This window comes from Oncorhynchus clarkii, chromosome 9 (genome assembly GCF_045791955.1).
Source record: "Oncorhynchus clarkii lewisi isolate Uvic-CL-2024 chromosome 9, UVic_Ocla_1.0, whole genome shotgun sequence".
NCBI classification, from domain to species: Eukaryota; Metazoa; Chordata; class Actinopteri; order Salmoniformes; family Salmonidae; genus Oncorhynchus; species Oncorhynchus clarkii.
Window position 1 is genome coordinate 29,986,057 of NC_092155.1, and position 61,104 is coordinate 30,047,160.

Sequence of the window (61,104 nt, forward strand, 5' to 3'; positions counted from 1 at the left end):
CCTCTGAAGGCCCTATACACTGTATCAAACCAGACTGGCTGGCTGGGCTATGCATTATGTACATAGCTAATTCCACATCCTGAAAGAGACTTATACTCACCACTCAGAGCGGTGTTAAAGAACTTGAGAGGCAAGGAAAGATTGTAACGGCAGACAAAGAGGAGGTGTAGCAGGGATCGGACCAAAATGCGGCGTGGTAAGTGTCCATATCGTTTATTATAAAACATAAACTGAACACTAAGAAATACAAAATAATAAATGTGAACATGAACGAAAACCAAACCGAACCGGTCCCGTGTGGTGACAAACACAGACACGGAAACAAACACCCACCAACCAACAGTGAAACCCAGGCTACCTAAATATGGTTATCAATCAGGGACAACGATAAACAGCTGCCTCTGATTGAGAACCATATCAGGCCAAACACAGAAATAGAAAAAACATAGACTGCCCACCCCAACTCACGCCCTGACCATACTAAATAAAGACAAAACAAAGGAAATAAAGGTCAGAACGTGACAAAGATGTACCGAATCCTATGGGTGTGGGCGTGTGTGTGTGCTAAGATGGGGAAAAATGTCAAAATACAATTACAAAATGCAGATACAAAATCAATGTATCAAAATGTATCAAAAATAAACAACAAAATACTTGTATTTTGTCATGTACTTCATTAAAATACATGTGTTTTGTGTATTAAAATACAAAATGTAATTAGTAGCCGGCCCTAACAGCAACAACATTCTCAGTGACGGTTACACATTTTTCTTTACTTGCTATGACTGTGATAGGTTGTTGTTTAACTACCTTAGTTGAGCAAGTCACTCTGGGTGAGCATGTCTGCTAAATGACCAAAATGTTTATGTATATGTAAAAATGAACACAACAAAATGAACTGCACAGCACACTGTGTATTGTTTTGGGGTGGAGCTCATTAGAATAATACTCAGCATGCTTTGTATTTGTTCATTTTTACATTTACATTTATATTTAGTTGATTTAGTAGACACTTTTATCACACCATAGTGCTATCAGACTTCTGCTGGGTGAAAGGGGGGGGGGACACAAAATGTGAACCGCTTAATTTTGTTTTATAGAAAAGTATTTTGTATTTGGAAAATACTCATTATAGTATTTGGATAACACAAAATACATTGGAGTGTAGTTCAGCCCAGTGTAATTCAAATGACAAAATACACAGAAGTAATTCAAATAAGAATCTCAAATACTTCCCATCCATTGTGCGTGTGTGCGTGTGTGTGTGCGTGCGTGCGTGCGTGCGCGTGTGCGTGTGTGAATAAAATGCACATGTGCCAGCAGCATCTCTAGCAACCAATTCATAGAAGACAGCACTCTCTCAACCTCCCCTCTAACCCTCCCCTCTCCCTTTCTTCCCTGCCTCACTCTGTCTTGCTCTACATTTCCATCTTGTTCAACCTCCCGAATCCGCCCTTTTCCATTTCTCTCTGTTCAAATGATGTTCCACCATCAGTGAAAGCCGCCCACCACTCTCTTTCTCTCTAAACAGGACATCCTCCTCCCACCACCTCCCTATCAAACACAGGCATCATCGATCTCCAACAGCGACAGCGTATGCACAGAGAGAGAGAGAGAGAGAGAGAGAGAGAGAGAGAGAGAGAGAGAGAGATTTTCTCCTCTGAGTGGCACTTGATCAATCAAGGCTTCTCAGAGAAATAACAGCCCTCTTCTTGTCATTGTCATAAGTGAGTGAGCCGGGCACAGCACGTGCGATTGTAATAACAGCACAGAGAAGACACAAAGAAGAGGGCATAAGTGCTTTCATCAAGCCAAATAATAATCACTTTAAAGACATAGAGACAGGTAGAGTGGGTTTTTAAATGGGTTACTACACTAACAAAGAACACCCACCTTGGACTCTTCTATCTTATATTGGCTCGGAGCAAAAAACATCTTCTGTCCATGATTGCTCCATCATTTCCCCCTTAAGAAAGTATAGATTCAGAAGTGGCTGTATTCTTCAGGGATTCCAAATCATGATGCCCCCAATAGCCCTTTACACACACAAATTCAGAGTTTCCCTCAAATCCATCCATCCATCCAAATTTGTCAAATAGAGGGGGGTAAGGGGGGGTTGAAATTCATTTTTTATACCTATCAATCTGTGCTGGGGGCGTAAATGTCAGACCTGGTGATATTGAATGGCAGCATTTGTCTTATTTTATTAGCCTGCGTTATATAAGGGGAGACCTCCTTTACAGTCGACCTTTCAAAGTAGGACATTGCCAAGTTAATTTAGGATAACTCAAACATGTCCTCCTAGGCCGTCAGTGTACGTTTGACTGACTGACAGATTCAAACTTGGCTCAGTATTGAATCAGTGCATATTGAAGTAGAGAAGTTCTTCGGGAATGCAAATCGCCCTTTTTTAAGACAAAATTGTGTGTTCTTAACCTACACACTCAGGTTTTTTTTTATAGATGTCAATCAAATTCAATGCCAAGTCAAAATGTGATTTCAATCTTATAGGTCTAGCATTTTGCTGTTTGCGGCTTTAAAATAACTGCTACCGAGTAGACGTCTATTTCAAGGCATGTTCGAAAGCCGTCTTGATTGTGTTTGCAGGAGTGGGCAATTTCTGTCTTGACAAAAGCATGGTATTGAAGAGATGTCTCCGGTAGACACTGCCAGGTCCCGGACAGCTGACAATAGGCTACCCAGTCACAAAGCCCACTCTTATGTTGTTTACATTGGCCTGCTCTGACTTGACCTCGGCCTTGCGAAGCTCAAAATATACAGTTACAGATGTCAATTCATCACATGTCAATGAAACTAGGTTATAAACCTCTAATTATGCGCCATTCATTGCTGGGACAAATGCCGTGAATACACTGAAACATTCGAGGTTGACAGGCTACTAAAAACATATTTATTTACACACGTTCGTATCATATATGACTATGTCAGGCAACAACACTAATCTAGTGGCACCGAGTGGGACAGAAAAACCAGCCTCCAGTGTGCGCGCCGTTCAAACAGGCTGTCATGATAATGTGCAGCCAAACAAAAGACAAGCGCATTTCTCCGCACCTAATCATGCCCTCTCTCTCACCATTCGGAGCAGGACACACAATAGGAAAATAAGCTGTTGTAAACATATACCATATGGCTATGCTTTTAGATGCGCACTCGAATAATATTTTTTTTCTACATTGATTCAATGCCATGCGCAATGTTATGACGGAAAATAATTTACGCATGTATAGCTACTGCATTGAGAATAACTTGTGTCCGTCGGAATGGGGTGCCTTGGTGACTGGTGGGTTGTGTAGGCTACAAGCAGGGAACCCGAGATATCGCGACTAAGTGGAACCGGGACGGGACCGGTACTTACGCTGCTGTTCTCTCCAGTCCAGTGCACCATCGCCTGGTTGTGAGTAGCATCCCCTTTGAGCACGAACGAGCTGCTGAGCAGGGACACTTTCTCTTGGGATAGTGCTCTCCTGAAGCGCGGGGATTCCACGTCGCCCGCGTCCCCATCATTATCACCCAAGCCCGGTCCGAACACTCCGTCAACCCCGTCTATGCCTACAGCGCCGCGGCTGTCAAGCAGACGATCCCCGTCGCTCCGGTGTAAAACGCTGCTGTCACATAGCACGGGTCTCATCAATGACATCCAGGCGATAACCACGGCCAAGCACAGGTGCGCTGAAACGATTCCTTTCGGACGCAGAGATACCATGCTTCGCGCCATTAGGCCTATAGCGCTCATACCGCGGATACTGACAGAGACTGCGATGTGAGTGGAAGATAGATAGCTATACTGTCAGCGGAGAGAGAGGGATGGAGGGAGGGAAGCTGGGAGAGAGGGAGTGGAATTGGAGCGAGGGCAGACACTGGTAACAACGTGGTCGTCAATGTGTGCCAACTAGAGGACGCGCGCCGTGCACATAGCATGGGCGCCATCTGGTGACGCATCTCGTACTGCAAAAACATTGCTGTTTCTACGAGACTCAATTATTTGACTTGATCACTTCACACGAGATGATATAGGCCTACTATCCTCGAAGATGGTGGATAAAAGACGATAGTTCACTCAGGCCGTTTACCATTAAAAAAATATTGAAGTTCCGTTCTGCTTAATGGATGGCTATCCCATTGGTGTGATAGCAGTTGGGTCTGGTCCTCTTTCCCAACTGCGATGTAACTTAAACATTACGATGATCATAGCAGATGCATCGTTATTTACGAGCCAACTTATTCCGTGTTTTCCACCAAGCATGTAGAATGAAACTGTAAGTGCCACAGCCAAGAGCGTCGTTGGGGCCGTGTTCGGTTTTTCACGCGATCATGTTGGGCTAGCTGTCCAATTCCCAGGTGCTGAAATCGATGCCACTTGCGTCATAAGCAAAATCGACTAATAGCCCACATTTAATGTTAAACGTAAACTAGGCCTATACATTTCGCAGAATAGTTTTTATGAACGAAAATACAGAACACCATAATTCATTCATTTCAAGATTTGAACCCCCAGCGTCTTCTTACCTCCACAGTGCTTTAACACAAAGCACCAACATATATCAGTCTCAGTTTCCTTTTATACAGTAACTGACCCTACTCTACTGCACACCCTTTGTTTTTTTTTTATCCGAGTTTCCCGTGGAAGGATACCCCCTTCACTGTGAGTCTGCAACGGGCTCCGTGATAATATGCACATCATATAGTCTACACCAACAGACTGAACTGCCTGTGCCGGTTGTGTTGGAGAGCAACAATCCATTGAATAGCAGCCATGCTTTATTATTGTTGTTTTGCTATCCTCTGACAATGGATTGGTGTTTATAGTGTTCCAGGGGTTTCCAAGTTGTCCGTCTGGACTCATAGACTAAATGTAATATAGTAAACATCAATCCGGGACACTCAAATTAGTATGGTACTGTGGGCCTATGTTATATTCTGTATGGTTACTTAAGGCAAAACTAAAGTAGGTTGGTTTCGTGGGCATGTAACATGAACGGCTAGCATCCCAAAGATTGCAAGTTTGAATCTCATCAAGGAGAACTTCAGCATTTTAGCTAATTAGCAACTTTTCAACTACGTACTACTTTTTTTTTAGCTACTTTCCAACTACTTAGCATGTTGGCTAACCCTTCCCCTAACCCTAACCTTAACCATTTTAGATAAACCTTCCCCTAACCCTAACCTTAACCCGTTTAGCTAGCCCTTCTCCTAAAGTTAAATCAAATCAAATGTTATTGGTCACATACACATATTTAGCAGATGTTATTGCGGGTGATCCGAAATGCTTGTGCTCCTAGCTCCAACAGTGCAATAGTATCTAACCATTTAACCTATCTAACCCTTTAACCTAACTCCTAAGCACCTAAACTTAAGCTTAACCCTAACCCCTAACCCCTTTTCAGATAATGGCTCCGGAGGGGATGGCTGCTGTTTTATGGGCTCCTAACCAACTGTGCTATTTTGTTAGTTTTTTCGCATTGTTTGTAACTTAGTTTGTACATAAAGTTGCTGCTGGCGTCTCTTATGACCGAAAAGAGCTTCTGGACATCAGAACAGCAAATACTCACCTTGAACTGGACAAAGATTTTTTTCTTTAATGACTCCAACCCAAAGGATATACTGCTTTTCAGAGACCAGGCCCAAATCCCCGACATTCGCGTGAAGAAAAGACGGAGGTACAGAGGGAGAAGGTTGCGGGTCTTTGTGAGGATTCAGAAGCAAGGCAGTAAAGGGCCACTACCATCGGTTCTATTGGCCAAAGTGCATTCACTGGAAAACAAACTCGATGATCTATGGTCGAGACTATGCTACGAATAGGACATTAAAAACTGTAATACCTTATCTTTCACTGAGTCGGGGCTGAACGACGACCTGGATAATAGAGCTGGCTGGGTTTTCCGTGCATCGGCAGGACAGAGCAACAACGTCTGGTAAGACGAGAGGCGGGGTACTGTGTGTGTCTATTTGTCAATAACTGCTGGTGCGCGAAGTCTAATATTAAATAAGTATCAAGGTATTGCTCATCTGAGGAAGAGTACCTCATGACAAGCTGTAGGCCATACTATCTACAAAGAGAGTTCTCATCTATATTATTTGTAGCCGTCTATTTACCAGCACAAACCAATGCTGGCATTAATACCACACTCAACGAGCTGTCCTGTTTGGGCTAGGGGCCAGCATTTTCACTTTTGGATGATAAGCGTGCCCAGAGTAAACTGCCTCCTACTCAGTCCCAGATGCTAATATATGCATATTATTATTATTATTGGATAGGAAACACTCTGAAGTTTCTAAAACTGTTTGAATGATATCTGTGAGTATAACAGAACTCATATGGCAGGCAAAAACCTGAGAAAAAATCCAAACAGGAAGTGGGAAATCTGAGGTTTGTAGTTTTTGAACTCAGCCCCTATCGAATACACAGTGCGATATTGGTTATGTTGCACTTCCTAAGGCTTCCACTAGCTGTCAACCATCTTTAGAATGTTGTTTGATGCTTCTACTATGAGAGGGGAATGAGTCAGAGGTCTGCCAGCAGTCACACACTGGTCACGCGCATTTCACATGAGAGGTAGCTCTCGTTCCATTGCTTTTCTACAGACAATGGAATTCTCCGGTTGGAACATTATTGAACATTTATGATAAAAACATCCTAAAGATTGATTCTATACATAGTTTGATATGTTTCTATGACCAGTAAAATAACTTTTTGGAATTTTCGTCCGACCTTTCCGCTGGAAGTTGCACGCACGTTTTGATTTGTTTACCAAACACCCTAACAAGAGGAGGTACTGTATATGGACATAAATGATGAACTTTATCGAACAAATCAAACATTTATTGTGGAACTGGGATTCCTGGGATTGCATTCTGATGAAGATCATCAAAGGGAAGTTAATATTTATAATGCTATTTCTGACTACTGTTGACTGCGCAACATGGCGGATATTTCTTTTGGCTGGTGGTGATCTAACATAATCGTTTGTGGAGCTTTCACTGTAAAGCATTTTTGAAATCAGAAACTGGCTGGATTAATGACAATGTTATCTTTAAAATGGTGCCTTATACTTCTATGTTTGAAAAATTTGATTTATGAGATTTCTGCTGATTTGTATTTGGCGCCCTGCAATTTCATTGGCTGTTGGCGAGGCGGAACCCCGTTCCCAGACATGATAAGGCCACAAGAAAACAAGGAAATGCTCATCCAGAAGCGGTGCTCTTAGTGGCCGGAGACTTTAATGCAGGAAAATGTTTTACCTAATTTCTACCAGCATGTCACATGTGCAACAAGAGGAAAACAATCTCTAGACCACCATTACTCCACACACAGAGACACATACAAAGCTTTCCCTCGAGTTCCTTGGTGTCCACATCACCAACATGGTCCAAACACATGGGTCCCCAGATCCTCAAACAGCTGCACCATCGAGAGCATCCTGATCTGTTCAGCATCCGACCGCAAGGCGCTACAGAGGGTAGTGCATATGGCCCAATACACCACTGGGGCCAAGCTTCCTGCCATCCAGGATGTATATACTAAACAGAAGGCCCAAAAAATTGACAAAGACTCCAGTCACCCAAATCATAGACTAGTCTCTTTGCCACCACACGGAAAATGGTTCCCGGAGCGCCAAGTCTTGGTCCAAAAGGTTCCTTAACATCTTCTAACTCCAAGCTATAAGGCTGCTGAACAATTAATCAAATGTTCACCCGTACTATTCACATTGACCCCCCCCCCCCTCCCTTTGTTTTTACACTGCTGCTACTCACTAATTTTATTGTGTTCGTTTTTATTCTATTTTTTACTTCAATTTATTTTGTCAATATTTTAACTCTATTTCTTAAACTGCATTGTTGGTTAAGTGCTTGTAAGTAAGCATTTCACGGTAAGGTCTACATATGTTGTATTCGGCGCATGTGACAAATAACATTTGATTTGATAACCCTAACCCCGAGTCTAGCTAATGTTAACCACCTAGCCACCTAGCTAGAAATCGTAACATATCAAACATTTAACAAATTTGTAACATATAGTACGTTATGCAAATTTGTAGCGTATTGTACGTTTTGCTAATTTATAACATAAAATACAAATTGTAATTCATAAAATATCTTACAAAGGGGTGATGGATATACAAAAATTAATACATACCATACAAAACGTAACATATCATACTAAATGGAGTGTCTCGGGTTTACGTACAGAAAAATACGAAATGCTCTGAGACCAGGTTGAAGATCAGCTGTATATAAAACTAAGCTTGACACAATGATATAAATGCATATTTAACATTTACATAAGAACAAAAAAAGGACAGCAGGGTGAATAAATAGCCATTTCTATCTGGAGGTTTCTGTAACATTGTTTGGCTATTGTGTGAAGAACATGTAGAATATGCTTTTGGGAGTACAGACTGTACATCACATTTCTATCTGCAGGGTTCAGGATGATGTACCTGAGTAATGCCAAACATTTTCTATTGTAGCGTCTGGGCTAGCATGGGCAGCGCTATTGAGGTTCTCTCCATTTTAGAATAATACCTTTTCTTCTTCTTCACTGGCTAACTTTGCATCCCAACTAATTGGAATCCCCACCCAGGTGACTACTTTAAAATGGTGAAAGCCCTCAATGGCAACGTCCATGCTAAAAATGGGTTATATCCATGATGATTCCTCTATCTATCTCAGTGGCAACAGGCACAACTCCGATATAAAGCCGTTTTTTTCAAAGTTGCCAAAATGACACATGCGTCCACTTATATTAGCGCACTTGTAGCAACATAACCAGTATGAAACTTCTATTAGATCAAATAAACCTCACATAGCAAATTAGCAATTACATTTTTTATTGACCAAATTTGACACTCTCTCATTGACCTCCATATGAAAATTCCTCACTTCTTGGGCTTATTTTCGTGGACAGATTTTGAACTGAGTAAAACCTCTCGCTTCACCTCTTCCTCTTTGGTAAGCACCTGGTCGCTAGCCTGGCCAGTATAATAATGTCTGGAATGGCATCAAACCATGTGTTTGATGTATTTGATACAATTCCACCATTCCGCTCCAGCCATTACCACAAGCCCATCCTCCCCAATTAAGATGCCACCAACCTCCTGTGTTCCACATAGATCCAGTTATAAAGCACTGTACTTAACCCTTGGTTAAAATACTGTAAACCCACAACTAACAACACTGTAGAGTCCCTGTACATGTAGATATGGAAAAGGTCATCTCTGTAAAATATTGATGACTGCCAGGTAGCCCTTGTCCTCCAATTTGTCTGTGGGCTCGTTTATTTTAGTTGGTTTAGATGGCGAACCACAGGCTATTTACCGTTCATGGATCAGCCGTTTTAGGTGTCGCGTGACGTCTACGAGGAGCTGGAGGAGTTTGAATATTTAATGGTGTTGGACCTACTGCAAGGGGAGGGATGTAGGAGAGGAGGGGACAGGAGGAGGTGTGTGAGAGGAGTCCTTATACCCGAAGTCCTCGTATCCATTTTTTGTGTTATCAATGGATCTTTCTCTATTTTTGTCATGCATTCTCTCTTTAGTGTTTTTTTCAGATTTTTCTTAACCTATATTTGTCCCTGCCTAGCCCTTTAACTTCCCATCTACCCCTTATCTTTCCCTCTTCTCGTCTCTGTTTGTTTTTCTCATGCAAGAGAATACAACACACACAACACACACGGCATTGGGAGCACAGTGGGAGATTACAGATGATGATGACCAACTGGGCACAGATGTAAATTGAACATAAATTCCACTTTGGTTCAATGTCATTTCATTGAAATGACGTGGAAACAACGTTGATTCAACCCGTGTGCGCCCAGTGGGGAGTGTGTGTGTGTATATCTCTGTTGACCTCTGTTGTCAGCATCCTTGCCTCAAATTGCTGCTCCTAAACTGGGGCTAAAATGTAAATATTTGATACTGCTATAATTCGCTGCATACAAGAGCAGCAGGGGGAGGAAAATACCAACTGGGCTGGTATGAATACAAATTCTGGGATGCATGCATTGGGTCTTACAATAGGGCTGTCGTTATCGTTCTAATAAGTGAAAATGAAAAAAAAGTATACTGCTTACTGCTGCCTGCCTGGTGAAGATTTTAATGCTGAAATATATGTTGTTGTTTTTATTCATAAACACTTCATTGAACTCCCAGAGTGCCTGAATAGGCCTTACCTACCTCTTTCACATGAATCAAAATAACATCCAGCTTACCAAGACAGTTCATGGAACAAGTGCTCCCATTTAACGCAGCATGTAGCGCCACGTTAGCTTGGTGCTTTTCTCAGTGGAGAGATGGGCCAGGGCCTGTATTCATAAAGCACCTCGGAGTAGGAGTGCTGATTTAGAATCAGTTTTACCTTTCAGATCATACTGAATAATATTGCATGGACAGGTGGGACCTGATCCTAGATCAGCAGTCCTACTCTGAGATGCTTGTTGAACACGGGCCTAGGGTTTCATGTTGGCAGCGGTGTGTGTTAATGTGATACAAGACCTCGGCATTCACCCCTAACTCTCATCACTGACTATAGACTCACACACTACACCGTCACAGTCAACCATCCCATAGCGTGTTGAAATATTTACAGAGTTTACTTCACCAAAAGGTTATGCTATTGAACTTGGAGTGTGAGCACATAAATACTGTAGATTGGAATGCTGGTCTGGGTTGCTAGTCTGTTTGAGATTTTGCAAACTCCTTTTTCATTGCCATGCCACAAACAGTTTGGATGCAAGCTTTCTGAGTGTTAGGTCATTTAAAACTTGCATTGTATTTGAGGTTTAAATTGGTCATTTCCACTTAGATATGTCAGACTTGATTTTGTGTATCAACGCCTACAAATTAAATGTCCATTAATTATAATCCACAGAGTGTAATAATTCATATTTCCTGTTGCTGCAGGATTATTTTCCTGCTGTAGCAAACTATATCGAATTAAGATCCTACATCTGTGTTTCTTCTGATCCTATGTGTGTATGATACTTAACTGTATAAAGTATGTATTTCATTGATGGCCTGTTCAATACTAAAACCAATAAACCAAATTTACATTGAAGTCAGCGCATACACGGCCAATATCACGTCATGTAAAATTAAAATATAATAATAATATTATAATGACATTAGCAGATGCTTTTATCCAAAGTGACTTACAGTCATGCGTGCATACATTTTTACGTATGGATGCTCCCAGGAATTGAATCCACTATCCTTCTTTTGCAAGTGCCATGCTATACCAACTGACCTACGGAGGACAAGATCTTCAACCCTGGAATGTCACCATATAATACTTCAGTGATAACATAGTCATACATTCCAATTCCCTAGCATGACCCATACACCCTTATTGGGTGCTAATAGTATTTCAAACACATTTTAATGGGATGTTCCAGTGAAGTAGTGAGGCTGACAGCGATTGACCCCGTGTAACCTGAGGAGTAATTACCTCAGTAGGCTAGTCTAAAACCAATCACCCCCTCACCCTCCCCTTCCCGACGCTCACTGGATCTCATCTACGCCGTGCGGCGGGTGTCTCATCAAGGGCCTCAATCTTCCATTAAGCAGCACACACTCGTTCTGTGTGATGGGTAGTCTGTGTGTGTGCGTGTGTGTGTGTATCCCTGTGAGGACCGTAACCGTCCATTAAGTGGTGGGTCGTTCTCCCCCGGCCTCCCTCATTGGGGCTCCACGCCGCCACTGTCACGCTCTGTCGTCTGAGATTAAACACCACTAGTCTGATAACTAACCACCCCCCCCCCCCCCCCCCCCCCCCACACACACCACACACACACACACAACCACCCGTAGACCCAGTCATAGGAATTAATAATGTCTGCTTAAGACGCAGGGTGTCTGCTTAGTGTCGTCTGTGGATATAATGTAGATGTGCTGGATGTGGATATAAAGTACTTGGTATCGCGTTTTAGGAAAGACCCAGATGCAGACAGTGTCAAAGTAACGAAAGTGTATTAGGGGGCAGACAAAACGACAGGTCAAGGGCAGGCCAAATTGAACTGGCAACAGACAAACAGAGAACACAGGTATAAATACACTGGGGATCATGGGGAAGATGGACAACACCTGGAGGTGGGTGGAGACAAGCACAAAGGCAGGTGAAACAGTTCAGGATGTGACAACTTGGGTATGCGAACAGTCACACACACCAAAAACACACTCTTTCTGACACACATCAAACTCTCTCCTACTTCACACATACACACACACTCACACACACACACACACACACACACACACACACACACACACACACACACACACACACACACACACACACACACACACACACACACACACACACACACACACACACACACACACAAACACACACACACACACATCATAATAGGTGCACATGAGTGAAGGACCTTGGTAAGTGCTATGCTCACCCTGGGCATACAAAAGACCTGAGAGACATGGCAGCATACAGTGAATAAAGAAAAAGTGCACCTAAGGCCCTTGAGCTACTTTTGGCATGTTCCCTGTAGCTGTAAAGGCACTGACTGGAAAGCATTAGTAGCCTCTGCTTCACACAAAGCAACCATTTAACTGCAACTAAGAATGTGAATATAGTCAACAGCATTATCTAACAGTCAATTACAATAGCATATCAATTAACCTTCTCAGGAGCTAAGAAAACCCACACTACACAATTTGATGGATACGTCTCTTAACCATGTTTGAAAAGGAGAGGACCTTCCACACACTTCAGTACATGGATCATTCACAATGTCTCAGCAACTGTATGGGCATCATCTAGAGTAGGTATTTCCAAACTGGGGTACGCATACTGCCGTCGGGGGTATGCCAAATAAAAATGTGATTCACATTTTAAATGTAATATATATATATATATATATATATACATTTTTCACATTTTCAAACAGTCCATTTATATTTTCCAACTGACCAACTACACCATAGAGAAACAAGGTCTCTCTAAATTCAGGGCGTGACAATAGTAATAACGCAATGGAAATTTAGAGCGTTATAGCTGGATTAGGGATGGTCAACTCCTATGCATCTATTCTCAAGTGGGATATTTTCCACACCTTCCCATACAGAACTCCCACTCAATCCAGCTCTTCCCTAAGGATACTACCAACCTCCTGTTCGCTATAGGACACTCCCACTATCACACCCCTGGTGTTCTGTGCCGTTGGTCCACGACAAGGGGAAGTAGGAACACCATCATTCTCTAAAGCCACTAATTGTGACAGATCTGTTTACACCTAGCTAGGCAAACAACATCTTAATCATAATCAAGGGAGAGGGAGGGGGATTGGAGAGAGGGAGGGTGGATTTCATGCTTTTCTCTGTGCCTAGGGAGACTGGAGGAAATGACGCGATCACACTGACACATTTACCAGTGAATTAAGCTGCAAAGTTATCCCACACACAAGGTTAGATGTAGGTCGCCTGATAAGAGCCAAAACTCCTGTGAGGAAAAAATGCCAAGGAAGTTTTCTTACCAACGAGATAAAGTGCATTGCTCAGAGTCTAAATTATTGGGATGATGTGCTTGTGGTTGAGGTTGAGGGAGATAGGGGGGAAATGTGGTACTTTGAGAATGTCTAAAACTGATTAATGCACTTTGCAGTAAACACAATGCACAAGGTGAAAATGTTCTGTGTCTATGAGAGCCCGAGAGGCCCAAAATGTGAATGAAAGCCAAATAATATAACACTTATGAAGGATTTAATGAGAGGGAATCCATCTTTATCCACACCACCGGGGAGTTTCAGAGACGGATTAACATTTAATGGTGCCGCAGCTCGGAAAGCAAAACAAAACTCTTACGGTCCCAAATGGAGACGGAAAAGGCATCTTTCCCTTACAAACATACACTGCAGTGGGACAATATGCCCAGCTCACACGCACATGCAGACACACATTGATGAGCTCTGAAGATAGCAGTGAGGACAGATTCCTCTCTCCAGTGGTGTTTTTACCATGTAAATCTTGGTGGGGCAAAAAATAAATAAACTGGGATGCATGCCAGCAAAGCTGCAACACAAAAAAACACTAAACAATACATGAATTGCACTATAGCGGTGACAAACGGTGCCAACAAACTGTTAGGGCCTACATCAAGCATCAAGCTGTCCCAACAGCAGTCCCAACATCTTTCCACTGCTTCACCTGGCTGTCAGCAGAGCCTGGCAGCGAAACAGTTAATTCAGCTTTTAAAAAAAACATAGCTGATATGGCTGACTTGCTTAAACAAATGTGGTTTCTAATGTCAATTGGCATAAGGCATAAGGGGACGACAAGCGGATACGAGAGAATCCGTAATTTCGATTAAGACATTAATGAGCGAGCTAGGACGAACGTAGTAAACTGTTTGTTTAGCACTTTTGAAATATACAGCGACAGAATTCAGAACATGGGCTGTTCTTACAGTGTTCTCCCTGAACACCAAGTCAGAACCGTAGGATAAATAAAGGGGGCATATAAGCAGACAATGAAAGCTCTTACAATATTCGATGATTACATTTCTCTAAAACAGGTCATAGGCTACATGTGTACCACCAAGTCAGAACAGTAGGTGAAATTAAGAGCGGTAAATATACCAAATTATTAGGGTGAGGCACATGGGCTACTAACATCTTACTACATAACACACACTTGGTATTGCTTTCTTAGCAACAGTCCCTGGCATATTACAGCATTTATGCAGAAGTATACAATACACCTTGTTGTGCTCACTTTTTTAAGTCAAAAAAATAAATAAATGTACCCCCTTTTTCTCCCCAATTTCATAGTATCCAATTATTAGTAGTTACTATCTTGTCTCATCGCTACAACTCCCGTACGGGCTTGGGAGAGACGAAGGTTGAAAGTCATGCGTCCTCCGAAACACAGCCCAACCAAGCCGCACTGCTTCTTAACACAGCGCACATCCAACCCGGAAGCCAGCCGCACCAATGTGTCGGAGGAAACACTGTGTACCTGGCGACCTTGGTAAGCGTGCACTGCCACCAGACTCTCTGGTGGCACAGCTAGCGCTGCAATAGACCACTGCACCACTGTGCCCTAGACTACTGCGCCACCTGGGAGGCCTTGCTGTGCTCACTTGAACAGGAAAGTGGCACCGCAGTCCTTCGTGGGCAAATTTTGTCATCAAAGTCTGGCATTCTTTGGATTTATGGTGCTTTCAAAACAACTGGGAACTCAGGAAAATAACAAGGCCGAATCATGATGACGTCATTGATCTTCAGGTCGTAACTCAAGAAAGAGGCCGGATTTACAATTTACAGTTGGATGACGGCTCAAAACTTGTTTTCCCAGTCGGAGCTTGTTTATTCCCGACTTCCCAGTCGTCTTGAACTCACTGAAGTCAAGTTTTCGCAGATCTGAGTTAACAGTTGTTTTGAGTGCGGCATTTTAAACTTGGAAAAGAGCCCCTTAATCCCAGATTTGGGACCACACAGCCACTCCACTGAATAGCAGGCTAATGATTGCTTTGCAATGCTTGCAGTTAGCCACTGTCACTGATTCCTTCCAAACCACTCATTATTGAATTTGCGATTTCCAACTTGTTGTGTAATGTTTATGTCCAATGGCCAATGAGCACCGATATGTTTTATCTATAATTTATCTTCATTATTTCTCTTCACATGACAATGATTAAAACTGATTTGCCAGTATATTGTCGACTTGATTCAGGATGACTGCTAGCTAAGATTTTTAAAGTATGATGTTGACATGATCAGTCCAATCAAAGCTACTGTACATATAACGTGATTTGACATCATTTTATCTGTGGCCAAGGACCTTCTTGGATGGGCATTTCTAATGTAACTCTATGGCAGCACCCAAGGGGCTAGAATTTTCAAGCTCTACCCTTGCCAGAGACTTGGCGGTGACGTAGTGTCCCCATGAGTGACAGAACACTGAGCCAATCATGGTGCAACGCTCCATATTTTCTGCTGGCTTGCCGCACCACCACAGAAAGCACTGAGCTAGGCTGAAAACACCTGCATTATGGAGCTGCCTTACTCAAGAAAACAAAAAAGAGACCATGTTTGTATGCGACTTTATTAACTCAATGATATATATATATATTTTTACATTGTTTGCAAACTGATATGTGACAGATATTAATGCCAAAATAACATGTAAAACAGGCAAGCCCCACCTGCCCTGAATGATGGGTCGCCACGGCCTCTCTCAAAAGAACAGCTCTCTTTTTGTCTTTCGCTTTATGTGGCAAAGAATTCAGTCAATAAAAGTAGAGATGGATGAATGTCTTTCTGTCTGTCATGAACATTCATCCAGACATGACAGAAATATGCACTGTCTTCCTAATGTATAAAATACATTCTCTCCTTCTGGGCCCTTGACAAGAGGTTTGGGTGTTTCAATGCTGGACTACAGTAGAACTATAGCCTGCACATTTTATTGTTCTGTGGGACCAGGCCAGGCAGGTAGACTATGCTTCAGTGCCCTCTATTGACCATTCATGATAGAGTGTGTGGAGTTGTCTGTCAATCACAACAGAAATGTGTTTTTTTTGTAACAAACAGAGGACTCACACCAAGCAACAGTAGCGATTTGACATGTATAAAGACAAGTGACAGCTGCTCCGCAGTGTTGTGACAGCCTTGTTAGTCTCAATGCAAGAGAACGAGGGGTTATGAAAGATTCCTGTTAATTGCTAATAAACAACGAGACCAATATGAAACTTGTCTAGCATCTTTCTGTTTGCATTAGAATTCCTTAAGATCTCGATGAAGAGTTCACTTAACAAACCCGCTCTCTCTTTACCCTCCCTTTCAGGCTGCTCTACACCTCTCTCCTCTCTCTACCTGCCTCTTTGCCATCTCTCTCTCTCCCCCTCTCCTCCTCTCTCACTCTTTCCCCCTCCCCCTGCATGACATCAGCCTTCTATTTCGGTGCATCTCTTCTGTCACCATCACTAACAGCATAGGAGCAGCAGCAAAGAGTGTCCGCAGGCCCCCCGGGGTGGTACAGTCACGATGACTATTCATGAGGACTAGGCCCTTAACCTAGAAAAGCACCAGAGTGGAAGAAAAACAAACTGTCTACCCACATCAACTTTGGAGAGTTGTCTGGAAATGGAGTAATGGCTAATGAAGTCAGGGAGGTATCAGAGGTCGTAAAACACAGACAGACAAGCAGGGATGAGGTTACTGATAGTGGGATAGTGAGTTCAATTCCCGGGACCACCCATATGTAAAAAAAAAAAAAAAAAAATTGTACGCACACAAAGTTGCTTTGGATAAAAGCACCTGCTAAATGGCATACATTAGGTCTTCTAAACAGCATGGTCACAAAATGGTTGCCCTTAGAAATAGACAAAAAACACAGCACAAACTGCACATGATCTTGAAGGACATCTGAGCAGGTGTTAAAGGGTGCTTTTATACATTTCACCCACCAGTTAGGGTCCCCTATGGAAATACGGGCCAAAACTAGGGTTCCTACCCTGTCACAATATGTAATATATTGCATCAGTTAAAATTATTCTGTGCTGATCTTAAACAGTCTTTGATCCTGCATAAATGTTATAATAAGCCCCCATTTGTTTCAGATGGCGGGGTCTATTTTTTAGCTGGTGGCAGTAGAGTCAAACACACATTAGTTTTCAATATCCACATGTAAAAAACGGCGCACTGGCCTTTTCCAGCCCTAAAGCCAGGTTTGGCAATTTACTTGTGTAAAACCCAAGCCCTCCATAGGCTACTCTTACCCTAAGCCTACTGTAATGAAGGCTGGTTCAACAGCAATCTGTCGTGGGTTTTTTATACTGATTTTATGATATTACATTTTACATGTATGTATTCATTGTTGTTGAAAAAAAAAAAGATTGCTACTGTGAAAAGTTTGGATGTGCGTAAAACCCTCCATAGTCTGCGTTGTTTTAATATTATATGCCCACGGAAAGCAATTATGGTGCCTGTAACTGTATTTAGACATTGCCTCTTCAAAACACATTGTTGTTTCATTTTGTTTAGAATTTGATTAGAATTATTCATTCTCTTTTTAGGCCTTATCAATAACGAATTTAATCTTGCCTATTGACAATGTTGGGCATGTCCATGCTCAGCCATAATGAGCTTTATAATAGACTAAAATTGGATTGGAGTTGATTCCAAGGCAATACATAAAAGACCATAAATACACAACTTGAAGCCAAAACATATTTAGCCATGAAGCACTTTCTGATTGGCCGGTGAGGGTCCAAGCTTCGAGACACCCTCAACTTGTTAATTCATCAAAACCTGTCTGTTTCGCGCCAACGCCAGCGGCAATAATTGTGGTTGTGAATACAACAAACATATTTCTGACACACCCCGGAACCTATAGCTCTTCTGCCAGCGCTTAGATATAACATTGCGTTAGGCTTGTTAAAATAGAGCCCGTAGAATGACATTTTTACCACAGGCATGAAAAGATAAGGCGGGATGATCATTTTGTCTTCCTATTTTATCTTTGTGACGAGAATGTGGGTGGGTGTCCCCCCTGCTAAATTTTCCTGCTCAGATCATGTTGGTGTTCAAAGAGCACACAAACACAAAAGTACATTGGTGAAGACATTTTAATGAGAGGAACCTAAATCTCTTTTACGGAGAAAGATGATCTTTCTATTTGGCCCCAGTACAGAGAAAGTGCAGAAATGGATCCTGAATTATATGAGCCACTAAGGTTTGCATTCTCTGGTTAGTGATGATTCATATAACCTTCTCAGGCAAGTCAAAAATAATCAAGTAATTATCTTGGTCAATGCATTTGGAATTCTCCTTTAACTCATTACTAATATATAGTTATGCAAAATACCAGATCACTGCATGCCAGTTTGCATCTTTCTCGTCTAATTCTAATGAACTGATACTGAAAATACATGCTGCTCTCAAGCCATAGACTGATATATAAACCCAACAGCTCTACACAAACCCTTACCCAGCAAACATGACCCCATTATCTCCTTGTGGGTATTAGATGGGCAAGGTGGGGACGGGCTAGCTCACACCAAGTCTACATAAAGTCTACACCAGGCCAACACAGACTAGCCCACAGCAATCCCCTACCTGATCTCATTATATGGTAAAAATGTTACAAATTTGCAAACATATATGTTACGAATTCTAGCTAAGTGGCTAACGTTAGCTAGTTCGCTAACGGAGGCTAGGATAGAGGTTAGGGTTTAAGGTTAAGTTTAGGAGTTAGGTTAAAGGGTTAAGACTAAGCTTAGCTAAAAAGGTTAAGGTTATGTCATGTTCGTTGTACGGAGGAGACCAAAGCGCAGCGTTAGATGCATACATTCCTATTATTTATTTCACGAAGACCACTTGAACACTAAACGTGACGCTATATAATATAAGTGCCGACACAAGCAACTACTACATAGACAATTACCCAAAGAATATGGCTGCCTAAATATGGTTCCTAATCAGAGACAACGATAAACAGCTGCCTTTGATTGAGAACCAATCTAGGCAACCGTAGACATACAAAACACCTAGATAGTAAACAACTCCATAAACATACAAAACCTCTAGACAGAACAAAACACATATATCACCCATTTCACACCCTGACCTAACCAAAATAATAAAGAAAACAAAGAATACTTGACAGGTTAGGGCAGGTGAACGGTTAGCTAACACGCTAAGTAGTTGCAAAGTAGATAAAAAGTATTAAGTAGTTGGAAAGTTGCTAATTAGCTAAAATGCTAAAGTTGTCTTTAAGGAAATGTATTTCTTGCAACCTTCGGGTTGTTAGATGTTCACGTTATACGGCTACCCATCTACCCTGACCAACCACCCTCCTTTTGTTTTTGCTTTAAAGCTGCAATATGTAACTTTTTGGGCAACCAGACCAAATTCACATAGAAGAGTTACAGATCTGTCATTCTCATTGAAAGAAAGTTTAAGAAGGAGTCGATCTGTTCTATGTTCACTATTTCTATGCTTCTCGTGTTCGTTTTTGCATCTTTTACATTCGGTTTTGTACACCAGCTAAAAATACTGTATTTTTGGTGATGGAAAAGATATTCCACAGCAGTTTAGATGGTACAATGATTGTTTACACTATACTTGCTTGTTTTGTCCCATAAACTGAAATTAGGTGAACTAATAGAATGTTAGCAACCAGGAAATGGAGGAACTATTTCTGCATAGTGCATCGTTAAGTAACCATCTGTCTTATGTAACCATACCAAACATAACATATCATACTAAATGGAGTGTCACGGATTTACATAAAGAATAATACTAAATGCTCTGAGACCAGGTTGCAATCCTACATCTGTGCAACCCCAGAATTGGCTAACCCACACCACCCCAACATGGGCTAGCCCACAAGACCAACACAGGCTAGCCCACAACAATCCCACATCACCAACAAAGGCTAGCCTACACTAGCCCAGCATGGGCTAACCCACAACAAGCCCAACACAGGCTGGCCTACACCAATCCCACATCACCCCAACAGCCGTTTGTTCACCCGCACCAGCTTTAATTGCTAATAATCCATTTGCAACTGCCTGACTATGTAAAATCTGAGGCCCGCACTCCACCCAGTGTTGAAAGCGTTCAACAAGGATGCTGGTCTATTTTGACTCCAAGGTTTTCCACAGTTGTGTCAAGTTGGCTGAGTGTCTTTTGGGTGGTGGACTATTCTTGATACACACGGGAAACTGTTGAGCATGAAAAACCCAGCAGTGTTGCAGTTCTTAACAAACTAAAACCGGTGCATCTGGCACACACTACCATACCCAGTTCAAAGGCACATAAATATTTTTTCTTGCCCATTCACCCTCTGAATGGCACACATACAAAATCCATGTCTCAATTGTCTCAAGGCTTAAAAATCATTCTTTAACTTCTTATGGCTGGGGGCAGTATTGAGTAGCTTGGATGAATAAGGTGCCCAGAGTAAACTGCCTGCTACTCAGGCCCAGTTGCTAGTATATGCATATTATTAGTAGATTTGGATAGACAACACTCTGAAGTTTCTAAAACTGTTTGAATTATGTCTGTGGGTATAACAGAACTCATATGGCAGGCAAAAACCTGAGAAAAAATCCAACCAGGAAGTGGGAAATCTGAGGTTTGTAGTTTTTCAACTCTTTGCCTATCGAATATACAGTGTCTATGGGGTCAAATTGCACTTCCCAAGGCTTCCACTAGATGTCAACAGTCTTTAGAACCTTGTTTGATGCGTCTATTGTGAAGGAGGGGGGAATGGGAGGTGAATGAGTCAGTGGTCTGGCAGAGTGCCACGAGCTGAGTTAGCTTGAGTTAGTTCCATTGCATTTCTGAAGACAAAGGAATTCTCTGGTTGGAACATTATTGAAGAGTTATGTTAAAAACATCCTAAAGATTGATTCTGTACTTTGTTTGACATGTTTCTACGGACTGTAACGGAACTTTTTGACTTTTCGTATGGCCTGCGGGTCATGAATTGGGATTACTGGGCTAAACGCGCAAACAAAAAGGAGTTATATGGACATAAATTATGGACTTTATCGAAAAATCAAACATTTATTGTGGAACTGGGATTCCTGGGAGTGCATTCTGATGAAGATCATCAAATGTAAGTAAATATTTATAATGTTATTTCTGACTTCTGTTGACTCCACAACATGGCGGATATCTGTATGGCTTGATTTGTTGTCTGAGCGCTGTACTCAGATTATTGCATGGTGTGCTTTTCGGTAAAGCTTTTTTGAAATCTGACACAGCGGTTGCATTAAGGAGAAGTGTATCTATAATTCCATTTATAATAGTTGTATCTTTTATCAATGTTTATTATGAATATTTCTGTAAATTGATGTGGCTCTCTGCAAAATCACCGGATGTTTTGAAACTACTTAACATAACTCGCCAATGTAAACTCAGATTTTGGAATATAAATATGAACTTTATCAAACAAAACATACATGCATTGTGTAACATGAAGTCCTATGAGTGTCATCTGATGAAGATCATCAAAGGTTAGTGATTAATTTTATCTCTATTTTTGCATTTTTTTCTCTCTTTTTGTGACTTTTCTGTGGAAAAATGGCTGTCTTTTTCTGTGACTAGGTGCAGACCTAACATAATCGTTTGGTGTGCTTTCGTCGTAATGCCTTTTTGAAATCGGACACTGTGGTGGGATTAACAAAAAGTTTATCTTTAAAATGGTGTAAAATACATCATTTTAATTATGAGATTTCTGTTGTTTTGAATTTGGCGCCCTGCACTTTCACTGGCTGTTGTCATATCGAACCCGTTAGCGGGATTCAAGTCATAAGAAGTTTTAACCTATCTCCTCCCATTCATGTACAATGACTGAACTAAATTTGTCTGGTGATATCAATAAGGGATCATAGTTTTTCACCTGGTCAGTCTATGTCATGGAAAGAGGGGCGAGGGGTCCCCTTACGTTCTGAAATTATTTTTCCCATCCCTGTTTTATCATTGCAATGTGATTTAAATAGCGGCATCGGTGTGCTTTAGGACCATGCAGACGCCTCAGAGCGGGCTGTCAGGCTGTGTGAAGGCAAAGAGCAGGAGAGCAGAAACTGACTACTCTTTAGTTTACTCATGTAGCTGGCAAGGTAACTGCTGTTTAACTTAACAGAAAAAAACAAAACTTGTGTTTATTCGCAGTGCTGAGCTAGTATTGTAACTGACATGTACAGTAACATTAGTTAATGTTTCATGCCCTCTCAACTGAGGTTACTGAATTAACTACACTAGCCAGTAGGTCAGCTCTAGACACTAGCTAGCCATCTGTCAGATAGATAGATAGAATATGAGGTGACTATTGTTATTAACAGCTGTTGATTGTATGGAAATGTGTTGTAGCCTTTGTTTTGTCCTGTTTCAACAGACGTAAATAAACTTGGATAGTTTGTGTCAGTTGATGTACCGTCCGAGAGAGCTGGCCAAAAGTTGTCTAACGTTTTTTTTTCTCCTCAATCACACTAGACCTTTTAAAGACCGATTTACAGATTTTTTTTCGGTGCAATGTGGGTTTTTATTAGTCAGTATGGCATGTAACGTTATTGATCTGTCAGTTTCCCTAGCTAATTCCCTATTTTTCCCACTGACACAATAATAAACAGCTCAAAAGTTACAGGCTTCACTGTCTGAGACAGATTTCTTCATTCCACTACTGCAAGAACTGGTATCAAACCTATCCGCAGTCCCTCAATGTGATTTTAGGCGTATTTGAAGCAGCTTACTTGCCAGCCGTGATCCCAGCAATTGTTGCGCCCTACAGGCAATATCAAATGCACAAAAATAACTTACGAAATAGGTTAAATTACCAGAGATTCTCACATGGCCCTTATATTAGGCTGTATTACTGGGCTATATCAGCCAATATGCTTAGTGTAGTTTGAAGAAAGCAGAGTTGGAGAGACTTGCACCTTCTCTTTATAGCCTACCTTTTAGGAGTGATTTTCAGACGGAGAAATATAGGTGATCAATATTTATTTCTAGGCAATGTAGTAAACTATAGCCTAATCATAGGCCTGTTTAGGAAGTACAGTGCATTCGGAAAGTAAAAAAAAAACTTGACTCTTTCCACATTTTGTTACGTTACAGCCTTATTCTAAAATTGATTGAATTGCTTTTTGTCCTCATCAATCTACACACAATACCCCATAATGACAAATCAAACCAGTTATTTAGTATTTTTTTTAAATAAAAAATAAAAACGGAAATATCACATTTACATAAGTATTCAGACCATTACTCAGTACTTTGTTGAATCACGTTTGGAAGCGATTACAGCATTGCGTCTTCTTGGGTATGACACTACAAGCTTGGCACACCTGTATTTGGGGAGTTTCTCCCATTCCTCTCTGCAAATCCTCTCATGCTCTGTCAGGTTGGATGAGGAGCGTTGCTGCACAGCGATTTTCAGGTCTCTCCAGAGATGTTCAATCGGGTTCAAGTCTGGGCTGGGCCACTCAAGGGCATTCAGAGACTTGTCCCGAAGCCACTCTTGTGTTACCTTGACTGATCTCCCAGTTCCTGGCCATTTAAATAGAGCCCCACAGCATGATGCTGCCACCAACATGCTTCACCGAAGGGATGGTGCCAGGTTTCCTCCAGACGTGATGCTTGGCATTCAGGCCAAAGAGTTCAATCTTGGTTTCATCAGGCCAGAGAATCTTGTTTCTCATGGTCTGAGAGTCCTTTAGGCGCCTTTTAGCAAACTCCAAGCGGGCTGTCATGTGCCTTTTACTGAAGAGTGTCTTACAACTGGCCACTCCACCATAAATGCCTGATTGGTGGAGGGCTGCAGAGATGGATGTCCTTTTGGATGTTTCCCCCATCTCCACAGAGGAACTCTGGAGCTCTGTCAGAGTGCTCTACAGACAATTCCTTCAATCTCATGGCTTGGTTTTTGCTCTGACATGGGCTGTCAACTGTGGGACCTTATATAGACAGGTGTGTGCCTTTCCAAATCATGTCCAATCAATTTAATTTACCACAGGTGGACTCCCAATCAACTAATTATGTGAACATTTATTTCTGTTTTTTAATATTTTATAAATTTGCAACAAAAAAAATACAACCTGTTTTAACTTTGTCATTATGGAGTATTGTGTGTAGATTGATGAGAATGTTTATTTTATTTAATAAATTTTAGAATAAGGCTGTAATGTAACAAAATGTGGGAAAAGTCAAGGGGTCAGAAAACTTACAGTGCATTCTGAAAGTTAACTGCCACGTGATTCTCCGGCCATGTAGGCAATGAGACCATAGGCGCACTTGAACTCTCACGCCCAACTAGGAGACATTAGCTACTGAAGTTGAAGTAGTGAGTGACACGAAAAATATGTTATTCGAATACAATAGGTAGGCTAACGCATACAAAGCAGAAAGAGGACCGTTTCCAAATAATCTGTGGGACAACAAAAATATTTTAATCACAAAGCGATCTGTCTGACTGCCCACTCCCGCACGCAGAATTAAAAATACAGACCGTGCTGCAATGATCTCTGTCGGGACCCGCAAGTCCCGCAGGCAGCCCTCTAGAGCACAGTCAGTACACAACACTATGCTCATCATGTCTTAGAAGGATCAGATTATGACAGGGGTCCCAGCAGAGTCAGACAACCAGGGAAGACCAGTTTACGGAGCTCAGTTGAATTCTGCAAGATGTTAACAATATCAGTGAATGATACAAAGTTCAATAATGAATTGATGGCTAGACCTACAGGAGCTACAGGACAGCATTTTAAGCTTAATTGTTGATCCACTGATTATATTATTGGATAATGTAATGTATAAATGTACACCAAGGTAGAGCTTTGTCATGCCTTATTTTAGGAGGATCAGATGGTGAATGACCAAAGAGCTGTCAAAGGACACCAGAAACAAAATGGTAGACCTGCACCAGGCTGGGAAGACTGAATCTGCAATAGGTAAGCAGCTTGGTTTGAAGAAATCAACTGTGGGAGCAATTATTAGGAAATGGAAGACATACAAGACCACTGATAATCTCCCTCGATCTGGGGCTCCACGCAAGATCTCACCCTGTGGGGTCAAAATTATCACAAGAACGGTGATCAAAAATCCCAGAACCACACGGGGGGACCTAGTGAATGACCTGCAGAGAGCTGGGACCAAAGTAACAAAGCCTACCATCAGTAACACACTACGCCGCCAGGGACTCAAATCCTGCAGTGCCAGACGTGTCCCCCTGCTTAAGCCAGTAGTAGTAGTAGGCCCGTCTGAAGTTTGCTAGAGAGCATTTGGATGATCCAGAAGAAGATTGGGAGAATGTCATATGGTCAGATAAAACCAAAATATAACTTTTTGGTAAAAACTCAACTCGTCGTGTTTGGAGGACAAAGAATGCTGAGTTGCATCCAAAGAACACCATACTTACTGTGAAGCATGGGGGTGGAAACATCATGCTTTGGGGCTGTTTTTCTGCAAAGGGACCAGGGCGACTGATCCGTGTAAAGGAAAGAATGAATGGGGCCATGTATCGTGAGATTTTGAGTGAAAACCTCTTTCCATCAGCAAGGGCATTGAAGATGAAACGTGGCTGGGTCTTTCAGCATGACAATGATCCCAAACACACCGCCCGGGCAACGAAGGAGTGGCTTTGTAAGAAGCATTTCAAGGTCCTGGAGTGGCCTAGCTAGTCTCCAGTTCTCAACCCCATAGAAAATCTTTGGAGGGAGTTGAAAGTCTGTGTTGCCCTGCAACAGCCCCAAAACATCACTGCTCTAGAGGAGATCTGCATGGAGGAATGGGCCAAAATACTAGCAACAGTGTGTGATAACCTTGTGAAGACTTACAGAAAACGTTTGACCTCTGTCATTGCCAACAAAGGGTATATAACAAAGTATTGAGATAAACTTTTGTTATTGACCAAATACTTATTTTCCACCATAATTTGCAAATTAATTAATAAAAAATCCTACAATGTGATTTTCTGGCTTTTTTTCTCATTTTATCTGTCATAGTTGAAGAGTACCTATGATGAAAATTACAGGCCTCTCTCATCTTTTTAAGTGGGAGAACTTGCACAATTGGTGGCTGACTAAATACTTTTTTGCCCCACTGTATGTACTTTTATCCCAGCATGTCTTCAGATTCTCCGTTCTCCCTGTTTTTTTTTTTTTTGCTTGGAAAAGTTGATACTGGAGACTTATCCGAAGAAAATGTGTAACCAAACATTTACAGTGGGTAAGAAATGCAGTCAATTAATTGTACGTCTGGTTACCCTCCCACAATGTCAAGTTATGTATCACTAAATATGATTTATTACAAAATTAAAGGGTATACTAGGCAACTTTCATAAAGTCTGGATGCCTTATATGGAAAACAGTACAACAAAGGGAGTCAGTATTGAAAACTTGCCAAGTCAGGGGAGATAACTATTCAGGCCATGCCTAGCTGCTGGGCTGCTCAGTCCTGGCCCTTGGGGTCTACCGTCCTGTGGGTTGTCACTGTTGGTTTAGGGCGCTGCAGAGTGGTGGACCCCTAGGGACAGGACGGGGCGACCCAGCTATATTATGTGCAAGTAAAATAAACTTTCACTTTGGAATTTTAAAAAATAAAGGTGGGAACTGGGAAAGAAATAGTGTTGGGAGAGAGTTGAGTTATTGACTAGACTGGTGGGGGTCGGGCGTGCAGGCTGAAATTTGATATAGAGGATGTCTTAAAGACTATCAAAAGTATTTGTACTTCAAGTTGTTAATGCGTTAGGCTATTGGTTAAAGGTGCAACACAATATTTACTATTGAATTACCTTTGATCTAGTTCATTCTTATTAACCACTTAAACATTTAATAATGATCTTAATTACCTAGCTTGATGACTGGGCATTTTTGCTGAATTTTTGTTCAAAGACGGCATATTGGATTATGTAAAAATGCAGGAAATACTTTAGATGGCGAAAAAAATTCTGAGTGGCGACACAGACCCCTCCCCCCGCCAAGTTAATACCCCCCAACTTCTAAAACCAACATGGTGCCCCTGCATTAGGCCATGTTTAGTTAACTAAATTGGAAGTTACCAAAGCTCTATCACAATTGCCGATCAGTTACATTGACGTAACAGTCAGATTAGGCTACTGGTTAAAATAATATATATAAAAACACTGGCTGTTGTTGACAACCATATTCGGTTCATATGCATATTATTATGTAGCCTAGTGGTTAGAGTGTTGGTACTAGTAACCGAATGGTTGCAAGATCAAATCCTTGAGTTGACAAGGTAAAAATCTGTCATTCTGCCCCTGAACAAGGCAGTTAACCCACTGTTCATAGGCTGTCATTGAAAATAAGAATTTGTTCTTAACTGACTTGCCTAGTTAAATAATGGTAAAAAAAATCTAAATAATATTAAATTCAGTGATTGAAATTACGACCCCATCCTCAGTCTATTGGGAAACACAAGCACTTTTTACCTTGAAATCGCCAAACTATTCAATGTTGAATAAATTCGTATTACTTTGTTAGTTACAGCGAGCAAAGACAACCATCAATCATAGTTAATGAGTTTTAGTGTTATTCCGCCCTTGCCACACATACCACAGGTGTCGTAAACCATCACTCAGAACCACATCAATACATATTTCTTTTTTTTGTGCACACAATCATTTTTTATAAAAACGTACACATTTCATAAACAAGCATTGTCAATTCACAAATACCAATTCTTCCGTTTCAAAATAGTCAATATAGTAAACATATCAAAACAAAGCAACAACTCAAAGAGTCAGTCTTTGGTCCATTAAACATCACCACTGAATATTCAAACTTTCTGGAGGTTTGCTGGTCCTCTCAGACCTGCGCAGGGTCTAAGGCACTGTGTCCGAAGCAGCTGTCCTACTCCCAGTACCTTCTGTCACATCCCTACTTACATTCCTACTCGTTTATTTTCCTGTGTGTCCTGAGCATCCTCAAACATCTCCTGTGTTCTCAAAAGGCTTTGTCTCTTCCACCGATACACAGCCCCATCTTCTGTCCTGACTGTATATGACCGAGGCGCAACCTCCTCCAATAACAGTAGCCTTTCTATCCCATGAATCCAGACCCCGGATTCAAACCACATCCTGAGCTGCCAACTGTAACACTCTAGCAGTTTTGTTATAGTAGAGTTTGTCTTGCCTTCAGCTGCAGGGCCCTGTCCTTCACAGCCAAATGGATCATTCAGGAAGAAACTAGGCAACCTAGAACGCAACTTGCTTCCCATTAAGACGCAGGTGACCGCCCACATTCCAAGGGCGCTGCTCTGTAAGACATTAAAGCCAAGTATTGAGCACCGCGTGCTGCATCTTTTTAAAGCGTCTTCACGATTTCCACACCTTTTTCAGCCTTTCCACTACTTTTAGGATATGGCAGACTAGAGGTTATATATCAGAACTCGTATGCTCTGCAATCATCTTGAACTCACTGCAAGCAAACTGAGGTGCATTATCAGAAACCACCACTAGAGGAATCCCATGCATAGCAAAAAATTATTTCAAGTGCAAAATGACAGCTATTGTGTTGTACAAGAGTGCAATTTCAGGGTAATCTGACAAGTGGTCGATAGTCAAATAGTTCTTAACACTGCAGTGAATCAAGTAATTTACAACCTTCTCCCAGGCTGTGGGTACCTCTCCCATAACCATGGGCACCTTGGACTGTCTATAATGAAATGGGGGATGTGTCACAATTTCCCACCATTTGCTCAATGTCAGAATTTATATTTGTCCAATAAAGGGACTCTTACATTTCTCTTACATTTCTCAGCTCCCAGATGTCCTTCATGCACTCTCAGTAGCATCTCCTGACGCATTGAAGTAGGTATCAAATTCTATCAGTCACATGCGGCGAATACAACAGGTGTAGGTAGACCTTACAGATGCTTACTTACGAGCCCCTAACCAACAATGCAATTTTAAAAAATTCAGATAAGAATAAGAGATAAAAGTAACAAGTAATTAAAGCAGCAGTGAAATGACAATAGCAAGACTATATACAGGGAGGTACCGTAACAGGGTCAATGTGCGGGGGACACCGGTTATTTGAGGTAGTATGTACATGTATGGAGAGTTTTTAAAGTCACTATACATAGATGACAGAGAGTAGCAGTGGTGTAAAGAGGGGGTGGGGGGGCACTGCAAATAGTCAAATGGTAACCATTTGACTAGATGTTCAGGAGTCATGGCTTGAGGGTAGAAGCTGTTTAGAAGCCTATTGGACCACCATTCTGTTCTTCAACAGCACACTGTCGACCACCGACAGCTCTGCACTTAGTGGGAAGTACTGCTTACAAGAACCTTTTTGCCAGTCATTTTCCAGATTATGGATCACCTTGCAAAGAATGCATCTCTTCCCGCTATTCTCCTTAGTTGCTGCTCAGAAACAGGAAGTGACTCCATGACCATATCCACATGCAAGGCAATGTGGATGAGATGGGAGAAATGAAAGGATGTGAAGACCCTCAGACCTGGGAAGAAGGAGATGATAGGTGACCAGGTTGATGAAACTCAGGATCTGGAATGGTCCTATGTAGCAAGCTTCCGCGAGTCCAAACTTCCGTGAGTCCACTCCAGTTTAGTGGTCTGTTGTGTGATGCCCATTTTAAAAAATATATTGTACACTGCCAATGATGAAGACTTTTAAAAGACAAATAAGTGCGTGACATGAGACAGTTTCTCTTGTAAAAATATATGAATCAGAGTATCAACTTTGTTGTCTTTATTTACAATGTGTCACATTCAGTCAATACAAACTGAAATCCATGGGCATACAAAATATTAAATTCAATAGGCCTACACATACTTATAAAGAACATACAAGTAAACAAAAACTAAATCAGGAAGCCAGAATGGTTATTGAAGCAATTGTCAGGAAGTCAGCATGTAAGCTGAACCATCTTTTTTGGTAGCATCGAACGTGGGTGGCAGAATCATGGTCACAGGGATGGATGTGGGCAGCCTACATGGGGCCAATATTTTTGCCCGCATTAGCCCACATCGAGCCAATTTTGGCATGTTTACTGGGAAAAGATGGAGTTATTTCAGGCAGAGTGAAGGATACCTACTACATATGGGCTGCCCACACTGGGCAAATGCCTTGGGCGCCAACGTGGAGCAGATGATCAAAGGCATATTAGCCCAATGTTGGCAGCTTACATGGGGCCAATATTTTAGCCCGCATTAAGCCAAATAAAACACGCTGAGGTAAATAAGTACAGTAGCTAGCAATGTAAAAAAAACAGCTTATACAATGTATTCCTATTTAACAACATTTTCTTATATAAAGACAAATATATAGTAAAGAAAGTGTTCTCTTTCCAATCTTTTCGGTCTTCTGAAGCAGTAGGTAGTCAGCTGGTAGTCACAGTCAAAAACACCATCCCTGAGGAGCGATTCTGATGTAATACGTTTGTGTGGACTGAGCGAGTGCTTATGAGGTGAAAAAGAACTAGAACTGCCTGCGTTCTCTGCGACCGCCAAGAGGTAAAATAGAGCAGAGCAACCCAGCATAGCAACGGATGCTTTGATCCATTACTTAGGCCGGTCAGAATTTTGCAAGTTCTAGGAACAGCACCATCAACGAAAGCTGGAACTCGTCGAATCCCATTGTGACGCAGGGAGGTGGACACTTTTTGGCAGGGGGACACTATTTGGCATGACAGGCCCACTTCTTGCCAATGTGGGCATGTTCGCTGGGTTCAGTTGTCACGTCCTGACCTTAGTTCCTTTTTTATGTCTCTATTTTAGTTTGGTCAGGGCGTGAGTTGGGGTGGGCATTCTATGTTTTGGTTCTGTGTGTTATATTTCTAGGTGTTTGGCCTGGTATGGTTCCCAATCAGAGGCAGCTGTCAATCGTTGTCTCTGATTGAGAACCATACTTAGGCAGCCTGTTTTCCCACTATGGGTTGTGGGTAGTTGTTTTCCTTTTCAGTGTTTGCACCATATGGGACTATTTCGGTTTTCATTTATTCTCTTGTTCTTTTGTATTTAGTGTTCAGTTAATTAAAGGAAATATGAACACGTACCACGCTGCGCTTTGGTCTACTCCTTCTTCCTCAGACGAACACCGTTACAACCGTCATTTAGTGCAGGTGGGGCACTATATCTACCGACGCTTTGATTGGAATGATCATGTCAACATCATACTTTCAAAATCTTACTTAGCAAGCTAGACAAGCAGTCATCATCAAGAATCAAGTCAACAATCTACTGGCAAACCCTTTTCAATCCTTGTCATATGAAGAGAAATTATAGATAAAAAGAAAGGTTGAATACATTGGCCATGCTGTCAATCCAGCATGACTTCTGCAGCGTTCAAAACAACTGAAAACTCAGAACTGGGAAATCTCAGACTTCAGTGAGTTCAAGACAACTAGGAACTCCACCGACTGGCAAGGTAGCCTTGTGGTTAGAGCATTGGGCCAGTAACCGAAAGGTAGCAGGCTTGAATCCCTGAGCTGACAAGGTAAACATCTGTCATTCTGCCCCTTAGCAAGGCAGTTAACTCAATGGGTGCTGTGGATGTTGATTATGGCAGCCCCCCACACCTCTCTGATCCAGAGGGGTTGGGTTAAATGTGGAAGATGCATTCAGTTGTACAACTCACTAGGTATCCCCCTTTCCCTATTAAAGTGAGCACAACAAGGTGAGTCCAAAAATGTATTCTATGCTGCTGCATACATTATATAATATGCCAGGGAGTTATGTACACTGTAGATAAGAAAGTAATACTAAGTGTATGCTGTTAGTAGCCCATATGCCTCACCCTAATAATTTGGTCTCTTTTCCCCTCATAACTTAACCAACTGTTCTGACTTGGTGGTGCATATGTAGCCTATAGCCTGTTTTCGAGAAATATCGTCATCGAATATTGTAAGAGATCTCATTGTCTGCTTATATGTCCCTTTTATTTATTATACGGTTCTGACTTGGTGTACAGGGTGAATACTGTAAGAACGGATCATTTTCAGAATTTTGACGCTGTACATTTCAAAAGTGCTGAACAAATAATTATATTGACCCTGTCCGTATTAGCTCACTCATTAATGTCTGAGTCGAAATTACGGATTGCCTCTTATCCGCTCATCGTTCCCTTATGCCATAGTTTGTACATCTAAATTGTCAGTAGAAACCACATTTGTTTAAGCAAGTCAGCCATATCAGCTATGGTTTTGTTTAAAAGCAGTAAATGAGGCTGAATGAACTCTTTGCTGCCAGACAAGGCTCTGCTGATAGCCAGGTGTAGCGGTGGTAAGTATTCACTCCATAGTGCTGAAGATAAGGCTCTGCTGTTGGGAAAGATTTATGTCTGCCCTAACAGTTTGTGGGCACCGTTTGTTACCGTTTTAGTGCAATTAATGCATTGTTTAGGGTTGGGTTGTGTATTGGCTTTGCTGGCATGCATCTAAACATTTTTATTTCTTCCCCCCTCACCAAGATTTAGGCTACATGCTAAAATCGCCACTGGCTGGGTACACAGTACATCTTAATTATGTTCAAAGACCTGTGACAGGACACCATCCTGGGATCATCAAACGACAACACAGAGTCAAGCTCCATTTCACAGGGCCTGTGTCAAGAAATTAGGAATCCGTAAAGGGGGACACACCGCCGCTCGCCGATTCTGTCTGCTTCACTTTCTGCGCCGCTTTCTGCAAATGAATAATTTGGTGGTTATCAAACACTTATCAAAATATCTGCACAGGTGGCACAGCGAGGAGGGCTGGAAATCAATTGGCTCCGCCGCTTCAGATATGACCCCAAAAGAGAGTGAGAGAGATCAGAGAGAGAGAAATAAAATGGAGAGAGAGAAATAAATAAAAAGGGTAGATAGAAAGACTACTGTGCATGATCTGAGGCTGATTTGTTCCCTCAAATGTGGCACAAAACATGTGATGTTTCTTCTTCGTTCAGGTCCATCCCTATCGAGCTGTGGGATAAAAGTCATCATGCCTGTTTGACCCACTAGAGGCAGTTATAAACTGGGAACACAAGGCGACAAACTGCAATAATGCTGTGTTTGTAACCAAGTGGGAGGTGGGAATTTATACATATGACTGGGAAAAATCCACTTGAACAGCCCTCCAACTGTGGGAAACTTGTCTATCATCCAGAGCTCCCACATGCTGACTTCTGATGTACAATACAATGCCCCATCTTGACAGTCAGACGCACTCTGAAGGCCACTTCTCATTGCCATAAAATGACTCTGATTTTTGTGCTAACGTTTTGCATCCGACAAACAATACCTGCTGCAGAGATTTTTTACAACCGTTCTTCTGTTGTTGTTTTTTAATTCTGAGCTACTCCTGTGAAGCAAAGGAAGGTCTTTGAGGTTTGTCAGTTAAGATGAACATTGCCTGGAGGAGTTTCAGACTAGTTGCATAAAATGTGTAATGGCAAGTCTCCATGGCTTGTTAACTGTAACGAGACATATGCAGTACCGTTAAGTATTTCACCCCTTTACGAATTTCTCTATTTTTGCATAATGGGACCCTTGTCGTCAAAAAAGTTATACTTTTGACTCATCTGTCCATAGAAAATTCTTCCAAGAGTCTTGATGATCATCCAGATGCTACCAGGTGCTTTTTTTTTGTCAAACTTGAGCAAACTTTTTGAACAAGATGGGCCCCATCATGTCTGGCGAAAACCAAAACGCTGCATTCCACAGTGAGAATCTCATACCAACGTTCAAGCATGGTGGTGGTAGTGTGATGGTTTGGGGATGATTTGCTGCCTCAGGACCTGGACAACTTGCCTTAATAGAAGGAACCATGAATTGTGCTCTGTGTCAGAGAATTCTACAGGATAATGTCAGGCCCATCCATCCGTATGTGAGCTGAAGCTGAAGTGCAGCTGGGTCATGCAGCAAGACAATGATCCAAAACAGACAATACAAGTCTACATGAAAATGGCTAAAAACCTACATGTTTCAATATTTGGAATGGCCTAGTTAAAGTCCAGACCTAATCCCAATTAAGACTTGAAACGAGCAGTTAATGCTTGAAAACTGACAAATGTTGTTGAGTTAAAGCAGTTCTGCATGCAAGAGTGGGCCGAAATTCATCCACAGCAACATGAGACTGATCAACAACTACAGGAAGCATTTGGTTGCAGTCATTGCCGCTGAAGGTGGCACAACCAGTTATTGAGTGTAAGGGGGAAATTACTTTTCCACACAGGGCAATTGGATGTTGCATAACTTTGTTAAATAAATATTTGTAAACTCAGGTTCCCTTCATGTAATATTAGATGTTGTTTGAATATCTGATAACATTCACTATCAAAAAAGATATGCAAAAATAGAGAAAGGGGGCAAATACTTTGTCACATTGTGTTTAGTGTAAACTCTCACGGCTCCTTGGGGATAAAACATTGTTCAAGGGACAGACTTGCCGTCCAAATTTAAATTCAAGAGGAACGCTAGGTGGTGTTATATTTTTATTAGGAATTAAAAGCAATGTTCATATGCATATGTGATTATAGCCTCAGGCCAACTTACTGATCATCATCAGCATCACCACAGTAATCATCATCATTGCCCTATCCAGCCAACATTGTAATGACAGGGATGGGTTTGGTTTTGATACATCGCTGCCAAAAGTTACAAAATAGGGACAACCTTCAGTTTACAAAACAAACTAATTCTGTCCTTGGTCACGTGCAAAGTGTTCGACCTTAAACTTAACCTCAACCAAACTACAGGAAAACGTCATTCTATATACCACCGTTGATTGGACGCGACTATTAATTTCGGCTCTTTCTGATTTATGATTGGCTCGACCTCACGGTCTTGCCGTTGGGGCTACTCGGCTCCTTCAGCTTGTGTTATCACTGAAAATGGCGACCTGGTGTGTACGAGCTGTAAGACAGAGTTACTATGTTGCGGCATCGCCTTCATTACTAAGGTAATACATTGAGTGTGCTTTATAAGATGTTTGTTCAGATAATTGTAACGTTGTCGTTTGTAAAGTAACTAGCTAGCTTGTGCCATTTGCTATCACCCATGGCGCCTGCTAGCTAAATAACTTTTCAACCTGTCATATGCTGCTTTCATAATGGGAGCACATTTCTTATAGGAAAACAAACTGAATGAAATGTTGAACATAGAAATAGTTGAATCCTATGAAGCCGTTAAAAAAAAATTCACTAGCATAGCTAACTCAATCTACTAACGTAGCTGGCTAGCTAACGTTAGCCAGTTAAACAACCTTGATTTAATGAACTAACGTTAGCAGATTTAACGTTATGCTCAGCTAGTCACAATGCTGCCAAGTCAGATGGCTTACCTACTAAAACGCCAAGGGGAGGAAACATTTAAGGCATGTGCCACCAATTAACGATTTGCCCGATGGCGCATATACATAAAGTAGGTTCAACCATTGCTACACACTTACATTAATTTACAAGAATACCAATGAACTAAACTGACCACTGCGTAAACAGCTGAAGTTCTGTTGTGTATCTAACCCGTTTCTCTCTGTTCTGTTAGGGCATCCCCGCGGCTCCTATGCACAGCAGCTCATCAGAAGAGTGGCCAGGGGTCGGAGGAGGACCAGAAGGCTGAGCAGAGCCCTGCAGAAAAGGCCTTGGTTGAGGAGAAGGGTCAGCTGGAGGAGCAGCTTAAGGAGGTCACGGTGAGTCTGGCTCCAGGGTGAAGTTTCCCTAGGTACAGATCTAGGATAAGCTTCCCCTCCCCCAATCCAACCTTAAGCATTAGGGGGAAACGCAACACTGGCCCAAGATCAGTGTCTAGGAGGGGGATCTTCACCCTACTCCTGGGTCACTACACCAGCCACTACATAGACTTGGTTCCAACATCCATGCTAGCTCCTGAGTGGTACAGCGGTTAAGGCACTGCATCTCAGTGCTAGAAGTGTCACTACAGACCCTGGTTCGATTCCCGGCTGTATCACAACAGGCTGTGATTGGGGTCCCATAGGGCGGCGCACAATGGGCGCAGCGTCATCTGGGTTAGGGTTTGGCCGGGGTAGGCTGTCATTGTACGTAAGAATTAGTTCTTGACTGACTTGCCTAGTTAAATAATAAAATAAAAACAAAATACTACCTAGAATGAAGCCTGATTACATTCTTAGTGGTATACTAGTATGGACATTGGAAGGTATACATATACTCATATTTACGCTGTTGCTGTGATGTCATCCTGGCTGAATTCTTAAGTCAGAAGAGCTTTGAGAAAAATATCTGCTCATGGTCTCAGAATTAGTGTGGTTGTCTCGGTTTACAGGACAAGTACACACGCTCTCTGGCAGACATGGAGAACCTCAGGACGAGGAGTCAGAAGATGGTGGAAGACGCAAAGAAATATGGTGAGTTAATGTTTGCATATTGATTTGTCTCACCAGTGCATTGGACACAGCAGACAGACATACTTATAGGTGGTATTTTGGTTCATTGACAGCAAGGAACACAGTATGAAGTTAATATGTAGGTATATTGCATGATGTTGTGGTGTTCAGTCTATGTTTTCAGAATACAGAATGGATCTCTCTTTTCTTCCCACACCTATCAGGAATCCAAGGCTTCTGCAAAGACCTGCTGGAGGTGGCAGACATCTTGGAGAAGGCGACGGACAGTGTGCCCAAGGAGGAGGTGACCTCTCAGAAGAACCCCCACCTGAAGAACCTGTACGATGGCCTGGTGATGACAGAGACGCAGATCCAGAAGGTCTTCGCCAAGCACGGCCTGTTCAAGCTCAACCCCGACGGAGGGCAGAAGTTTGACCCCTATGAGCATGAGGCTCTATTTCACGCCCCCGTGGAGGGTAAAGAGCCTGGCACGGTCGCCATAGTAACCAAGGTGGGCTACAAGCTCCATGGGCGCACCCTCCGGCCGGCACTGGTGGGCGTGGCCAAAGCCCCTTAAAAAAAAGAGATTCAGTGTGACTGTGATGTTGTTGCCTGGGCGACGGATCACCTTGGGTACAGCAGACTGGTCAGAGCCCCCTCCCCAACCACCTAACGTTGCCTCAGAGGCAGGAATCCAACTCGAACTGATATCGTTACCATGGACGACATCATCACACAGCCTGTTTTGACTGTGCATATCGACTCTCCACCCTTCTCCGGAAGTGTGCACTTGCTCACTCCCCGTCATGAATTGAAAAGCATTGGATTGGTATAAGCATTGGCTGGAGGGAGTTTACACTGTCTTTAAATCCATGACAGGGAGTGTGCAAGTTTATACTTTGGGAGAAGGGCAGATAATTGGGACAGAGCCCATGTATATGCCGGGAGCAAATATGTTTTTACAGAAGTAACACTTGTAATGGCATGTAGAGCACAGAACGAGTTTCATGCAAGTTATTTCTATCGTATTTGTCATCGGGGTCAGATTCCATTCATCTCTTTGTCCAGTCATTGTAATTATTGTGTTATGGATGGGAGAATGTAATGGATCTCATTTGATTATAGACAACTGTTGTCATCACTATCATAACTCTCATACAATTGAATTTAAAATGACATTTTTCCTATAAGATTGTCTTTGGCACAACTTAACCCTCCCTGTATATTGCTGTTTTAGTATTGCTTCCAGAAACACTTTTACATGTACTGTATACTTCATTTTCAGAAATGATGTCTAGACAAATTGATTATTGTTTAGCTACAATAGTACAGTAGGACACTGACTATGGTTGTCAAAATGAGACAGAAATGCTCTGGTCAAATTGATTACAGATTCACCTGAGATAAGCAACATGATGTTGAACCTCTGACGTAATCATTCCGGACTTCACTGTACATCACTGCTTTGGCAGATGTTGACTTGGTGGTCTAGGATAGACGGCATAATTTGAGTTTTGAGTTTATCCAATAACTATTTGAACTGAACATTATAGTTGTCCTGTTGAGTGAGTGCCACAGCAGCATTTAAATAAACATATTTACTTTGTATCAGAAGTCCCCTGATTTTATTGCTTTCGATTTGACTATTACCCTGTAGGTAGAAGGCTTCATACATGTAGAACACTCAAACTATCAGCGATATTACCACATACTCAACACCCGATGCTGTAAAAGTTAACCAAGGAAGCCATAGAAGTATAAAGTATTTGCACTTTTAATACAAAACCTATGTCCTGTGCAACCACAAAGAATGGGCCATCAAATTCCCCCTCAACATTTTCAACCACTGAATTGTCAACAAATGCTTTGACTTCCTAAGCATACTACTGATACACATGAACAGTTTACCAGCATGCTACAACAACACACGCAAAAGGCTTAGAATGGTTCTCACTCGCATATTGAAGATTTGTTATAAAAAGTAACTGAAATAAAATACTGTACATTTCACAGGTCAGTATCAATATGTTCATTTTCAAATTCTTCCAAAAAATCATGTACATTTGGTCAAATGTTTTTGCTTAAAAATTCCACAGAAATAAAATAAAACCTTTCTCCCCACCCTCATAAAGTCTTGATGTTTAGAAACAATTCAAGTGAAAATAATTTTGAATCAAGCCATTTAACCAAAATGTACTACTTACATCATTTAAACACTGCTTCACATGCTCATAAAATGGTAATGTTTCATAGAACAACAAAAGTGTAATTTCAACCACCTATAAAATATGTTATCTTTAGAACATAAATAACAGAAAAAGAGGCTGAAACAATTGAATGCCATCTACTGATGGGAAGCTTTAGCTTAACTGCATTTCCCTCGGTCATGAAATCTGTGCCATAGGTAAAATGGTTTGGCACAGCAATGGCACACCCTGATTATTAAACAAGGCTATGGGAAGCAGGCTGTGTGTATTAATGTCTTTGAACTTTTTATAATGACAATGGTTTAAGTAGTTAGCTACTAGCTTTGACAGGAAATTAAATGAGACTGATAATAGGCACTGTCAACTTTAGAGGTTCTCGCCTAGACTGAACTCTGACCTCTCATGCTGACTTCTTACCATAGCCTGGGTCTCATTCAGTAGGCACCAAATGGAAGACAATAGGGTGAAACAGGGAGGGACTACCTGGCCTTGTCCAATAAGAAATTATTATTTCATGTTCTCTAATAAATATAACACTGGGCTGACCAGCCAGCTCCACCTCTGAACACAGGGCAACTGGCTCCCTGCAGCAGAAACAGCAGTGAGGAATGGGGCTTTCGTTTTATGGCAAAATCCCTATCAGTAAAAAGCGCCAAGATCCAAGAGTCAGTACATGGACAGGCGGAGGGAGGAAAATAGAACAAGAAGAAGCACAAAACTAAATCTATGCTTTGACAGATCGAGCTTGAACACTCCACTACTTCTTACGCCCACCCCTCGCTCTCCCAGCCTCAACCCCACTTTTGTATTCCAACTCTCCCCGTCAACCGATGCCCATTCAAAACGCCATTTACATTTAAATGGAGCTCTCCTGCCACCTCTCTGATCGACACGCACAAAAGCCCTCGACACCGCAGAGGAAAGTGAAAAGAAATCATAGATGATGCCGTTATGGTTCAAAAACAGTTGTTTTCTCTTTAAACCAGATAAGGAGTTAATCTAGTCTTTGATTGTAAACCGTGACAGTTTTTGCGACAAATAGAAATCTTCAGGTAGGCGATGCGAGAACCCAGGGGCCTTGTCAGTGTCTGGATACTTTCAAGCTTATGAGGAAGCATAAATAAAAAATATTGCTTTTATTACTTCTGTGGTATGATAAAATATACTATGGTGGGGATAACACCAAGGCCTGTACGTGTGACAGAGGAGCCTGGTGGGAGGAGCTATAGGAGGACAGGCTCCTCCGACCAGCCTCCGCTGGTCTGCGATCATTACATCTACTTCCCAGCGTCTAACTTGATACTCCTCAACACTGGTTCTCTACACCCAAACCACATCTATATCCCTGCAGTAGTTCACCATTTCCCATGTTATAACAGGCTAACTGGACGTCAGAAAAATAAGGTGCCAGTGGACACTTCAAAGTACCTGTGCTGGGAACAAACACATTTGATGTCAATGGAAAACATCAATGTCTAACAGCAACCAAGCTTTTCTGAGGCAGTCGTCCCTTTACTCTACCAGATTATTCCTGCCCTTTGATATTGTACTTGCAAGGCCATGTGATGTGTACAGTAGCCTATATGAATGCTGTGACTGTAAAAAAAACTTTTAAAAACTTTAAAAAAATATTTTAAAAAACAATGAACCAGGAAGTTAGATGGAGCAAATCTAGCAGGTCTTCAAAACATTTAAATATGACTTTACTCCCTTTGAATAAATGACACACTGGCAAACAAAAACAGCAAGCAACCGGTGATAAGAAGACAATAATCATGCACCACATATTCATTAAGAGGTAAAAAAAAAACAGTCTGACAGGCCATCATACAGTTTATACACCATAACATCCAAACTGGCAAACTTAAACCTGTGATGGAACAGGGTAGTAAAAAAAAACTAGTGATAGCCTATATGCTCATTTGGCAAACAAGAGATTTTTGATTTGTGCTTAAGGATTGTACGCATGTCATTGGTTAATGCCCATATATAAACATTTAAAAGCTGATATTTTTCTTATCTTAGTGAACAGCCTACTAGAATCAGAAATCGTGCAGGGGATGGAACAGAATAGTTGAGAAGTTAGGCTATTCCTCTCATAGTGCCAAATTCTGAGCCTGCCATCCTAAGTCAGACCGCCACAAAGTTTTGACAAGAGTCAAAACGGGGATTACTGCAGTACTCTACGAGAGCGTTAGCTGCCAAATACTGACTCCTGTATGCTTTGCCGGCCTTCATCTCTTCATGGGAAGAATACGATGATATACCCCCTGCGTTCCAGCACAGTGTGACTGTATTGCTGTTTGAATAGGCACTAACTTGTGCTCTCCAAAACTACATCCTGACCTAAAGGAAGCTAGCCTGGTCCCAGATCTGTTGGTGTTGTCTGGTCAATGACCATAGGAGCTGGCTAGACAGCACCAACTCATTTGGGACCAGGCTACAAAGAAGCTGGAGGCAAACTATACGTAACAATTTATACTTTGAGAACAGCTTTGAAGACAGTGTTGTCTGGTTTGCCCAGCAGCATTAGGCGATCCTTCACTGGAGTTTCAATACAAAGACCCTGTATCATCTACCCATACGAATACATTATCATTCATATGGATTCAAATGCAAAAATATATATCTGTTCATCCCTCCCCTGTAAATGGTATCCAAACTTTTTTTTTTTTAAGAAAGTGGAAATCCTTATTCTTTGCAATGTACATATTCACAAACAGTCCTGTGGTCGATGACGTTGGACAAAACGAGACAAAAGGTGGTAAAACCCAATAGTTTGGTCTATGTGGAGCTTACGAGTGCAAATCTCACATTGTTTCTAACAAGACACACGGAGACGCAACAATCCAACGGAGAACAGAGTCATGATCCTTCTGTAATCCTCAGTCCCCACAAACTCCATACACACATTGTTAGGACACTTCCCAGGTCCAGTTCCTACAAACCCGATGGACTGTTAGGACATGTCTCGGGATATCCAGCCGCTCTCTGTGAGGAAGCTGAGGATGCGTTTCTTGAGCACCTTGTCCAGGTAGCCTGGCAGGCGGCTCTTGGAGGTGATGCCCTGGCGCTTCTGAAGGTGGTCCTTGATGATGATGGTCTTGACGGTCAGGTAGCGCGTGGGGCTGAGGTTGAGCGTGTTACACAGCACCTTCTCCCGGTCCGACAGCAGTTCAAAGCCGGACAGGTTCTCAATGGCCGCAAACTCGCCTTCCTTGCCCTCCTCTTTGATGGCGCCACCGCCCACTCCTCCACCTCCCGCCCCTCCTCCAAGCCCTCCCCCTCCAGTGCCGAGCCCGCCGCCTCGGCCTGTTTTGGAGGTAGCCACACTCTTGTTCTCCTTGCGTTTCTCCCGTTTGTGCCGCGCCGACTCGTACTCGACCGACTCGTCCAGTCGCGCGATGCCGTTGCGGCGGTATCGTTGCAGCTCTCGTACCTTGACGCGCAGCACGCGCTCCTTGTGCATGTTGTCAAAGAAGTCCTCAAACTCCCGCAGAGCCATGAACTGGCACATCCCCCGTAACTTGACCCGCTGCTCCTTCTCCTCCTTGGTGATCTTACGCTTTGGCACTGTAGGAACGGCTGCAGCTCCCGGCGTCACAATGGGATTGGTCAGCATCAGAAGGGTCCCCACTACTCCTCCTCCCACTCCGACGGCGCCAACACTACCCCCGCCACCTACAACTCCCAGCGTGCCTGGCTTCTCCTTGTCCTTCTTATCTCGCCCAAGGAAGACGGGCACCAGGTTGTAGTCGCGGGCCACATTCTTGCGGCGCTGACGCTCCCTCAGCTTGCGCACATACATGTCCACGTGCGCCCGCTTCATTTCAATCTCCACGTCTTCATCGTCGTAGTTGACCGACAGGCCGCTGATGAGCTTCTCTGCCTCCTGGTCATACTCGATTTCGTAGTCGTCGCGAAGGGGCATATAGCCCAGCTGTTGCTGCTCGCCCAGGGTCACGTCCAGCGGGGGCAGGGGGGTGGTGAGGCTGGGGGACAGGGGGGCACCGCTGGGGCAGGTGTGGTCCGTTACCCGGTTGGGGATACTTTCGGGGACGCAGGCCTTGCCCAGGTTGCCGTGAATGTACATTCTGACGTAGTGGTCCATGACTTCCTGGGGGGTCCGAGACGCCCCCACGTGAGTGGCCATGTCCTCCTGAAAGACAACACACACACAGGGCAGAGTGTTACTTGGGGGGATGCTTTTTTTTCTCCCTCATAAAATGCAGATAGTTACACATATAGGGAGGGATACATCACTGCAAGCATCTAGACATACAGACACTGCATGCATTGCTATACACTATTACCATACGTGTGTTGAAATCCGTTGATAGGCGATACATACAACATTTTAATAGATGACTAGCCTACATTAAACTAAACGTTTTCATAATGCAGTGCGGGTTTGCAATGTGCGGGTTTGCACATATATATGCACAATAACAATTTAGCTAGCTAGCTGTAATCAGGACAAAACCAAGGTGGATTTCAAGGCTTGCAGAGTTGCATCGATATTGCCAACTCTCGACAGGACATGGCTGTCAGTCTGAAGTTGTCCAATGTATTGTCCAATGTATTCGGAGATACTCATGAAAAATAACACAGTCTAAGTTTACTAATTCACATTTAACCTATAACATTTTATGCCTGTGTTTGTATTCTAGCTAGCTAGCTATGAGACAAGTAGGCTATAAATTGAAATACCCAGTTTCCAAAGCCATATTGCTCGATCGCATCTAGTAGCGACTGCTCTTCCCTGCTAGTCCATCCTCCCTCCGCTTCGGGACCCCAGAGTGTGAAGCGCCCGCCGTCGACTTGCTGATAACCGTGCCATCGCCGATGATTACCGATTTCTGCACCCGCGGAGAAGCATTCCGGACACAGTTCGATATCTGGGCAGTCAGTACAGCGAAGTCTCAGATTCGTAACGTCTGCAAGGCAGTTTACGCAGTACTTCTTTCCTAGGTCGGCCATGTTGCTGGCTTCTTGCTTGTTGTTGGAAGCAGCAGTGTCGCGCGGGGAGGGCATGCGTACTGGAGTCTCACAACTGCGTCTCATTAATATTGATACGCTTGGCGCAAACGCCTGTGATTGGCTTGCATGCTCAGTTCATTGACTTCATTGACATACTTATGTGATTTTCTAGCTTTTTTTTGTCAGGAATACTACATTCCCATGGATGTGGAGGCAGAGCAACAAGACAATGACCCTGGGTCCAATCATATAGCCCTGAAAACACAGAGCTGAGGAACAATGAACAACTTCAGAAGACACAAGCTGTAGACCCCTTGGAGGAGGTCAAATCCCCTAATGTTGATGACAGTAAGAATAAAGCTGATACCCCTGCAGATGAGGATGAGGAGGGCGGGTTAGTGGAGTCTGAAAAGGCCTCACCTGAACAGGAAACAGATTGCACCTCAACTGATGTTGCTTCCATTGCTTTCCTCGCCCCAACCTGGGCTTGAACCAGGGAACTTCTGCACACATCGACAACAGTCACTCGCAAAGCATCGTTACCTATCGCCACACAAAAACCGCTGCCCTTGCTGGGCACCAATTGAATGTCACCGATTGACATGTTACTAGCGCGCACCGCTAACTAGCGAGCCATTTCACATCAGTTACACTGAGACAGAGGGAGGGAACTCAGCCGCATTTGAGCCAGGCGCTGGAGATGAGTCACCCACATAAGCAAACCTATCCACAAGCTAGACATTTGAAGAGGGAAAGGGCCCGGAGATGAAGCCTCTCTCCCGCGAGTGGAGTTTTCCACTCGAAAATGGCGACGATAATGACGATGATGAAAATGGACCGGCCAAACTAGACCCAGGGACCCACGAGAGGGAGTGCCCGCAGTCCTGTTCAGGTTGAAGAAGAGTAAGGCCCCAGCATCGACTACGACGACTACATTAACTTCTTCATAGAGCTGCAGGTGGAGAAGGAGAAACAGAGCCAGGTCAGAGGTCAGCTCCGGATCAAGCGGGTGGAGTATGTCCACAAGAAGACGGGTTACGACTCACGTCCTAAGTAGGAGAAGTCTGTGTCTGACCAGGAGCAGCGCTACCAGAAGTAAATAGCCATCATGGAGGACCTGAAGTGGTAGCACCGGCGTGACGTGGAGGCGGACAAGCAGCAGGCCGAGGAGCTGCGGCAGCAGAGCCAGGAGAAGGTGGATTGCAAGGAGGAGTTTGTCGAGGACCTGCACCTCATCGACTTCGAGCAGATGAAGATCGAGAACCAGTCATACAATAACGAGAAGATAGAGGAGCGCAACAAGGAGTTCCTCAAACTGTGCAAGAAGATCACCAGCACTGTCCAGGTACTGGCCCACTTGAAGGAGAAGCTCCAGTTTGTGCAGATGGAGAACTAGGCCAACCAGGCCGACGTGGAGGCGGTGGTGGCCAGGATGTGCTGACCAAGGCCAAGTAGGCCAGGGACAGCCTCCGCATGGACAACCTGGCCTGCTGGGCAACGATACCCTTCTGAGGGACTTTGAGGAGAAGGTGCATGCCTCAGACGGCCTAGAGGAGAGGTACGCAGAGCTCTTACTGAAGTGTTCCGGGGTGAAGGAGAAACTGGAGCACACCAAACATACAGCCCAGTGAGGGAGAGGAGAGGATACACAGGAAGACACGCTAACGAATAAGCGCACACACACACACTGACACACACAGGAATGAAAGAATGTGATCAAACACAATTGTTGTGATAAGGGAATATTTGTCATGTAAAATTACTTGCATGTTCATAAATGCATAAATACATTTATGAGTTATGTTTTCACATTTATAATAAATGTTCAGTTTATTCTACATGTCCTTATTCTATTATTTCTCAAAAGACCATAATAGACTACAACCTCAGCTTTGATATGTACAGTGTGATTAGTGAAGCTCAATGATTCTGAATATGAAATGTTTTCAGTCACCTAATTAGTAAAAGACACCATTGCATCCAGGGGCGGAACTTTCATTGGGGACGGGGGGAAGGGGGGGGGGGGACATGACCCTCACCCCCACATTCTAAAATTGCATTTTTGTCCCCCCAGTTTTATTAATGCACTATGATACTAAAAGCGGCGTCGGTGTGCTTTAGGACCATGCGGACGCCTCAGAGCCCTCAGGTAGGCTGTTTGGCGGTTTCAGATTGCTGAATTTAGGACCACTTGGACCCAACAGAGCCTGCGGACAGGCTGTGTGAAGTCTGAAAGGTACAGTGCTGCTGTCTGCAGGTGCTGTCTCTGTTCATGGTGAGCTTTTTCTCTGAGTTGTAAAAGCAAGCTGAACAGAAACAATCTACTCTTTATTTGACTGATGTAGCTGGCAAGGTAACTGCTGTTTGACTACACAGAATAAAAAACACATTTATTTCCAGTGCTGAGCTAGTAGTGTAACTGACATGTAACGTTAGTTACAGTAATGTTTCATCACCTCTACACTGAAGTTCTGTCTGAAGAGAATGAACTAGCTAGCTAGTAGCTACCACAGCCAGTTCATCTTTAGTTTCTCTATCTGTCAGGTAGCTGTATCTTAACAGCTGTTGTGTGTATGGAAATGTTTTGTAGCCTTTTTGTCCCATTTCAACAGAAGTAAATTCACTTGGCTAGTTTTCATCAGTTGATGTACCATTAGAGCTAGCCAAAAGTTTGCTAACGTCAGCTAGCTAGCTCACTAACTTTAGCTATTATTTTTGCCTCAATCACGCTAGACCTGAATCAAACGATGAAATCAGCTGCCAAATGATTGAAGACTGATATTCGGACGTTTTTTTGACAGCACAATGTGAGTTTTTATTAGAGTCAGTATAGTAATGTAACGTTATTGATCTGTCAGTTTCCCTAGCTAATTCTCTATTTTTCACACTTACATGGTATAAATAGTTCTACAGACTACACTGCCATGGTGCACAGGCAGTATACAATACTATGCTCATCAAGTCTTAGCAAGATCAGATGGTGACAGGTGTCCTAGCTGTGTCAGACAGCCAAGGAAGACCAGTGTAAGGAGCTCAGGTGAATTTTTCCGCATATTATAACAATCAGTGAATGGATACAAAGTTCCAACTTGAGTTGATGGGTAGGTATACAGTCTGGGATCTGGGAATGATGGTCATTTCAATTATTCAACCTTTGATTCTATTAAGGGATCATATAATGTATACAGTGCATTCGGAAAGTGTTCAGACCCCTTGACCTTTTCCCCATTTTGTTACGTTACAGCCTTATTCTAAAATTGATTAAATCATTTTTCCCCCCTCACCAATCTTCACACAATGCCCCATAATGACAAGGCAAAACAGGTTTAAATACATTTTTGCAATTGTATAAAAAAAAAAAAAGGAAATATCCTATTTACTTAGTACTTTGTTGAAGCACATTTGGCAGCAATTACAGCCTCGAGTCTTCTTGGGTATGATGCTACAAGCTTGGCACACCTGTATTTGGGGAGTTTCTCCCATTCTTCTCTGTAGATCCTCTCCAGCTCTGTCAGGTTGGATGGGGAGCGTCGCTGCACAGCTATTTTCAGGTCTCTCAAGAGATGTTTGTTTGGGTTAAAGTCCGGACTCTGGCTGGGCCACTCAAGGATATTCAGAGACTTGTCCCAAAGCCACTCCTGCATTGTCTTGGCTGTGTGCTTAGGGTCGTTGTCCTGTTGGAAGATGAACCTTAGCCCCAGTCTGACGTCCTGAGCACTCTGGAGCAGGTTTTCAGCAAGGATCTTTCTGTACTTTGCTCTGTTCATCTTTCCCTCAACCCAGACTAGTCTCCCAATCCCTGCCACTGAAAAACATCCACACAGCATGATGATAACACAACTATGCTTCACCGTAAAGATGGTGCCAGGTTTCCTCCAGATGTGACGCTTGGCATTCAGGCCAAAGAGTTCAATCTTGTTTTCTTCAGACCAGAGAAACTTGTTTCTCATGGTCTGAGAGTCCTTTAGGTTCCTTCTGGCAAACTCCAAGCGGGGTGTCATTTGCCTTTTACTGGGGAGTGGTTTCCATCTGGCCACTCTACCATAAAGGCCTGATTGGTGGAGTGCTGCAGAGATTGTTGTCCTTCTGGAAGGTTCTCCCATCTCAACAGAGGAGCTATGGAGCTCTATCAGAGTGACCATCGGGTTCTTGGTCATCTCCCTGACCAAGGTCCTTCTCCCCCGATTGCTCAGTTTGGCCAAGCGGCCAGCTCTAGGAAGAGTCGGTGGTTCCAATCTTTTTCCATTTAAGAATGATGGAGGACAATATGTTCTTGTGCTCCAAAAATGTGTTTTTCCAAATAATCAATTGAATTTACCATAGGTGGACTCCAATCAAGTTGTAGAAACATCTCAAGGATGATCAATGGAAACAGGACTAGGGTTGCAAAGGATCAGAAACTTTCCGGTAAATTTCCAGTATTTTTCCAGAAATCTTCAATTTTTTTTAACCTTTATTTAACTAGGCAAGTCAGTTAAGAACACATTCTTATTTTCATTGATGGCCTAGAAACAGTGGGTTAACTGCCTGTTCAGGGGCAGAAAGACAGATTTGTACCTTGTCAGCTCGGGGGTTTGAACTTGCAATCTTCCGGTTACTAGTCTAACGCTCTAACCACTAGGCTACCCTGCCGCCCCATGGGAAGTTAAGCCCGGGAATTTTGGAAACTTTGCTTAAATTCATCAAAAAAGTTAGCTTATAACAGTGTGGGATACACATAAGGCAATTCTAGGTCTTGTGTCATATTTTGGTTAAACTATCCCCAATTCAATGGAATTGCAACCCTCTGCATGCACAGTGCACTCTTCCATCACATGTGCAGTGCACTCTTCCATCATGTGTACAGCTGATTCTCAAGATCTTGCAAACTAATGAGATGCTATTGAGCCCACACTACCACACTGGTAAGTGTTTAATACAATACTGGGTGGGGTGAATATATTTGTATAAGACATACATTATTTTTTGTTAACTAGTAAATTGTAGCCTACAGCAAAGTGTGTTTAAATCATTTGTAACTTGTTAACCATTTCTGCCAGTTAGTTTTTGCTACCATGTGTTTCTGCTAACTGAGGAGTGTTAATTTACCTGTTTCCATACATGTTTCATTTTAAAACATGTATCTTATAAAGGAGTTGTTTAATCTAACTGTTTAACAATTTATCTGTACATGCAATTGTATTTGCTTTTTTTTTACAAAAAAAAATCTTTACAGGAAAATGCCATGTCTACTATCTGATGTGTGGAGACATTTCACTGCAGCTAATGTAGAAGGAAAAGCTGTGTACATTTTCAAATACTGTGCCAAATCATATGTAAAGAATGCAACAAAGATACAGAATCATCTGACCAAGTGCATAAAGTTCCCCCAGTGCTGACAACAAGCAACCTCTCACATAAGTCCCTCTACTCTATTCGAGGTGAAAATTAGGAATCAGGCACCTTATCGATAGCAACAGCTCATGGTCCTCCTGGAATCAGAAGTTTTATTGACTCAATGGAGGAATGTAGTCAGAGAAATGCTGATGAATGTCTTGCTCGAGCTGTGTATGCAACTGGTTCATCTCTGATGCTCACAGGCGATGTGTATTGTTAGAGATTTCTGAATGTTCTTCGCCCAGCATACACCTCTCCAACCAGACATGCTTTATCTACTCATTTGCTGGATGCAGAGTTCAACAGTGTTCAAGTGAAGGTCAAGCAAATCATACAGAAACCAGACTGTATTGCAATCATCTCTGGTGGGTGGTCAAATGTTTGTGGGCAAGGAATAATTAACTACATCATCTCCACTCCTCAACCAGTATTCTACAAGAGCAAATACACAAGGGACAACAGACACACCGGTCTCTACATTGCAGATGAGCTGAAGGCAGTCCTCAATGACCTTGGACCACAGAATTTATTTGCACTGGCGACAGACAATGCTGCGAACACGAAGGCTGCTTGGTCTAAAGTGGAGGAGTTCTACCCTCACATCACACCCCTTGGCTGTGCTGCTCATGCATTAAATCTGCTCATCAAGGACATCATGGCACTGAAAACAATGGTTACACTCTACAAGAGAGCCAAAGAAATGGTTAGGTATGCAAAGGATCATGAAGTTATAGCAGCAATCTAAGTGAGAAGAATAAGAGCACCACATTGAAGCTGCCCAGCAACACCCATTAGGGTGGTGTTGTCATCATATTTGACAATCTCCTGGAGGGGAAGGAGTCTCTCCAAGAAATGGCCATATCACAGTCTGCCGATATGGACAGCCCCATCATGAGGATCCTCCTGGATGATGTATTTTGGGAGAGAGTGGTAAGCAGCCTGAAACCTATAGCAGTAGCCATTGCACGGATTGAGACAATGCCATCCTGTCTGATGTTCAGACTCTGCTTGCAGATGTAAGAGAAGAAATCTGTACTGCCCTGCCCACTTCAAGCAGAGGAAACTGCGGTTTTGAAATGGATCAAGAAGCGCGAAGACTTCTGCCTGAAGCCCAATACACTCCGCAGCGTACATGTTGGACCCAAAGTATGCTGGCAAGAGCATCCTGTCTGGTGCAGAGATCAACAAGGTCTATGGTGTCATCACTACCGTGTCTCGCCACCTTGGCCTGGATGAGGGCAAGGTTCTTGGCAGTCTGGCAAAGTACACTACCAAGCAAGGGCTCTGGGATGGAGATGCAATATGGCAGTCGTGCCAACATATCTCATCAGCCACCTGCTCGAAGGGACTTTGTGGATCTGAGGCTCTTTCCCCTATGGCCTCCATCATCCTCCAAATCCCACCAACATCAGTTGCCTCAGAGCACAACTGGTCCTTGTTTTGGAACACACACACCAAAGCACGCAACAGGCTAACGAATACACGGGTTGAAAAATTGGTGGCCATCCATCCATTGGTGGCTTTTTGAGTCTGACAATGAGCCATTCTCAACCAGTTTCTAGACTATCATTTTACAGATATATGTTGAAAATGTTTTTGGGAGATGCGATAGATCATTGGGGATCATTCAATATTCCCTTTATTTTGTTGTTCAGTGAAATCATCCCATGTGAAGAGTCAACTAATTTAATTAAAATGCAAGTCGTAACAATTGTTTAGTTCATTAAAATTTATATTGGAAGGATTTAATCATTAGCAATTATGTCTACTTAAGATAAGGTAAAATGTTTATGTTTCTGTCTCCATATGATATGGTAAATATATCCAATGCAAAAAACATCTACATTTAAATGGTATTAATATTAATTTGCATGTATTTCCGTTAATTCCCTTTAATTATCATGTATTCCTGTTAATTCCCACAGAAAGTTTCCGCCTCTGAATATTCCCCAAAATGTGCAACCCTAAACAGGACACACCTGAGCTCAATTTTGAGTGTCATAGAAAAGGGTCTGAATTCTTATGTAAATAATGTTTTTGTTGTTGTTATTGATCTTATACATAAAAAAATTAAAATAGGTTTGCTTTGTCATTATTGGGTATTGTGTGTAGATTGATGAGGAAAAAAATAAATGTAATACATTTTAGAATAAGACTGTAACGTAACAAAATGTTGAAAGGGTCACTGGGTCTGAATTCTTTCCGAATGCACTGTAAATGTACATGTTTGAATACCCAGTCATGTTCATATAATCTCAGATTACTGAAAAAATGTAATTAAATTACTGCAGTTATTCAATTACTGCAGTTTATGACCATCCAATAGAGCATACTATTATGCCAGTGAAACTGAATATCATGTAAAACACAAAAGGGGACATATTTGCATGTTACGATCTTGTGAAGGCGGGCTGAATTCTGTCAGAGTGTCTTCTTTTATCAGCATGTCTACAGATTCTCCCTTTTCCCTGTTTTTGTTTGCTTGGAAATGTTGATACTGGAATATGGGGAAATCCCCAACAATATGGGGATTGTGGCTCAGATGCACAAGGCACTTTTCTCTCCAGAATGCATTCTCTCCCGCCATTTCGTGGGTATTCATTGTTTCCCTTTATTGTGTGTATTTTTTTTGCTGTGTCTATCAATTCCCCATTACATATATCACCAGTAGTAGCCTACATTTGTCTGTAATTCCTATCATTTCTAATCTCCAATTGTGATGTCTACTTCCGCTCCTCCTCCGTGGTGCTCGCTGTCGCCAGTTGTCTCATCATTACGCACACCTGCGCCTCATGACACTCACCTGGACTCCATCACCTTCCTGATTACCTCCCTTATATCTGTCACTCCCTTTGGTTATTTCCCCAGGTGTTATTGACTCAGTTTCTGTATCATGTCTGTGTGTGTTTTGTGGTTCTTGGCGCTGTACTTGCTTTCTGCCTCCCAGTGTACACGTTACAGAATAATGCCTCACCAAGGGGAATCAACAGGGATTTATTTTTACTGGTGACGTCGGGGTCCGAGAGCGGCTGCCAAAGCAACCGGTGATGCCTCAGCTGGCTCGACAGGTTCTCAAGCCTCGGTTGGCTCGTCAGTCTTCCATTGCCTAAGCTCTCGGCGACGCCTCAGCTGGCTCGTCAGGCTTCCATGCCTCAGCTGGCTCGACAGGTTCTTACCTCCCCCTATATCTGTCACTCCCTTTGGTTCTTTCCTCAGGTGTTATTGACTGTTTCATGTCTGTACGCTTTTCTTGTTTTGTTCTATTGGCAGTCCTGTACTTGCTTCCCGACTCCCAGCGTAAACTCTGGTGTAACGTGTGTTTGGTTAATGCATTCAAAATTGTATTAGTCATTTACTGTTCTCATTGTCGGCTTGGACATGTGTTTTGCAAAACTCACAATCTATGCTACACTTGTGAGAAACTTAAAAATAAATAAATTCATGAGTTTTAATTTATTGATTGTCTTTTTTTTTTTTTTAAATGCTCCTGTCAATTTTGAGTAAGGATGCGCACCTGATTGTGCATATAGAAGTAAGACTAGTCTACTTGACTGGCGCACAAATTTAGTTCTATAAATGTGCCCAGTTGGGGATGTCTGATTGCTTTGACTCTCCACCACTAATGAATGAGCTGTGTAGCTTCTCCATGTAATATTTCTTCACCTCAAACAGCAAGTAAACAAACTGTTTTTAGACTCAATTCAGAATGATAGTTCCTCAATGTATAGTATTTGAACAATCGTTCCAGCTCTCTTTTTGATAACCACTCAGCATGAAAGCGAAAAATGAAATGCTCTGATCCAGTGGAAACTTAATAAAATAACTGATGAATTCTTATCCCTTGCACAAATAGCCTACAGCTGTGTCTGTCCTGAGCTCACTGGTGTGGGAAACTGAGGGCCCAGAGTATTTTATACAACGTTGCTAGTGTGAAGTTCGCGTGACCAATGTAGCCAATGTGATTTTAAAGGATATTTTTGACCTGCAGGCTGCAATATGTGTTGGCTTTATGTAGGCTATTTTTAGATGGCAAAAGTTACTATTAGATTTGTATAATTTGACTATAGATTAACCACAGACAATGATATTGAGAGACTACAAATTAAACTTCCACAAATGTGCATATGAAAATCATAACTAGGGCAGATTGGTAGACATTGTAAGCAAAATTGGCACTCCAAATGGAGAAGGTTGCTGACCGCTGGTGTAGGCTATTATAGGCAATTTCAGGAGCTTAATGGCAGAAGGCTCTTGATCTCTTGCTCCCTCTTGAGTCATTTGTGTCTTATTTAATCAAATAGCGTGCTTAAAGCATCAGACTAGGTCAGTACATATAACCTAGTTGATCTTATTAAAACAGGGTTTGTCTATGGAAAAATACATGTTTAAAAATGGACCAATTGATACTCTTGGTCAACAAGATTTTTTTGTTGTTGCCGAAGACGGCCCTAGTAGAAATGCAGGAAATGCTATTTAATGCCCAAAACAATTATGAGGACCCCCAGGCCCACTACCAGGTTATGCCCCCCTCCTTCTAAAACCGCCACTGATTCCTCCGGCTCCCGAGTAGCGCAGCGGTCTAAGGCTTTGTATCTTAGTGCTAGAGGCGTCACTACAGACACTGTGGTTTGATTCCAGGCTTTATCACAACCGGCCATGATTGGGAGTCCCATAGGAATTGGCTCAGCGTTGTCCGGGTTTGGCCGGTGTAGGCCATCATTGCAAATAAGAATTTGTTTTTAACTGACTTGCCTGGTTAAATAAAGTAACATCACTTCAAGACTTATGTAAACTATGGCAAACTACCAGCTTTTTCTTATAAGAGAATCAACTATCCTCTGATGTTCAGTAGATGGCGACATTGTAAAGGAAACTATTCACCCTGAGTGAGCATTCTGCAAACTCTGATCAGTCATAAATCACTGACTGTCCACAGAGGAAAACCATATGTATTATATATAATAAGTCGTCTTACAACTAAAACGCCAAGAAAGTATTTACAACACCAGGTTATATTAGTTGTCATGAAGGAAACAACGATACTCAAGATTGGTGGTAGAGAGCGCACTGAGCAGTTTATTTGCAATCACTTTAAGTAAGCTGTCATCAAAATGTAACATTTTTGATTTCACTCAGGGGTTTAGTTGCCCAGTTAGCAGAAATCATAACAATAAAAAATAAAAAAATCCAGGGTGGAAAGAATCAGTCATTACTTATCAAACATCAGATATGAAATGTCAAAAGGCTGACACATTTAGCTCTTTGATAAGCAGCACCATTTACTTACAACTGTCTGCTGTGGAAATACTGTGTCATAAAGTACATATTTTTCAGCATAGCATCATTCAGGAGGATGCATTGAAATTACATTTACTCAAGTGGAGTCTGACGATAACTGCAATCTCTTCAAAGTTCTTTTGGCCTAGGGTTGGGTGGGGTCCACACAAATCTTCTGACCCGTCTTCAGAGTTGCGCTGTGCGTAGAACCACATCGGAGAGCATGAAGAAACAGTTATGTTAAGTCAAACGTTCACAAAAGGAAGAATGCGTAAAACAAAACTCCGGTAAAGGTGCTGTAAAACAAAGTGTGTGGTGAGTAAATTATGCACATCAATGAAGCGTACATAACCTCCAGGAAGTTGCAGGTTGGAGGTGTACACTACAACATCGGAGATTAATTTAGCTATTCTTCCCTGCTCATTCTTGGCACACATGCAGCGCAGACAATCCCTGCATGAGACCGAAACAGAGAGAGACACCTGATAAAATGTCCATTTATACATTCTTCCAGTAATGATTGGGTAACTAAGTTATTCTAGCACGAAAACAAGGACAAACATTTCGTTTAGTCCATGTTATCAATAGTGTAGGTAGGTGTAGAATGGCTTATTTGGGTAACAGCTACAGTGGAAGTCGGAAGTTTACATACACTTATGTTGGAGTCATTAAAAATGTATTTTCAACCACTCCACAAATGTCTCGTTAACAAACTATAGTTTTGGCAAGTCGGTTAGGACATCTTTGTGCATGACAAGTAATATTTCCAACAATTGTTTACAGACAGATTATTTTACTTATCACAATTCCAGTGGGTCAGACGTTTACATACACTAAGTTCCCTGTGCCTTTCAACAGCTTCCAGAAAATTATGTCATGGCTTTAGAAGTTTCTGAAAGGCTAATTGACATCTTTTGAGTCAATTGGAGGTGTACCTGTGGATGTATTTCAAGGCCTACCTTCAAACTCAGTGCTTCTTTGTTTGACATCATGGGAAAATCAAAAGAAATCAGCCAAGACCTCCAATCGTAGACCTCCACAAGTCTGGTTCATCCTTGGGAGCAATTTCCAAACGCCTGAAGGTACCACGTTCATCTGTACAAACAATAGTACACAAGTATAAACACCATGGGACCACGCAGCCGTCATACCGCTCAGGAAGGAGACGTGTTCTGTCTCCTAGAGATGAACGTACTTTGGTGCGAAAAGTGCAAATCAATCCCAGAACAACAGCAAAGGACCTTGTGAAGATGCTGGAGGAAACCGGTACAAACGTATCTATATCCACAGTAAAACTAGTCCTATATCGACACATCCTGAAAGGCCGCTCAGTAAGGAAAAATGCCAGATTTCGGTTTGCCAAATATCACTGGCACGTTTCAGGTGTAAGTGGTGTATTTTCTAAAACTTAGTACCAAAGTCTAAACTGATAACACTTGTAATGCCCTCTGTCTTACGTTCAGGACCTTTGATTGAGCATTGAGCAGTTGAACACATCTTTAACCCCTGAGTCACTCATACAAAAGTCTTATGTGAAATACCATGAGAACATTTCACTTAGTCACCAATACATCAGATAATGATAGGCTCACCGTTTAATACTTTTAACTAACACTTAATCCAATAGCAAAAAAATATATGATATACTACTCAAAACGGATCTTTTTGAAGTGTTGATAGAAGGAATAATAGAGGGCAAATACCATTTTCCATATAGTATTTAGCTATGTACCAGTATGAACTCTACCAAGACAGCTTCTCAGACTGGCAGGAGCTGATGGCTCAAGGAAGTCTTCTGGATGCTCTCGGGATGTTGACACTAGGTGGAAATATGTCGAAGAACTAAATCGGGTCCATACTTGTACAACAACAAACATCAGCACACCACAGCATGACACTGAACCCTGACAAGTGCAAGGTCCTATCAGGGACCTTCACAGGAAATCTACCACACCATCCTAGGAGGATACTTCAGTTATACTGAGGCACTTAAGACCCTGTCCCTTACACGGCTTCAAGACGGACACAATTCTACACTGACTTCGCCTCCTAAAATCTAAATTCAGACTAGCTACCCCCTGCCCAATTCACAGTGACAAGCAGGAACACCCGCAGCCAAAACAAACTGACTCGACTATGTCTAGACTCTAAGTCTAGAACTGAAAGGTACATTAGGTCACCAATCCAATGAGTTCCTTTAGGACAGCAGGACATTATCGATTTAAAGACTTGTACTCTTGTTTGTATTTTGTTGCTCTTATCCATTTATATTTTATATGCTAATGGTTTTCAGTTTGTATTGACTGCTATAAATGTAATTTTAAAAAAAACTTGAAAAAGGACACATTTTTTCAAGTTTACTGTAAACCAATTGTATGTTTGTATCCAATGTATAGTTTGAAGCATGTTGAAAAAAACTGTCTTACAATTTCAGTGTCCTTATACAGTGCATACTGTTCGTAGAAAAAAATCATCAGATAAAGGTTTTATTGTGGCAGTTATCAAACTATACACTCTTTGGCCAGTTAATTAGATACACCACCCTGTTCACAAAAATTGTTAGCTCCTACAGACAGTGAGTAAGGCAGGCAGGCAGACAGGCATCGAGTTACTGTTCGATTGAACATTAGAATGGGCTTAACCAGTGACCTATCTCAGAAACGGGCGGCCTTCTGAGCTTTTCACGCACAACAGTAGGATTTACGAGAATGGTGCGACAAACAGAAAAACATCCAGTCAGTGGCAGTTCTGTGGGGGAAAACAGCTCGTTGTTGAGATGTCGAAGGAGAACAACAAGAATTGTGCAAGCTAGCAAGCGGGCCACAAACAGGCAAATAATGGTGCAGCACAACAGTGGTGAAAATTGCAACAAAGTGATTGAAAAAAAACTGCAATAAAACTGTAATACCAAGACTATTTAGGATAGATCAGGTAGACTTTTTTTGACCTGAGATATTATCAGGGTCCCTGTGGCCAGTAAAGACAGACCCATCCCTTAGTCTCTCTGATTGACTCTATAGCTAAAATGACACTGATGATCGAAGATCTATTTGAGTTAATAAGAATAGAAACCAGCTTATATGGATGGCTATGCCATTGTCTGCCCTGTGCCCACAAATGTGGGCTTCACTAAATGTGTGGTTTGACCTAAATAAACATTGCAGGATTTCATAGATATGAGGTTACATACTATGATGGATATAACAAGAAAAATATAATAAACTAAAATGACACCCAACATGCTGTATAAAAAAACAAGCCATACAAAATGGTAAGATTGATCAAGAGCCTGTTGTCTCAGTATTGTTCATACATGCTAAATGTTTGTGAGAGAAGAAAAAGTCAAAGCTTATAAAGAAAAGTGATACAATGTATAGATAAGAGTTAAATTATGAAAATCCAACAAAAGGGCTTACCAAGAAAAACTTCCAAAGGGTCTTCCTCAGAGTGAACTAACAATTGCACTTAGCTCCTATTTATAGCCTAGTGGGGGACACAACAATGTAAAAATAAAAATAATGTGTAGTTCAAGGTAAGGGCTTTTATAATCGAGTTGCCTTGATTTTTTTTATTTATCTCTGTGCCATCCTTTCACAGACACTTAAATATCCCCTATGTATGTACTTTATTTTAACATGGCCTATTGATCATTGCCTATTGAACATGGCATACACATCAGATTTCCAAGATGGCGTAGCAGTCAGACATCTTTGTCTTGTCTCGTCCCATGTATATTTTTCTCTTTTTCTTCACATTCTTTTTAATATTTACCCTAAACCTCAACTTCAAAATAATCTCCTGCAACCCGCCTCACCCAATGTGGTGTGGATTTATTTATTTTTTCCCTAAAGTAGGTCTATTTACCTCCAAACTGGAATACATTAACTGAAGCTATCTAGGTAACCCCTAATCAGTCAGCTAACCACTGCTAGCGGTCATCAGCGAACCTTTAGCTCAGAAAGCTCTCGCCAGTTCGTACAACGCGTTTCAAAACAGAGCATACCCAACGTATTTTTCTCTCCATATCCCCGGATTCCAACCTCAAATTCTGAACCTGTCTTACTATCCAGGTCTTCACCAAAACAATTCAAGCTTCTACTTCTAAAAATGCACCTTTCCAGAATCAAGTCTCTCACCGTTGCCGCTTGCTATAGACCACCCTCTGCCCCCAGCTGTGCCATGGACACCATATGTGAATTGATTGCTCCCCATCTATCTTCTGAGCTCGTGCTGCTAGGTGACCTAAACTGGGACATGCTTAACACCCCGGCCATTCTACAATCTAAGCTTGATGCCCTCAATCTCACACAAATGGTCAATTAGCCTACCAGGTACAACCCCAAATCCGTCAACACGGGCCCCCTCATAGATATCATCCTAACTAACTCGCCCTCCAAATACAACTCTGCTGTTTTCAACAAAGATCTCAGCGATCACTGCCTCATTGCCTGCATCCGTAATGGGCCTGCGGTCAAATGACCACCCCTCATCACTGTCCAACGCTCCCTAAAACACTTCAGCGAACAGGCCTTTCTAATCGACCTGGCCGGGGTATCCTGGAATGACATTGACCTCATCCCGTCAGTAGAGGATGGCTGGTTATTCTTTAACAGTACCTTCCTCACCATCTTAAATAAGCATGCTCCATTTAAAAAATGTAGAACTAGGAATAGACATAGCCCTTGGTTCACTCCAGACCTGTCTGCCCTTGACCAGCACAAAAACATCCTGGCGTTCTGCATTAGCATAGAATAGCCCCAGTCATATGCAACGTTTCAGGGATGTTAGGAACCAATATACACGGGCAGTTAGGAAAGCTAAGGCTAGCTTTTTCAAACAGAAATTTGCATCCTGTAGTACAAACTCCAAAAAGTTCTGGGACACTAAAGTCCATGGAGAATAAGAACACCTCCTCCCAGCTGCCCACTGCACTGAGGCTAGTAAACACTGTCACTACTGATAAATCCACAATAATTGAGAATTTCAATAAGCATTTTTCTACGGCTGGCCATGATTTCCACCTGGCTACCCCTACCCCGGTCAATAGCCCTGCGCTCCCCACAGCAACTCGCCCAAACGTTCCCCACTTCTGCTTCACCCAAATCCAGATAGCTGATGTTCTAAAAGAGCTGCAAAATCTGGACCCCTACAAAACAGCCGGGCTAGACAATCTGGACCCTCTCTTTCTAAAATGATCTGCCGAAATTATTGCAACCCCTATTACTAGCCTGTTCAACCTCTCTTTCGTATCATCTGAGATTCCCATAGGTTGGAAAACTGCCACGGTCCCCCTCTTCAAAAGGGGGATGAACACTCAACCCAAACTGCTACAGACCTATATCTATTCTACCCTGCCTTTCTAAGGTCTTTGAAAGCCAAGATAAACAGATTACCGACGATTTCGAATCTCACCGTACCTTTCCACTATGCAATCTGGTTTCAGAGCTGGTCATGGGTGCAACTCAGCCACGCTCAAGGTCCTAAACGATACCATAACCGTCATCGATAAGAGACATTACTGTGCAGCCGTATTCATCGACCTGGTTAAGGCTTTCGACTCTGTCAATCACAACACTCTTATTGGCAAACTGAACAGCCTTGGTTTCTCAAATGATTGCCTCACTTGGTTCACCAACTACTTTTCCGATAGAGTTCAGTGTGTCAAATCAGAGGGCCTGTTGTCCGGACCTCTGGCAGTCTCTATGGGGGTGCCACAGGGTTAAATTCTTGGGCTGACTCTCTTCTCTGTATACATCAGTGATGTCACTCTTGCTGCTGGTGATTCTTTGATCTACCTCTACGCAGACAACACCATTCTGTATATCTCTGGCCCTTCGTTGGACACTGTGTTAACTAACCCCCAGATGAGCTTCAATGCCATACAACATTCCTTCCGTGGCCTCCAACTGCTCTTAAATGCAAGTAAAACTAAATGCATGCTCTTCAACTGATCGCTGCCCACACCTGCCCACCCGTCCAGCATCACTACTCTGGACGGTTCTGACTTAGAATATGTGGACAACTACAAATACCTAGGTGTCTGGTTAGACTGTAAACTCTCCTTCCAGACTCACATTAAACATCTCTAATCTAGAATCGGCTTCCTATTTCACAAACAAAGCATCCATCCCTCTGCCAACATACCCTCGTAAAACTGACCATCCTACCGATCCTCGACTATGTCATTTACAAAATAGCCTCCAACACTCTACTCAAGAAATTGGATGCAGTCTATCACAGTGCCACCCGTTTTGTCACCAAAGCCCCATATACTACCCACCACTGAGACCTGTCTGCTTTTGTTGGCTGGCCCTCGCTTCATACTCGTCGCCAAACCCACTGGCTCCAGGTCATCTACAAGGCTCTGCTAGGTAAAGGCCCGCCTTATCTCAGCTCACTGGTCACCATAGCAGCACCCACCCGTAGCACACGCTCCAGAAGGTATATCTTACTGGTCACCCC

General features: G+C 42.4%; 3 protein-coding genes and 1 pseudogene across 7 annotated transcripts in view; 2 read left to right on the forward strand and 2 right to left on the reverse strand.

The window, feature by feature from the left end:
* The window catches only part of LOC139416202 (VPS10 domain-containing receptor SorCS2-like), a 337,490-nt gene extending 333,704 nt beyond the window's left edge, over positions 1–3,786 (reverse strand). For all 5 annotated transcript variants that reach the window (XM_071164599.1, XM_071164598.1, XM_071164596.1 and 2 more), the window contains exon 1: positions 3,377–3,786. In XM_071164599.1, the coding sequence (XP_071020700.1) occupies positions 3,377–3,754 (378 nt within the window). In that variant the 5' untranslated portion in view covers positions 3,755–3,786. The remainder of the gene's footprint in view (positions 1–3,376) is intronic.
* Positions 3,787–35,289: 31,503 nt separating this feature from the next.
* Positions 35,290–38,408, forward strand: LOC139416197 (grpE protein homolog 1, mitochondrial-like). The gene is made up of 4 exons (XM_071164582.1): positions 35,290–35,401; positions 35,986–36,130; positions 36,742–36,823; positions 37,027–38,408. The coding sequence occupies exons 1-4, from the start codon at positions 35,334–35,336 to the stop codon at positions 37,377–37,379; spliced, it is 648 nt and encodes a 215-aa protein (XP_071020683.1). The 5' UTR covers positions 35,290–35,333; the 3' UTR covers positions 37,380–38,408.
* Positions 38,409–38,410: 2 nt separating this feature from the next.
* LOC139416196 (transcriptional adapter 2-beta-like) lies at positions 38,411–44,073 on the reverse strand. The gene is made up of 2 exons (XM_071164581.1): positions 43,720–44,073; positions 38,411–43,168 (listed from the first exon to the last, which is right to left on the reverse strand). Exons 1-2 carry the CDS (start codon positions 44,071–44,073, stop codon positions 41,969–41,971), a joined length of 1,554 nt encoding a protein of 517 aa, XP_071020682.1. The 3' UTR covers positions 38,411–41,968.
* A 117-nt stretch (positions 44,074–44,190) lies between these two features.
* Positions 44,191–45,620, forward strand: LOC139417524 (cilia- and flagella-associated protein 184-like; annotated as a pseudogene).
* Positions 45,621–61,104: the final 15,484 nt, after the last annotated feature.

What these genes read in the sequence shown, in the direction of transcription:
- LOC139416197 (XM_071164582.1), top strand. Translation starts at nt 35,334, where the DNA reads ATGGCGACCTGGTGTGTACGAGCTGTAAGACAGAGTTACTATGTTGCG. An exon ending in GCATCGCCTTCATTACTAAG is followed by an intron (nt 35,402 to 35,985) that starts GTAATACATTGA and finishes CTGTTCTGTTAG; the next exon opens with GGCATCCCCGCGGCTCCTAT. An exon ending in AGCAGCTTAAGGAGGTCACG is followed by an intron (nt 36,131 to 36,741) that starts GTGAGTCTGGCT and finishes CTCGGTTTACAG; the next exon opens with GACAAGTACACACGCTCTCT.
- LOC139416196 (XM_071164581.1), bottom strand. Translation starts at nt 44,073, where the DNA reads ATGAGACGCAGTTGTGAGACTCCAGTACGCATGCCCTCCCCGCGCGAC. An exon ending in AATATGGCTTTGGAAACTGG is followed by an intron (nt 43,169 to 43,719) that starts GTATTTCAATTT and finishes GTTGTCTTTCAG; the next exon opens with GAGGACATGGCCACTCACGT.